Source organism: Cupressus sempervirens, chromosome 9 (assembly GCF_028749045.1).
Source record: "Cupressus sempervirens isolate cs-2001-9-10 chromosome 9, ASM2874904v1, whole genome shotgun sequence".
NCBI classification, from domain to species: Eukaryota; Viridiplantae; Streptophyta; class Pinopsida; order Cupressales; family Cupressaceae; genus Cupressus; species Cupressus sempervirens.
In genome coordinates, this window is record NC_143126.1 from 537854352 (window position 1) to 537926440 (window position 72089).

The window sequence follows — 72089 nt, forward strand, 5'->3', positions numbered from 1 at the left end:
GAGTACATGGTGGCTTATTCTACATTGATTTTAATGACCTCAAGATGAAGAATTAATGATCTCAACATGCCATCATAATAAGCTTGAAAAGATTCAGACTTGTAAGTTTCATGTGTTGTACTTATTATTCTTTCCATAGACATCTAAAGCATAACATGAGTACACAATGGCTTATTCTACATTGATTTTAATGACCTCTGGATGACCACTACCAACTATGCAATTCCCAAGCTGCCATCTTCAAATCTTCAAGGGTGGTCCAGAGATACAAAATACCATGTCTTGATAAGATCTACAAGTTATATCATGCCAATGTCTTCTTTAGATAAATTTTAAAGCATTCCTACTTGTTTTAATTTATATTTTTGTCTATATTCATTATAAACGTTGCAACCTTAGTCAGCTTTTATAGGCTAATGAAGAACATAGTTGAATACTACAATAATTTTGTGGTTAAGAATTTGTGTTTTCCGTACTCATAGTCCAATTTATTTACAGTTTGGAAGGGTACGATTAGTGCACAATCTACAATTTTATACTCATTCATATATTTATTTCATAATCAATTGTCATTGAGTTTTCTTTAACTAATTTGTAATAATATCTTTAATCTAGAGGCTTCTAATTTCAACTTCAATGGAAGAAAGAAGTTCAATACAAGAACACATCAAAAAGTCAAATCTATGAGTGTTGAAGATTCGTCCAATGTATTTAACTATATTACCTATTGTACTCTTTACATTTAACTATATATGTTGTTCTCTGATAACCACTCATCTCATTATATGGTAGGCTGAGAAAGAGAACGGAGAGAACAAATCATTTGGTTCGATGTGCATAGATGATAATATTACAAGGATAAATATGTTGTTCTTGGAAATTAAGAGAAGATATTTATCTCTTTCTGCTTATGATACAAGTTGGTCTTTAAATATTTTATTCTATAGCTTGATGATATTTTTATAATGATCATGTAAATGTAAGAGACATTTGTTTGTTGGTACACTGCTCGGTGCTTATCCTATCAATTTGATTCTTGGCCTCTCAATGGTAAATCATTTGGAGAGCTTGGGTATAGCAAGACATTTCAAACATGAGATAAAAGAGGTTCTAGATGTCTATGGGTAATTGGGAGATATTTTTTCTAACTAATTGTAGTACATTTTATGAATTGATTTCCATATTGCTTGAAATAAATGTTCTTCTTGGGCAGATTTTGGATAGAGAATGAAATGGGTGAAGGAGTGCCATCAGCATCAGACATAATAACCATTTCTAATAGTCAAGTCTTAATTTCACATAATTCTTGTTTCTAGTATATTTTATTCTATTTTTTAAGTTGTTAAGAATTTTCTTTTATTTGTATAGAATTAGGTTTTTTTGGTAAAGTCAATTAGATTACTTCTTATTTCTTATCTTAGTTTATATATATAATATGAATTATGTTCAATTTAGAAGAAATATCTTTTATAAAATCAAACAACTTTAAAGAGTTATACATTGTGTTATGAATTGATATTTAAGATTGAGTGTTTTGATTGTGAAGGAGAAAGAGAAAGGTGAACATTATGTGTAGATTCATACTCAGTGTCTAGACACAACCTAAAACCTTATTATCTTCAATAGTGTTTTAGGATACTATTCTTGGATAAATACTCAGTGTCTAGATTCTTAGATAAGAATAGTGTGAACATTATGTGCAGATTCATGCTTAGTGTCTAGATTCATAATATTCCCAACATCCTAAAACCTTGTTATCTTACTCATGAATTCTCTAGGAAGGTGGTGTAGTGCAAGGTCCTTCTGGAATGCCTCATGATGACCTTGAGTGCACAAAGCTATCACTAAGCTTGGATACATGTACTAGTCCATCCATGAGAGCTCCAAAATCAACAAAAGTGCCAAATGACTGTATTCTTCTCACTATCCCTATAAAAGTTGCACCAAGAACTAAATCTTCATTTGGCACTTTTGGATTCCCATTCTTGCTTAACCATGTCTTCTGTTGGAATATATGTCTTTCTAATAAAAGGTGAAATTATTTGAAAATGATCTGAAAGGTAGTGACTTATTTGCTATTGCAAAATCTATAGAATTTTGGGAAGATAATGTTCTTTTTGAATACTTCCTGGTACTTTTGTTTACAACCCTTCCTAGCATGTACTGGATAGACCCAATGGAACAAATAATTGCAGATACCATCATAATATGACTCCTTAAAGTAACTGAGGTCTAGCTTGGAACCTATAGAGACTTCACCCCTGAGACCATGCCTGTGTAAATGATTGGTAAAATAGTAAATATAGTAGAATATATAACATCTTTCAAGTTTCGGCACTATATACACACAGTAACATACACCTGAATACAAGCATCAATGGTAGGCCAATAAATATGTAAAATGCATTAAAATGGGTGCAAACTTAAGCTTTAGCCTTCAACTGATTCAAGAATGCATAGAGGAAGTCAACATGCTATTTTATTATAAAATGTGAGATGCTTGCATAAGAGGCTCCCATACACCAAATTGATGTCTCACTTGCAGTAACCTACACTTGAATACATGTATACCTAGTAGGCCATAAATATGTAAAATGCATTAAAACAGGTACATACATTAGCTTTAGCCTTTAACTGATTCAAGAATGCATAGAGGAAGTAGAGATGCTATTCCTTATAAAACGTGAGAAGGAACCATCTATCATTGTATGGTCCAATTGATGTTCAAACAACATATATCTTTACAAACCACTTAAAGAGAGTCAAGATTAAGTTTACAATTAAGGAACAATTGTGTATCAAAGTATAATTTTATACCAAGGAGGTTTGTTAGTGCTTATGATCCTAAAAAAATTCTAACTCTACATTATTTTAAAAAATGAAATATGATAATATAGTGTTAAATTTTAATAAAGCAGATATGAGTTAAGTAGATTTGACCTCAATGAAATGTAAGAACCGAAGAAAGGCATCAGAGGGAATGCTCCTCTGACGGGTGAGGCTAAAGAAAAATTTTGATGGAGCTTATAATGGGAATCCAAGCACCTCTGAGAAGGGTGTATGTTGCAGAATCACTTAGGTGAATTCCTAGTGTTTGAACCTTCTTCACTAGAAATACAAAAACATTGTAGCAGAAGGAAAAGATTTAGTGGTCAGGATGAGATTAGCTTTCAATAACGTAGTGTAGAAATAGATTATGAATGGAAACTCAAAAATCATGATAGCCATGAGTAACCAAGGGTTCAACACTGATTGGAACTTAAAGAATCTATTTAAGAAATTGATTATATTCATTAGTTCAAGGAAGAAATATGGTCGCTGATAGCATGGAAACCTTGAAGTAATTTCCCCAAATACTCAAATCATTGGTTCTAATATGCAGATTTTACAAGCTGTTATTTCATGTTTATCAATTTTAACAAAATACCAATATTAAATATTTATTAAACTGAATCAATAAATAAAAGATAAGAAAGGCTCGACTTCGTTATCCCATCCCACGCATATACAAAAGAAGTCATCAAATAGGAGGGAGGGTGGTGGGGCGGGAGGTAAAAATTTAAAAAGAAGAAACAATGATAATTTATTGAGGAATCTGACAACATATGGGTCAAAGGAATACACTATAGCCAGCTGAACTTTGGATACAATAAGAAACAATAATCCAATCCCTGCACCATGCTACATTTATTTATATTTGGGAAAATTTAGACATATTGACTGCTTCTTTGAACATATCAACTGCTTGTTTGTACATGGAAGTAAGGATTTGAAGGCTGAACAAATCTTGGTAAATGTGAGTAGCTTTTAAAGAAATCTGAATCGATAAATATTGAACCCACAAGATTGTCGACTACAAAAAACATCATAACAATGATATAGTAACAAGGATGTTGCCTTCCTCAAACTAACAAGAGACCTGGTTGGATAATGTGAAGTTTAAAAGAATGGTAAATTAAATCCATGGACTCGTAGTGATAAGATGAATACATAGTTTTTAGAGTTAGAGGATGAAGCAACTAGGAAATGTAATGGTTGATTTTAAATGTGCTGATAGGTGTCAGGGTAAAACTTAAGTTAGATCTGGTTACATGAATGTATTGTTACTAGACTCGGAGACCAACACAAGGGCTAAATTTGCTGATTTCATCTTTACTCTTCTAAACTTGGGTATGTGGGCCTATGTAGAATAGTAAGATCTGCACTTTAATACTTCTCTGAACCATTACAAATCTTTTGTTTGGAATTGGTTTAATAGTATGCTTGGTAAAACGTAATGTAAGCGTATAATCTAATGCACTTCATTTATTCTTCTGTTTGGTAAGAGTTTGTAATATGATTGATTTAGAGTTATGTTGAGTCTATGTACTTAATGACTAAATTAGTTTTTCTAAAGGTGAAATTGTTGTATGAAATATTATATCAGAGAGTAATTGTTGTTGAGGAATCCTTATATTTCTTGTTATACTAGATATGTGCTTCCAATGAATCATTAAACATATTGGGATTTCATATACAATGTTTGACTGTATTAGTATAAATTGTTGAACCATGATATATGTTGAAACTTCATATTCATGGATATACTGAACTAGTACATTGACCATTCCATAATGTGTACTAAGTATAGACAAACCCCTTTCTTAAATTGTTTGTCTATATTACTATCTTTGAAATGTTGTAGCATTTGGTTTGATGTCAAGATAAATGAGTTAATGTGTAGATGGTCTTTCTTGTCTGATAAAGGTCTAAACTCATAACAAAGTGTGTTGTATATCACAGTAGGAATGCAATATTCATAAATAAAACAATCAAAATTCTATGAACTCTTTCATGACATGGTCCTTGATTCTTATAAAAAACAATAGTAAACCTTTTTGTGCAAAAACCTTGGTGATCGATTTGATTTTGAAAGATTGATGCCAATAGTTCAGAACTTGTAATCAGATTGCTTGTTCTGTTTAGGTGTCACAGCAAGCTGAAACTTTGAATTACTTTGGTACTGCCTAAATAGATTTATCTACCTTTTTATGTTTATCGCTTACTTATCTACAACTCCACAATCGATATTGACAGTCTCTTGCCCTCACCGTGCAACTGAACTACTTTACTTTTATTGATGTAGCTGAACTACGAGTGTCTTTTGTGTTCTTGACAAATCATAAGCTTTCAACTTTTGTAAAGCCATTACGAATGCAAATGAACTACAACTAGTGAGGTGTCAATTTTAAGGCAATTTTTGTTTCTATAACGTATAGTTCAATTGCTAGAAATATTTCATCTAGAGGTGTCAATTGATAGATTGTTAATTTTTCTTGTCATTTTCTACTTTGGTTGGGTAGTTCTCCTTGCATTTGTAAATCTTGCTACAGTCTTTAGCCTAATGACAGTTTGGTATTACATCCAGGGCGATAACATAGTTGACTTAAAACTTTGCATTAAAGAAAACATCAAGGGATAATATTTGAATTGTGGATATTTGTAAATTATGTTGGTTTTAGACATAGTTATAGTTATAGTTATAATTTAGTTATATATGCGCTCTTATGATGATGTGATTGGGACTGCAAGTTTTTTTGTCACGTTTATCTATTTGAAAAATAGAAATTAGTTAGTGTTATTGGCTTTCATTCCTGATAAATAATTCTTTCCTAATTTTATTTTTCCTTGCAGTCTTCACAAGCAATGGTGTCTCAAGAACCAAAATTTAGATGGGTTGTGCCCATTATTCCAAAGGCTTTGCTCTCATAGGAGCCTTTTAAACTGCACAAAATTTGATTGTAAAGCATAATTGCTTGATGGAGTCTCAGGATATCGTGCACATTTCTTCCTCCTTTCCATTATTTTGTATGAAATAAATCATGTGATGAACAAAACTATGGTGTGGAGGTAGAAATGTGCACAATACCCTGAGTCTCATGCACCAAGCAATTACGCTTTAGAATCAAATTTTGTGCAGTTTAGAAGGCTCCTATGGGAGCAAAGCTTTTACAATAATTGGCATAGATCGTCTAAATTTCTACCTAGCATTGATCTCAATTTTGACGCTCATGTCTTCCTTTTGACGTTGAATGTATGGCACCAGCGTAGAAAATTAAGGGGTGTTTGTCGCAATTTCGATGATAGGTTAGTCATTTTGCCGTCGTATGTCAAAGGGTTTATGTCAAAATTTCGACCAACAACGCTCGCAAATGGGAAAATCAAGACTAGGGAAATTGACGAAATTTGCATCGATAACTCCACCTTTATGAAGTCAAAATTTCGACGCAAAATGTTTGGGTTGAAAAATCGACTAAAAAATACCAACAACAAGTTTAGTCATCTATTCAACCTACTCTGGTCGCAATTTCGACCTTTTCGCGTCAAAATTTAGGGCTACATTTACAAGTGACTCTACAATAGTTGACATATAAGTCTCCAATAAAAATTCTCTCCTCATGAGAGTCTAAACAGTTAGTGACAACTGCATCATCAACTGCCTCTGAACTAACCATAGCGACTACTTTGGGAGCCTCAACCTGCTAAAGTTCAGTGTTGTTATCCACCAAGGGCACTAACACATCCACATGTCCCTATGAAATAAGTCCATCATCAACACTGTGGATAGGACTAGCTAGTGTCGTAATCAATACAGGTACATCTGTATCATGGACACATGTCAGGGAAAACTCAAGTTTTTTTCCCTACAACCTCAATCTCATAGAAACCATATACCTCACTGCCCTCTCAATTGTCTCTGGACCTAACAAGCTCTTTGCCAACCTCTGTTCATGAAGCTTAAGTTTCTCCATACTTTCCTACCAAGCACTCATTTTTGTGCTAACTTCATCATTACTCCATTGACTTCTAGAACTACGAGTCCCCATATATTTGTCCATCGCTAGAAAATGTTAGTGTTTCTCACTCCACATGTAACAATAAATTTGAAAATAAAATAACTTTCCCACCCCACAGGATGGTAGGAAACCACTCTAATACCACTATAATAACCCCAACCGGTTATAACTTTGTCAAACACCAAATTCTTCTCTAATTCAATTGTTTGACATTTCATGAAACACTTTGTAAGCAAGCGCTGATACCACTATAATATCTCATGCAATTTTGATTTTTATTTCTAAATTGTTAACTTGAGAATTTTATCAACAATTTGCACACAAGGGATATATATATATATATATATATATATATATATATGCCAACTTTAATTGATACACTTGCAAAACTCCAACAACAAATGTTTTTTGTATTTTTTGAAACAAAGGATTGACTATAAATGGAAAAATATGCATCTACATCAATAAGACATTAGGGCAACAAATTATGATGTAAAACTATGATATAAATCAGATTACAAATAATTTTTAAATTCTTAAACATGCCCTAAAATATTCAAATCTATCCTCCATGCAATACAAATGAAATAGATAGAAACTTGGAAAACTGCTTAAGGAAATCTAGATTTTTACTATAGTGAGTTCTTGTAGCAGCAACAACATTGTAGCGAATTATTGTAGTAGATCATTGTAGTGACAACACTATAGCAGTGTTACTATAGCAGTGATATTGTAGCAAGTTACTGCAGCAGCAATACTATAGCAAGTTATTATAGCGGTGTTACTGTAGCGGGTTATTGTAGCAACATTACTATAGCAATGTTACTATAGCAGCGATATTGTACCAATATCCAACTCATTCCTTACTCCACAAATCTGGCCCTATGCCACAAATTTGGCACAATTTAAAGACTAATTTGTCTTCTCCAACAATCATAACCCTTCAAAAAAAATTTCACCACCTCAATTATGCAAATCAATGCGAGTATTCGTTCCCAACGATCAATATAGAAACCATAGAAACCCTTGGCTCCACAAGTTCTCTAGAAAAGTAGATAGCAACAAATTCGATGATCAATAATAAGGTTGCTCTACCTATTTATTCTTTTCCTCCAATAGATGGACCTCCTTCTAGAAGAAATAAAATAATATTTAATTCCCCATTCTAGAAGATTCTTTTAATTTATTTAATTAACTTTGGTCACTCTTAATTAAATTAATTAAATATAAAGTCACCTTTTAATTTTAATTTATTTAATGACTTTATAGGAAATTATTTTAATCAATTTCTCCTTATTTCTCCACTTAGTCTTTGGAGAATGAAAAGTTACGAACTCCATTAAGTGCCCAAAAGATGGGGAACATTACGACATTTTGTAGCTTTGCAAATATCTCCAACAATTTGGATGTAATTTTGTCTCTTATACTTCATTTATCTTATATTTACTAAAAAACAAAAGGATTCTCTTGTTCCTTTGCAAGGGCTAGAAAACATAGTATTCTTTTGAAAAATCATAGCACGTATGTTAGAGCTACATCAATTAAAAGTTTGATTTGAAAATAAACATCTAGTTCATTCCTTGAATATGGAAAAGACGCAAAATATTCTCAAGCTTCTATGTAATATTGCTACTCATAAGGTCACTCTAGCAATGGTAGCCATTGGACTAGATAGACACAAAGAGCCAGTGCAATTGAACTGGATTATATAGAGAATGTTGTACCAAATGAAAATAAATATTTTGATGATATAAATGAGCATGGCATAAAACACTTTGAAAAATGAACCACCATTCATTGTCAAATTGACTATAAATGGCAAGAACCTTGTTAAAATAGAGATTGAAGACCAATAACCTTATAAATGTTTAGTATGAGATTGTAGCTAAGGTGAGGGTCTTGGTAAGAATGTTGCCAATGAAATCATATGTTGAGGTGAGCCAAGCATCCCCTAGGTATTTGATCTCACAGTGGGAGACCGACAATTATTCCGATCATTGTTCACTTTCATATGGTATATAATCATATTAGATGGACTCTTGTCCTCATCGTGCTCCATTGATTGGGCTTTGGTGTAGAGTGGTTTTGCATGAATATATTTCAATGATGCTTCATCATTACTACTACTCAACAACTCTCCTTAAAATGTATTAATACTCTATAGACAAATCATTGGAGTTGCCCCTTAGCTCACTTCATCATGGGTAGTATTCAACAAACATCCTCAAATGTTTTTGTCCTTTATAAACAAATCATAAAGTATGACTCTTCTACGATGAGATTTGGAGGAGATTTTACTATATGTTCAAAGAGTGTCAGTCTCTTCCCTCATTTTTTCGATCTATCAACTAGCAGGGCCTCGTACTTTACTTTCAGGAGACCATGCAGCTTCATGACCACACTCTACAGCTCCAGCTTTGCTTGACACTGACCCCTACGCAGCTCATCGCCATGGTTCCTGCCTAGGGGTTAAAGCAGTCTCTATGCACTATCTTGAACCACACCAGATTTGTGAGACCCTGCAGAGATCATACTCTACAGCGCCTCCCTACTACAACTACTACTTCTTGCAAGCCTCAAAGGAGACCTTATAGAGCACCTCATCACCCTAGAGCACACATTTCCATTCTTGACTGCTTCTCGTCTATGAGGACTACTTAGCTCTTTCTTTCTTTGGTTTTTTGTTGTTTTTCTTTCATGCTCTTTCTGTGGACACTATTTGGTGCTCCCCCTTGATGGTGTTTTCCCTTTGTAATGTTTCTAGTCCCTTAGACCCTCATCGATCTCTTGTTGGACATTAATAAATTTATCTTATCTTATCCCCTTCTTTATAATGCCTAGGTAGTAGATATCTTAGTTAGTATATGATGATCAAACTTGTCTCGTGAATCCATTAGATCAGTTGCTATAGTCTAGTTATCAAATCTCTTGGAGAAGCATTCTAGTTTTAGATTTTTTGGTGCAAAAAGTTGACTCAATAATCAAGTAGGACAACACTAGGCCAATTGACTAAGGTAGGTAATGCTTTCTACTTAGGGCTTAACATGACCCAAAGGGTCTTCTTTAGAGGTATCCTGAATGCCAGTAACACAACTAAAGATAGACAAGTGTGTAAAGTGATATAATGATATCTAGTGTATGCTTGACCCCAAAAGTTGTTGTTGGGCCAAGGATTAATCTACAACTATAACTTCTATTAAGTTGATAAAAACATCACTACATAACAACAAATGTGGTATGAACATGACTCTAAGATGATAAGATAAGATAAATTTATTAGTGTCCAACAAGAGACCAACTAGGGTCTAAGGGACTAGAAACAGTAGAAAGGGCAAACGCCAGCAAGGGGAGCACCGAATAGTGTCCGCAAAAAGAACATGAAAGCAAAACAACAAAAGAACTAAGAAAAAGAAATAATAGTACCTAAGAACTTCTCATAGGCGAGAAATAGTCCATAATGGAAAGGTGGACATTAGGGCAATTAGATACTCTACTACTACAAATCGCCAAAGATATTTTCCTTAATTATAATGCTAAATCATGAACTTCATACAACCCACTTCATGCTCATATAGTACTAGTGTAGAATGCTTTTAGTTTAGGTGCATGGTGCATCAATTCTTCCATGACTAGTGCCTATTCATTGAATTACAAAATCTAAGCATTTTCCATGAAGAACAAAAAATCAAGATGGCAAAGGAATATGACCTATTTATTACACATACAATAAATAATAATCAAGCAATTAAACATTTTAAATCATCCATCCCAAATCACAAAAGTTCATATGCAATGAAGAAATTACTATTACATAATTTGCAATGCTTTAGAACATTGTCCCATTCATTAAATATCCATTACATTCATACCAAGGAGCTTGGAAAAGAAAACCCCAAGCTAACACTTACTACAAAATATGCAAATGGAACCACAGACACATTTAATTATACTAATTATTTACAAAATCACACTCCTTGAGATTTACAAAAAAATTGCTACTTGAATGGTTCAATGGCCATTAAATTTGTAGAAATTAAAACTCTAGAAGCTTCTTTCGCTTTGAATCATGTGGAAAACTGAAATGACCAACCTTTTTGGAAAATGAACTAGCATGTTTGGAACCCTATTGATTTCCATGACACTTCGCAAATCAAGGAGAAACTATCAATGAATGGATGAGGCAAGTAAGAAAAGCTTAAATCCCCAAAAATCTTTTTAAATGGCATCCTAAAGCTTGTGTAGAAACCATTCACATCAAAACTTGGAGTAAATGCCTCATCAAATCAAGTCAATAATGGTAACATGGGTTGAATAGAAAGGTAGGTGAGAATAAATAATGCAAGAAATGGGAATTTTTAAGTTTTGGGGGTACCTCATAACCTACACCACTTGTTGGGGATTGAGGATCAAAGATACAACATACTTAATACTCAAAACAAAAGAAAAGATATCCCCACACCTCAAACTCCAAAAGGATAAGGAGAGTGAGTTATCAAGAACCAAATATAACAAATGCCAAGGAATTCCATAAAACATGGCATACAAATAAGAACAAGCTCAAACTCATGGACTCGATAAAGTAATATAGTACAACCTATCAAAATTAAGGAGTAAGAGTTTATGTCATGCATATTGTATTGCATTGCATCTCTGACTCTGAAAAAGAGTATGAAGGTAAATATCAGAAGTCGAGGCTTCAGGATACCATGAAACTCACGCCACAATGGAGGCAGGTAAAGAGATGACTAAAACTCCAACTTTGAAAGGTAACTTGGCATGAAGGGTTAGAGAGTCAAGGGTTCAAGGAAAAGCATGTCAATCAAGAAAAGTGTGTAACTTTGATAAGGACAAAGGAAACATCAAAGACTGGGAGGAATAAATGACATGAAGAACTTTGAAATCTCGCCTAAAATGGGGACAGAGGTGGGGATTGGAAACGGTAATCCCCAAACCGGAAAGTTTAATATGTTGATACAGAAAAAGGGAAAGTCAAAGATGGAACGATAGATATATCAAGAAGAGAAACTTTGACATGGCAAAATTCTAAGAAATCTAAATATGAAACCTGCACACTTAGAAGTTTTGGGACCTTTGTAACTTCCAACACATGGTAAGCATATGAGGAATAAAAGATAACACATGCAAACTTTGACCATGGGACAAAACATCTAGGATCAATTATCTATAAGGGCAAAATTCATAAAGGGGCATATAATTCAAGCACATTTGGAAGCAATCAAATGGGATGCCAATTGTGTCATTATTTGGGGGCATGTGTTTCTTTTAAGCACAAGGAGAAACCAACTATCTCTGAGAGTATACCACAAAAAGGGGCACCAACAAGGGGACCAAGACAACTCACACTTCATTATGACTAACAGAGGTCATGAGCACACAAAGCAACATCCTATATATGGCACAAAATAAGAACATTTTATACATGGGAAAACCAATACAAAAACATTCTAATCCATGTATCCTAAATCAACAACATAACCAAAATATTGGCCAATCTCTTCAGGTAGTATGCACTACCATAACCCTCAACAAATTTTGCCACAAGACACATATTCTTATCTCTTTGAAATATCTAAGTAGATGCTTACTATATCTTCCATATTAGCAAATCCTTTTAGAGTTGCATCTCACACATGCCCTATTGACAACCATTCTCTCTAAAGGGGCAATTTATATCCTCTAGGAAAATTGTATTGCTCCTACACATTGGATCATTGTAGAGGTGGAAAAAAGTGGTCAAGTAATTGGAATTTGCATTATATAAATCTATTGCATTCACTCTTGCACCAATATCTTCCATGCATGTCAGCTTGTTGCTCCATGGTGTACACATCTACTTGTTATTGTGTGAAGACATATCAAAGGCCATTCCCATCAAAATGTGTTCATTTAAGAACAAGAATAACAGTAAAAAATGGAAAATTTCAAAATAATTTGAGCATACCAAGGCTTGTGCATCCTACAAGCTTTGTTGAGTTACACATATGCATCAACAAATTCTTCACTCCAAGTGATTCATTCTTCATTCACATCCTCAATTAGAGAAAGGGAAGAAATTGGCAATGGTATGACCACCTTCATTGGGACTTCCCAAGAAAAATTCTAGACAAGCGTCAACAAAAGAGACTTCCCTTGTGGTGTTGCAGTTGTCTTCTTTAATTTTTAGGTGTCTCTCTTCCCTTTGTATGTTGACCTCTTCACATTATTAGTACATTTGAACATGTGGGAAGCTCAAGTCATTTGCACCAAGTATGCAAGGCATGAGTTGATTGCAAGAAGAAATACCTAGTTCATCCTCTTTATCTACACATTGCAATTCCAATAGTTGGCTTTAAATTTTTACCTCATCATTTGAATTTGCTCCTTGTGAAACTTCATGCTAATGACTTTGGCACCACTTTCTTTTTCATTACACATTGCTGCATTGGACTTTACTTTCTCTACCACCCATAGTTGACAGATGCAAAATTTGCTACTAAAAAAAGACTTGACAAAAGATAGCATCGAAATATGCTTCAACTTCATTAAAAACATATTTTTTTGCAAAATTCAATCACAAACTATATCCAATGAGTCTATAAATAAGCATAGAAGATTTTTCTATTAAATTTGATTCATTTAAATACAAATTGAGTACAAAAAACACATCATGTTGAGGAATCTTGATAACTCTTATGACTTTGTAATGATTTCTTTTGAAAATCCTATTCATAATTCATATGTTGCATAAGACAAAATTTTACATCTTCCTCTTCCTCGGTCTTGTCAAACCTTAAGGAGAGGTTCTAATACTTGCACTTTATGGCAATTCCCCATCAACATTTAAGGTTGTCTTTGCGGAGCCAAGTCAACCTCCATCTTATTGCTAGAAGGTGATGACTCCTCTGCCTTATCAATGTCATCCAATGACAAGGTAGTAGTTTCTTTTGTTGCAGCCAAATTATCTATTGCCTAACTCTCAATTTCCTCCATTGCCTTGTGCAAAGTTAAAGGATGTATTGTATTTTATTACGTTATTGGCATTTAAATCTTTGGTATTAATAGTATGATACTTCATCATTGATCTTATAATAGTGATAAAGATAATTTATCTAAGTTGTTAATTATGGTCTCTGCTTCCAAATCCTCTCATAGTAATCAAATTTCTACCATGAGAAAAAATCCCAATAATTAGTAGGGATCTAGAGACAAGCAACACTCTTCATGGGGGTTGTGAGGTAGTGCCCCTTACAAGGTCCAAAGGCAATGCCCCTAGTCCATTCCCTATTGTGCTATAATGTAGGGTCAAGGGGTAGAGATGCCACCATCAAGTACAAATTTAGGACCTTGAAACAACACAAAACTTCATGGCACACAACATTTTCACATTTTTATCACTTTGGGGAGAAATTAGGTTTCACACTATTTTTGCTCATAAAAATATTTACAAAAAAATTATTTGTTTTTGTTGGATCAAGGACCCGAGTTTTTACAAATATATGGATTTATCATGTTTACTTAGGCATTTATAGTTAATTAAGAGTACATTTAACAATTTTGGTAGTCAGTTATTGGTTACCTTCTAGCTCTCTCTAATTGCCTTTATAAGCAAGGATATCTATAATATTTTTAATATCTCATTATGATGAAATAGCTTTGCTTCTCTTGTATTGTAAATTTGGTTGTTTACTAATTGTGCTTCTAGGAGGTGGAGGTGGTTTACACCAACATTCAATCTTGACTCAACAGATATTGGCGGAACAACACTAAACCAATTTACTAGGGTCAGTAAAACCTTCACTTCAGGCTCAACTTGATATCTTGAGTAAACTCCTAGTGTAAACTTCACCCCAAAAGTTATCACTCGGTCAAGGACTAACCTAATATTATAAACTGTATTATGCTGATATGCACATCACAAAAGCTAGATATGGGTTTGCACAAAATGACTCTCTAAGATGATAACTACTATGGATAGCCAAAGATATTCTTCCTACTACTAGTTGAATCATTAAGTGCATACAATGCACATCCTACTTTTACTCTACCGATGTAAGTTGTTTTTAATTTAGGTGCATAGTGGATCATTTCTTCCAAAAACCAATGCCTATGCACTACAAGCTTTGTACTGGTCATTTCACCAATGCAATAAATAATACACAGTAATATGCAGAAGAAAATAAACTAAAGCCTAATGATATAATTCAAATAAAGGTTATCTGTGTCTCCTTGATGATATTTCACAATTATACTTTGTCTCAGATTCTTTTTTAGTTTAGCTTTTCCTATTTTTATTTTTCTTCCTAGATCCTTTGCTCTACTAAAAACATCAATGCTCTGCAATAGGAAATATGACTAGTTGAAACCGTATTCCTCCAAGATGGAAACTCCATACAGATTCATCAATTCTCTTGTACTTGAATTAAAGAAGAAAAATTGTGAAAATGTCACCTGGCATTGCACTACAACACCATTGCAGTTCACTATTTCACATGCTGAAACAACATCCTGCAGTTCAACTGTACACCATTATCAGGAAAATGTCAGTTATTAGAAAATCCCATAACATACTCTTTGGCTGAAAAGTTCCTATTACTGAAATTGTTGCACCTGGCATTCCAACCAAGCAATTAAGCTTATAAAGGAAAATTAGCATTTCATGGTATCACCATAAAGACAACTCCCGTTTTTGTACACTTGTCAAATGTAATATTGTTCACTTTGCCTAGGAAAACATCAAGAGACAATATACTGCAATTATGCATGGCAATATAATGCAATCTATGTTATATACTGCTGATAAAGAAACCCAAGAGTTTCAGCATTTTCATGCAATTTTGCATTATTTCCATTTAAAGTCCTGATACATGGCTAAAAACATAAAACAATAAATAAAAAATATGGTTACCTTTAACTCGGAAGAAAAAAAGAATGATGTATAATAATGTACCGTGCTCATTTATTTTTAAGGCAGACTCCAAGGGAGCCTGGGCAACTAGATATCATATCGGACTGCTAGGATTGAGGGTTTCAGCACACTTCAAGCCATTTTTCCATACATATGCAGAACTAACCTATCCATACAAATGCACTGTTGAGCTTTTGATAGTTATCTTTCTGGCATGCATAGATCAATAAGATGTTTGATATTGTCAATGGGGTTGTGCTCAAATTGCAAAGCCGTAAGGTGCTCATGTTGGAGACCTATGTTCAAATCCCCCAAAGAGACATCCACGTGGCTTCAATTTTGAGTTGACTTGATTGAGTGGCTTATGTGACTAGTCAGTTGAATATGTTAAAGGAGATCTCCCTTGTGAACTCCAACGTCTTATGGAACAAAAAGAAAGAAAAAATGTTTGATACAGTTGTCTGATTTGGCTCCACATTAATAATCACTCTATTCCATTTGAGACACCCTGAGGAGACTGCTGCTGCTCCTATTTCAGTAGGGACTTTTTGACAGGGGACTTTGGCTGCTATTGGCCACATATACCCAGCCATATATTTAGCACACCATATGAAGGAGACGCTTAGCTTTTTTCCTGAAAAACTCTTTCATATGTTGTTCTAGAATATATGGCTGGATAGCCATCGCTGCTTCTATGGCCGAAGTTTGCAATTTGCAGTTCCCACATGGGTTTTTAATGGGTCAAATGGGAGCAGCTTGTACAGTGCTATCTTTATATGCAGAATTAACTAGTAAAATCTACCTATGTTTCACAGCTTGTACTTTAATATTCTAAATTCAAAATTAACTAGTAAAATTTCCTTATGTTCATGGCTTGAAATATAATATTTTTAAATGCAGAATTAACTACTTAAATGCACTTATGTTCATGAGACCGTTTTACTGCCAGTGTGTCTTAATTACTCACATAGGACAAGCTGAAAATATACAGTTGGGTCCCTCCATGGGACCATCACCTTAAATACCTGACGGTGACCTCATAAGGGGTTTCCAATCCTGCTGTGGGGGTTGCTACCTGCAAATCATCACTGTCCCTTTTGTGTATTATTTACTGGAGTCTAGATCTCGTCCCATGTTAAAAAAAGTGTAATATTAGCATCTGAAGCCAAAGTGTATTATTCCATTTATGGACATCTAGGCCACTGTAACATTATAGGTGAACTGCGAGGAGTTAATTACTGAGGTTGTTTGGGAGAAGAAAGCATAAAGCTACAGAATTTAACAAAATATAAAGAGTTTCACATACAGAAAATTGGTGTTTGACCTGGTGGTGATGTATAGGACTGCATTTTGGCTTAGCTTTCAGGATTTATTAGCAAGGACTCAACATTGCATGTAATCTAGATTCTAGACTGTCAGACTGGTGAAACCCATCAAAGGATAACTGTCAGACTTGGAAAATCCAACAATGGATAAAATGGCTAAGCTACAGGAATTTTGACTTCTTCAATTCACTCAAAGAGATGCTTTTTTTTGTGAAGAACTTATCAGTTTTTTCTTATTTAATTTTTTTAAATTAAGTTAATATTGTCTAAGTTAGGAATTTCTAAAATTGCAAGAAAATTTTAAAAACCTGAAAACATAATACATATGAATATCATATAATGTCTAAATATTTTGTTATTCTGAGTATTCTTGTCTAGTTCTATACAAAATGGTGAGCACTTTGCGCAATCAATGCAAATTGTTGGATTTAAAATGATACAGTAATTGCCATTATTGTTGCCTGCGATTCTAAATCGGGAAAGCAGCAATAGAAAGTAACAATGGATTTCTTATGTACAACACATTAAAAAAGGAAAAACGAAAGACAGAATCAATCTCTGGCATTTTGCTCATTCAAGTTTTGTTATATGCTTCAGCAACTTTTGCACAGAATACCAAATTTGAGCGCTAACCAGAGGACCCTTCCAAATTCAATCAACAAAATCCATGTTTGCCAACTACCATCAGAAGTACCTTTGAATTTGGAAGTTAGCAAGATCATGGGAGTATTTTACTCCGATGTCATAATCCTCTGTTTGAACCCATATTTCTCTGAAACTGTAGTGAAGGAAATCCAGGCATATATACATAATACATTGTCCAGTTTTTTATTACTCCTAGTAAACACTGTGGCAGAAGGTCAGTGGTTGATGCTTGAGCACCCAGAAGAATTGCCAGTATCTTCTCTCGCAGCTGAGATTTTGTCAGGCAGGTGGACAGAGTCAACTGTTAAACAATAATTTTAATGGCTTTTTATTTTCCAGTGAGACAGACAATTGAGGAGTTGGTTGAAAATTTTCCAGTTGCTATCTTACAATTTACAAGTACTACCAATCTGGCTTCAAATCCATACCAACTTACCAATACTGAATTTTTTTGTAGAAGATTGTCCCACTATCAGGAGCCTATCAGATAATTACAGCAGATACTAAATGCTTTTGTATTTCTGGAGTTTAAACTGATGTTTGGAAAAGTTAAGTAGATATCTCAAGATTATAACAAGAACCATTCATGTAAGACACACATGAAAGACAAATCCATTGTGATATAGGATGAAATTGAAATTATGGATCTCATTTAGCTTTGAGCAACCATTGCATTAGAAGGATCTTAGTTGTGGTCAATTGAAAGATTCCATATCTGACAAGATCCTTGGTCAGCATGAGAACAATTTAAAGATTCGTTAATCTTCTATAATTAAATAAAACCTCTCAATCATCATTTACAGCATTTTGGGCTAAAAGCTTTTAGTATAACCTCTCTAGCATTGCTTACCATCTGTGTATTTGTTATCAACCTATCATCAATCACGATGCAACAAGCTGGTTATTGTCCATCACCTTGATATGCTCCACTTTAAATCCATTCAAATTCTGTTGCACTCTGATGGGTGTCCATAGCTACTGTTATGCTTCTATTTTTCATTTTAATTTTCTGCTAGAGAGGCACAAGGCTCAAATGCTAATCCATACTAGATTTAGGGTTCAGAGTTTAAAAAAAGCAAGGAATACATGCTGTCAACGAAGGCAGAAATTCCCATTGGCTTGTGTCTTTCATCTGATATTGAAGTAAGCATCCCAGCCCTGCAGATGCTTGCACTGCATAGTTTGGAATTGATTTTGAGATATGGCATTTCTTTAAAGTAAGCTCCATGTCACAAAAGGCCATGGCTCAAGTAATTGCTTTGGCTGGATATGACCTGTGCTGAAAATCATAATCCAGAAGAATGTTGCTTTATGAACTGGTGTTCAGAAATTTTGAAAGGTGGTGCATGCAGTGTACATGACTGGTCATGGTAGCTAAATTGCTTCCATAAATCATGGGAACAGACATGCTCAGGTTGTTCCATGATAGGTATTTCCTGCAGGAACAGAAGTTTGAATTTCAAGGGTAAACATTTGGAGCATCTATTGTTATATGGTACTACTGCAATTTCAATTGTGTGCTTTATCTATATCTATAATTCACCTTATTTCAAAATTGGGAATAATCATTTCAAGAGCATTGATGGAGGTTGCCTCCACTGTGTCCTTTGGAGAGCCTTTGACAGAAAATGAGTCAGTTGATTGAAAAACCTCAACACACAAATGAGACATAAACAACATTAATTTAGTGAAAAAAACAATCTTTTACAAAATTATAAGCTAAACAGCAAATTAATAGTAATTTGAAATTGTGGTGATGATAATAGCTCAACTCCTCTACCTCCACATGCCATATCTCAGAATCATTTTCATCAAAGATGATCGGCTAAAGATGCATATGATGTCTGGAAGATGATCTAATTAGATTTCTTAAATCTAACACCTAGTCACAAATTTGAATGAAAAACGATTCTCACGATAAACTGTAAATTACGGATCTATTTCAATGATCAAGAGCTCAAATCAACTCCAAACAGTTATCGATTGAGAATCTCCAAGCTCTGATAATGTAAGATAGGCTTAAAGTTGACATAACCTTGGTAGACAGGTATGCAAAATGTGGGAGCATAGACAAAGCACATGAACTGTTTGATAAAATGGCTCAAAGAAATGTGGTCACAGAGCGGAGCAGGGAGCACATAACAAGTGCAGAGGTGACCCTGACATCTAGGGAACCCTACTATGCTTAAACTCTGGTGGCTTTCTAATAATACTTACTTTTGTGGCTAAAGAGAACCATCATCATATAGAGTATCACATGAAGTATAGACGTAGACAATTGTTGCACAGCAGTCTTCGATGACGGGGATCTTTCTTTTCCTCCTTTCAACCCATGTCAAGAGGGTTTTCTGCAAGATGGATTTCAGGAAGAAAAAAACAGCTCCATGGCCCAATACATAGTTCTTACAATGGTCCAATACATTTCTCACAATGAACAAGGCTAGCATTGTAAACAACATGGTTTATTCAGCTGGATAATGGGATAACAGCTGGATAAACCTTTTAAAAAATTACATTGCTTTAGTAATGAACCTTATACATTCAACTGTGACAAAGACCCTTAAATACTTCAATCAAAAAACATTTCTCCCACAGAAGAAAGATAGCTTGCATTAATAACAGAGTAAGCCCTAGAATCAATAAACTTCTAATCAAACCTAGAAAAAAAAATACTAGAATATACCTTATGATCCAGAAAGCCAGAGTAAACCTCACGTGGGCTCCAAAAGAATGGAATCAGATGCTATTTACCTGGTAAATGATGTTCGAGATTGTCAAACAAAAATTAGTTCGAAAATTGTTAACAGCATCCATGGACTTCATGGGCATATATTTATGAGGCTGAAGAAAATCTCTCTCTCTCTCTCTCTCTCTCTCTCTCTCTCTCTCTCTCTTTATGAGGCTGAAGAAAATCTCTCTCTCTCTCTCTCTCTCTCTCTCTCTCTCTCTCTCTCTCTCACACACACACACACACACACACAATCAGGCTGCTTTGCCCAAATGAGACTACAATTGTGAAGAGTAATAACAAATGTAAGGCATCGGTAACACTAAGAAATGCAGACAAGGGGACAATGGAAAACACAGCATGCAAATGCAAAATGTGGAAGCATTGTCAAGGCACATGTGCTATGTAATAAATGCCATCATATGCTGTGGATTACTCCAGATAAACCGCCTGAATGATCTTCCAAGTTGCGACGTTTTAACTTTACTAAACATTCGTATGAATTTCATACCTACTTTTTTAAAGGGAAAAGAAATATACCACCAGGAAAAATAGGATCAGCCAATGAAAAAAAAGGAAGAAAAATAAAAACTTCCACTTTAATATAAAAATAAAAACTGAGCATAGGAAAGTGAAGATTGCACATGTCCTAAGAGATAAATTAATTCAGTTCAAGTGCAGTGAAAACATTCGTTCCCGCCTATATGTCAATTGCTAACACATTTTTTGTAGATGGGCGCTCTTTCAGAATTTGAATTAGCTGGTTCGTTTGCAGGCGGGAAACTGGTCGGGGAGAATCTGGTTGGAGGTACAAACCCTGGAGGAATGGCAGGGGATGCTGAGAAGTTTGCGAGGTCAGAATCTTTGGTTGATGTGGACAATGGAAAGTCTTTAGGCGATTCTGAACCTTTGTGTGGGGTCCATATCCCACCATTGGTTTCCCTGTCTGCTTTTCATGTGTCGAGACAAGATCTCAAGAAGGAGAAAGATAACATTGATTCTTTCAAGGAAAAGTCCTCTGAAGGGCTGAAGCAAGGGGTCTCAGAACGAAAAACTTGGTCATCCCTGTTTGGCAAGAAACCCATTGGAAAATCGCTTTTCCCGCCGGTGACTGCTAAGACCTGCTGGGAGAAAGGTGAGTTTCAAGTTTTTATTCCAAACCCTTTAGTTGATTTTTCTGTGTCTTCCATGGATTTCACCTTAGTGGGTAAATTTTTAGGTGCAAGACCAGATCTTGAATCTCTTAGAAAAATGGTTAAAAGGAAATGGGTTATTAGAGGAGAGGTAGATATTGCTCCCATGTTGAATGGCTTCTTTTCGTTTATCTTCAACTGTAAAGAAGACATGGATAGGGTTCTTTGTGGAGAACCGTGGTCTTTTGGTAAAAGCTCTCTTACCATTAAAAAATGGGAACCTAACATGGATCTTTTAGACTCTTTTTTCTTAACCACTCCCATCTGGGCCAGACTTCCTGGGCTCCCTTTAGAATTCTGGCATGAAGACATTTTTTAAGGTATTGCTAGTTCCTTTGGTGAACTGGTGGCATTGGATAATGCTACGGCTTCTAGAACCAAACTTCATTGTGCCAGACTTTTTGTTAAAGTGGCGGACCTGAATCATCTCCCAGCTAAGGTGGATCTGATTTCCAAATTGGGTAAAAAAACTCAAGAAATCTTTTTTGATGATCTGCCTAATTCCTACTATGCTTGTAAGAAGCAGGGGCATTTGTTTAAAAACTGTCCTTCCAAAAGTAAAAATCAGTCTAGCAGCGGTTTGGATGGGAAAAAGAACAAGGTTCAACAAAAGAAAGTATGGAAACCCAAAGAAGGCCATCACCAAGAACAAAAGATTAATAAAGAACTTCAAGCTCCACAGACTGAGGCGGATAAAGAGCTTGCTTCTAAGGAAGCTAACTCTAAGAAAGAAGGTCTTGGTTTACATTCTGAAACTAGTTTACCTAAACAAAGATTAGAAGATTAGGCAGATTCATCAAAACAAATCGTTATTTATCAGAGGATAAAAGAACAATGGAGAGATTTTGATGACAAAATTGTGCTTGAGGAAGGAGAAATCTTGGCTGATACCGGAAATTTACCTAAGGAGGGAGATCCTCTTTTTTCTCAATTCAGGGAGATCAAGGTGCTATCCTAGATTGATAATGACCTTTCTATGGATGAGCCTCCTCCCCTAGATGATGTGAAAGAAAATGGCTTGACTCATAAACCAAACCAAAGAAAAAGGGCTGAAAAAAAGAACAATACTAAGGGGGTAGAGACTAGAAGCAGCAAAATAGATCAGCATATCAAGGCGAAACCTCTTGCTTCTAATCCAGATAAAACTAGGAAAAGAGCAGAAGAGCACTCTAAGAAGAAACCGGATGTTGGTTCCCCAGACAAACTTGGAAGAAGATCTACTAAGAAAACTAGAGAGTTAGAAAGTATGCAGAATATTGCTGACGGTAGGCAAGCAACTATTCTGGATTTTACTCCTAAAAAATAGATATGAAGATCATAACCTGGAATATTAGGGGGTTGAACAATACTCATAAACTGGACATTGTTAGGAATTTTGTTAGAGAACAAAAGCCTGATTTTCTCTTGCTTCAAGAAACTAAGATGAATAAAGAGAAAGCAGAACAGATTAAAGCTTTTAAAAATTATTCAATAAATGCCAACAGTTCAGAAGGGGCATCAGGGGGAACTCTGATGTTATGGAAGAACTATTACTCTGGAACAATTTTGATTGCTAGTAAACATCTTATGATAGCCAAAATTACTAGTATAGACCAGAAGGAGGGTTGGTATATTGTGAATATTTATGCTCCAAACATAAAGCATCTAAGGAAAAAGGTCTAGGATTCTGTTTCTAATTTTAAAAGTAAAGACTATTCTGGACGATGGATTATAATGGGAGATTTTAATGTCCCTCTTTATGATCATGAGAAAATGGGAGGCAATGCTACTCAGTGGGAAGGAAGATTGGATTTAATGGAATTTATAAATAAAGAGGGCTTAATGGATATGGACCTCTATGGAATTCAGTTCACTTGGAGTAACAAGAGAGTTGGTAATGAACGTATTTAGGCTAGGCTTGACCGTGCTCTTATTCTCCTGATTGGACTAAAGACTTCATTTGTAAGCTGGAAGCCTGACAGAATATTGGATCAGATCATTTCCCCCTTATCTTCAATGTTGTGAAGATTAACCTTAAGAAGAATTTTCTTTTTAGATTTGAGAAAATGTGGATGTAGCACCCACAGTTTGAAAGTAAATTGAAAGAATGGTGGACTATTGATTTTGAAGGCACGGCCTTCTTTAGAGTTGCTTCCAAGCTTAAAAATGTTAAAAGGGAAGTCAAAAGATGGAACAAGAACAGCTTTGGGAACATTTTTGAGAACAAAACAGCTGTTAAGGAGTATATTCTAAAAATTCAAGAAAAAATCCAGAAGGAAGGATATACTTCTGACCTCCTCCTTGAAGAAAATGAAAAGCTTGCTCAATACCATGACATCATCACTAAAGAAGAAATCTACTCGAGACAAAGATCTAAGTTGATATGGTTGAGGGAAGGAGATAAAAATACAAAGTTTTTCCATCTCTCCACTCTGAAGCACAGGGCCAAAACTCACATATCATACCTAAAAAAGGGACATGTGAAGATTGTTGAGGACAAGGCCATCATGGATGAGATGGTGACTTTTTTCTCTTCTCTAATGACGGCTGATCCCAACATCAATGTGGATAGTCAGGCTGAATTCCTTAGAGTGATTCCTTCACTAATTTCTAAGGAACAGAATAAAATGTTATGTTCAATTCCTAAGGATGATGAGATCTTCAAAGCTGTTTGCTCTCTAGGAGGAGATAAAGTTCCTGGTCCTGATGGTTTCCCCATGTTTTGCTTCCAAAAGCTTTGGAGAGTCGTGGGTAAAGATGTTTGTGATGCTGTTAAGGAATTCTATGGGGCAAAACAGATGCTTAAGGAAGTCAATTCCACCTTTTTGTGCCTTATTCCTAAGAAAATTGGTGCTGACTCTCCCGATCAGTTTAGACCGATCAGCCTCTGTAACTCTTTCTACAAAATTATTTCCAAAGTTCTCACCTCCAAACTTATTCAAGTGATCCCGTTGATTATTGCTGATCAACAGAATGGATTCGTCCTAGGTAGACAAATCCTTAATTCTATCATCTCTGCTCATGAGAATATTCATTCCTTGTCTTGTTGTAATAATCAGGGTTTCATTATGAAAGTGGACATTGCAAAGGCCTATGATAGAGTGGATTGGTCTTTCCTCTGTAATATTTTGCTTGCTTTTGGCTTTGACCATAAGGTTGTTGGTCTGATCCGTCAATTGATTTCTACCTCTTCTATCACTGTCTTGGTTAATGGTAGCTCCTCTCATTTCTTTTTTCCCTCTCGCGGGTTGAGACAAGGTGATCCTTTATCCCCCATCTTTTTTGTTACTATGGCTGACTACTTGGGGAGATTTATTGGGGACTTGGTCCAAAGAGGTTTGATTAAGGGTTTACAACCATCTTCCCATCCTTTAATTTGTTCTCATGGACAATTTGTTGATGATACCATCTTCATGGGTAAAGCTGAAGTGAAGGAAGCCAGTATTTTAAAGCAAGCTATTAACTTATATTCTTCTGCATCAAGACAATTGGTTAACTGGAGTAGAAGTGTTGTGTTCTTTTTTAACACCACTATCCACAGACAATTTAAAATAGCTAAAATCATGGGATGTTCTATAGGTTCTCTCCCATCCTCTTACTTGGGGCTTCCCCTAGGCTTGAAGGTCCCTGATGCTTTCTGGGAAGATCTTATAAACAAATTCAACAAGAAACTGGCGGGATGCAAAGGAAATCTTTTAAGCCAGGCTGGTAAGTTAACTCTTCTCAAAGCTTGTCTCCAAAGCATACCTACTTATGCTCTAAGTCTTTTCAAAATTCCTTTTAAATTTGCTGAGTCAATTGATAAAATTCAAAGAAATTTCCTATGGACTGGCTCTGAGGAAAAAAGGAGAATGCCTTTAATTGCTTGGGATCAAGTTTGTAAACCCCGAAGTGAAGGGGGATTGGGAATACGGAAAATCAGAAGTATGAATAAAGCCCTTTTAGCCAAACAGGGGTGGAGAGTTTACCATGACAGCAAAGAGTGGAGTAACATATGAAAACATAAGTATCTCTTCAATGCTGAATCCCTTCCTGATTTCTTCGCCTCTCATGATGTTATCCATTCTTCCTCCATATGGGAGCTGTTCAGGGGACCAAGAAAACTTTAGAAAAAGGATGCTCCTGGAAAATTGGTAATGGGCTAAAGGTGAGATTTTGGGAGGATATTTGGCTTAAGGACCATCCTTTGATTGGAGACTTTAATGACAAGGCTTTAGTTGACCGATGCAAGCAGAGATTTGGCTTTCTAGTAAGTCATTATTCGCAAAATGATTCTTGGGTGAATTTAACTGATGTTGATCAAGGTTTCAGTAATATCCAACCATCCCTAAATGTTGTCTCTCTTTACCCTTATCTTGAGGATGAGATTATCTGGCATGCTGATCCTAGTGGTCAATTTAAAGTCTCTTCTATCTTTCCTTCAAAGGATAAGAGTAATCAACCTTTCTGGTCACATGCTTGGATTAAGGGTCTCATACCCAAAATTAACATATTCTTTTGGATTCTTCTCCAAAACAAAATTCTGACCCTTGACAACTTGCAAAAAAGAGGTATAAATGTGGTTAATAGGTGTACTTTATGCAGAAATGGACTTGAAGATAGAGATCATATGTTTTTGAGTTGTTCCTATACCCAGGAAGTCTGGACTGAGATTTTGAATTTTTGGGGTATGACATGGGTCCATCAAAACAATGTGGATCTTTCTTTCAAAAGTTGGAGCTGCCCCTCAAAGGATCCTGAAGCTCAATTTCTTTGGAAATTAACCCTCCCTCACCTTTGGTGGGGCATCTATATTGAAAGAAGTAATAGGATATTAAGAAATAAAGATCTTCCAAGATGGGTGCTAGGTCAGAATATCATCAAAGCCTTCAAGGAGAATTTTAAATCCCAGAGGAAGTCTGGTCAAACCTTCCAACTTGATAACCCTTTACGATCTCAAGGATCTAAGTTAAAAATTGATAATCCTAGATCGATCATAAAATGGTTTGTTCCTCCTAATGGATGGATCAAAGGGAGCTTTGATGGAGCTGCTAAGGGAAACCCAGGAAAAGCAAGATGTGGAGGTGTTCTTAGAGATCATGTGGGAAATGTTATTGATGCTATAGCAGTCCCTATTGGTCACTCAAATAGCCATATTGCTGAAGCTACTACAGCCCTCTATACCATTAAATTAGCTGTTGATTTGGGGTATTCCAAATTATGGTTGGAAGGTGATTCTCTGAATATTATTAATACCCTAAATAATAAAAATTCTATCTCATGGTCTATAGAGGCTACAGTTATTTATCAAAACCATATTTCAAAAATTTGAAAAAGTGGTCATTTCCCATACATATAGAGAAGCCAACGGGGCCACTAACTGGATAGCCAATCATGCAGTTCAAACGGGGCATAAGGTGAGGTGGCTTGATGAATTAAACAAGCATGTGGATCTTAAAGCGATTATAAATTATGATGCTATTCATTCCAAAGTGGGAAAGATTTGCTTGGATTAGAAATTTAATGATTTGCGGGAGTGGCCTTACGACTGTCAGATTACCTTCCCCGATGAGGTACATTCATGTGAAGGTTATGTGCTCTCTGCATGTATCATCAAAAAGGCGACCTCAATCTCAAGTCACAAAAAACTGGTCTCATTTCAACCTTTCTGCTATCGGTATCTGGGTGTCTCTGGTTTTTTGCTTGCTCTATAAAATGGGGGGTGAACCGAGGAAGCAGGAGCCCAAAAAATGTGATGACTGAAAGGCTAGGCAAGACATTTGGAAGATTCTCCAGAAAGGGAAGGTGGTCAGTTTTCTGGAGCAGTTGCATGGATTCAAACCCCATGTCACCACCGCCTTCTTCAAAAATTGGGTCGATGACAAAGTTACTCTCCACGGAGTCACTGTGAAGCTTACTGAGGAATTCATAGCTGAGATTACTGGGCTCCCCATGAAAGGTATTAAATTCTCGAAACAGACCAGTATCTCCAATGCGGCCTACAAAAAATTCCCGAAGACAAATGAAGAGGAGATGCAATTGGAGAAGAATGGAGACTTCTTTGATGTGCAACAGATTAAAGGTATTTGGCATGATGTGCTTGGCTGTATTCTTGAGTACTTTATCCTTGATGGTAGGAATAAAAGGGTGCACAAATTCCACTTTGTCTTTCTTAACCATTTTAGGTATAAGGACAGAATTTCCTTCCCTTTCTATTTGCATTTCTCTTTGCTTCAAAGCTTGCATGCCCATAGAAAGAAAGAGTCACGACCCATTTTACATGAAGGTCTGATATTGCTCATAGAGGGTTTTTGTAAAAATAATTCCATTGCTTCGTCTCCCTCCACTGGCAAACATAAGGATTCTCAGTCCATAAAATGTAAAATTGATGAGAATGTTAAAGGGAAAGATAAGGCAAAACTGAAACCCTCTAGCTCTCGAAGACAAATTGTTGAAGAGGATACTGAGGTGGAGAGTACTGAAGGCTCAGAAAAGGAAGTCCCAGAGGAAGAGGAAGGAACGAATGTTGGGGAGTTTAGCTCTAACCTAGAAGGTTATCTGGAAACGGAAGGCAAAAATGAGAAAGGGAGAGAGGAAGAAACAACTGAGGATAACTCGAAACAGAGCAAGTCTAATAATGAGGGTACTCAGACTATGTCCAGGGGAGGTGATAAAGATAAAGATAATTTAATTGATGGTCCTGCCATTATGAATGAGGAGGAAAACATGGGGAAGGCTTCCACTCCTACAAAGGAGACTGAGGGACAAGATAAGGAGGTCCATAGTCAACATGACCCTGTGGAGACTGGAAAGGAGGAACAGTTGGATGGGGAGGAACAAATTGATAAAGTTGGGTCCCCGCCACATACCACTGCTAAAGACGCGGGTGACTCCCCGAAGAGGGAAACCAAGCTCTCCTTCCTGCATTCTGCCAAACTTAAAGCTGATTCTTTCCTCCAAGTCGACTCTTGGATTTATAATAAAATAATGGGGTTGAAGAAGAAAGTGGAAACCTTGCAACATAACTAGGAGGCTGACCAAGCTATTATCAAACACTTGGAGGAGCAAATGGGAGACATCCCAAAAAAACTTAAGGACTATGAGCAGAATCTTAGAATGCTTATCAAGAAAAGTGGAACAAAAATGGAGCAGGTAACTTCAAGCATTTGTGTTGCGGCGGCGAGCCTGGGCAAAAGAGCAAATGAAGGAACCATATCTTCGAAGGGCCCTAGCAAGAGGACAAGACAGAGTTCGAGGAAGAAAGCCTTGATTGTTGCTGCTTCTTCGGCTGCTAACTCCATCCAAGATACGGCTAAGATTGGTAAGGAGGCAGTTAAGATGATCACGGAACTGCAATAGTTTCTTTGGGTTTGCTTTTTTGGTTGGGTTCCTGTTCAGGTCCTTTTTGCTAGTTGCTACATCTGGTTCCTGTGTTTGGTCCTGTTTTATGGTTTTTAGTTTTAAACTGTTTTGAAGGTTCCAGGTCCTTGTAAAACCTGGGTACTTTATTTGGACTATGTATGTGGTTTCAGGTCCCTGTAAAACCTGATTTTGGTGCTGCTTCTAGTAGGTTTAAAGACTCTTTTCCTGATGGCTGTATTGCTTTTTCCTTTTTGAGGATGTGAAAGGGTTTCGGGGTCCCTTCAAAACCTATTTATACCGTAATCTAAAACATCCGTTCCCGCCTATAAATAGGCAGAGCCTAATAAATTTAGGGAATAAATTCTTCTGATAACAACCAGTCTATTTCCCCCAAGAAAATGTTACCTAGATATATTAAATAGCTGTCCCAGCAACCTTCTAACAATTTGGAAACTGGACCTTCACTCATAGAATGTAGGACCGTGATTTTCTAACTGGAGCATCCATTTGCCCCATCTCAAACAGGCCAACAGTTCTAAACATATGAGATTTAAACTTAGATGAAGGTAGCAAAACACAGCTTTATGATCAATCTACTAACTCAATCAAGCCCCCTTTCTCAAATGATTAGCCTCAGTGAGCTAACAGATCTTCAGGGTGTTTCAATAAAAAAAAGGTTTGCCCTATATTGTCCATATAATCTTTTAGCCTCAGGACTGCCCTCTAAGATTATCTTCATGCATATATAGCACAGTACAAAGGTTGATAGGACGACCCTTAGAAGATAGCAATGATTTCAGATATACAAAAAACATGCAACCCCTCCATAGTATAAACCTCAGCAGGAGCTAAAATAAGCCACCCTTTAAAGATAAGCTGAAATTACAGTTCAGTCCAAACCTCATCTTAACTAAATGTTACAGATATTTAAGTTCCATAGTAATTTCTGCATTCAACTCTAAATACCTAACTCTGATCTAGTAGCAATATCACTCTATTGCACAAGCATGTCTTTCCTTTTGCTGATATCCATCTTGGGCGTAACTATTGTTGCATCTACATGAGCTGCTTTGTCTTCACATGAGATTGAAATTACGAGTTAGCTTGATGAGTTAATTATATGTTCAATACTGTGCATAGGCAACCCATATTGATCTACATCAACACTATGTCCTCCATGAAAACTCATGGAGACATTTCTTAATAATGCATCATACTGAACATCCTCATCCTCGTAGACCCCAGCATAATCTTTCTTCACAAGAAAGATCATCCTCTCTGCTCATTGAGAGGGCATTTGGATTGTTGGGGGTTGAGTTTTCTGCAATTCCAACTTTGCAGGAAGCTGTTCATGTTCAAAGGGATACAACCTTTCTTCCTATTCAACTTTTTCTTGATATGACATCTTGGGATGAATGGGGCATTGGCCAACAACATGTATTTCCACATTTTAATGTCTCATGCCAAACTTTGTAGATTGGAGGTTATATCCACATTCATCCTACCACAGAGCATATTATTTCTTTCTAATTGAGCTTCTCGCAAATCAGTTGTTACCATTTGTTTCTGTGCTTTCTTTATGATGTGATTTAGGAATTCATATAATTCCTCTTCCTAACTATATGACTGATAGGAGAAGTGGAACACTCGTAAGAAGGACATGAATTATAGCATTTATCCCAATCTCTTCTACCAACAATCATTTAATACTTTTTAATTTCATGAACAGACCTATAAATTTGCCTATATTTTTATTATGCTATCGTCTGAATCTTCGAAATTATACAAGTGTTGATCTCTTGAATCAAGGAATAAACAGTTTCTACCTGAAGTATCCATTTCTAAATCTAGATAGGTAGAGGTGAATGACTTACCACTATTCTGAGCTTCCCATGGTGATCAATGTCTTAATGCAAGAGCTAAGGCTTCATCTTGTTCTTGCTGATAATTAGGCTGCTGCTTCTCTCATTATTCAAATATTTTGATTTACTAATTGGTTTTGAGTTTAACAGAATCAGAGTCACCACTCTTCACTTGGAAAAGAAAAATCTTAGCCCAGCAGCTGAAACTTCAAAATGCTAGACAAGAACTCACTTTTTTTTTTCTATGCTATTTTGTTGGTATAAGCTGGTAGGCCATCAAACTAGACATTGGCAATACTCTTCACAATAGTACCAGTTTCTTTATTATGAGTACAATAATTAACGTTCCCAACAATGGTGCCATTATGTTAGTGCACAAAGTTGTAGTTCCAAAATCCCTAAAGCCAAGTTGTTATATGACTGGCAAGGTTTTCAATCACCAAACAACAAAAATCTCTTACTTATGATTTGGCAGGACAACGCCCAACCAATTTACAAAGGTAGGTCAAACCTTTCACAATATTACCAAGGTCCTCAATATGAGAACAATTTTTCACCTTCCCAACAATGGTGCCATTACAGTGGTGCACAAAGTTGTAGTTCTGAAATCCCTAAAGTCAAGTTGCTCTTTGAGTGGCAAGGTTTTCAAATTCTGAGCAACCAATCTCCTATGATTTGATAGGACAACACTAAGCCAATCTACTGATGCAGTTAAAACCTTTTTCAACTTCAGGAAGCTTCCCTATAAGTATCATGAATAGGATTAAACACAATTAAAGATATAGTACACAGTGTCACTTGGCCCCGAAAGCTATCACTAGGCCAAGGACTAACCTACAACTATAACCTCTAATAAGCTGATATGCACATCAGAAAATGACAGCTAGATATGAGTATGCATAAAATGATTCTATAAGATGATAACTGCTATGCATTACTTAAGCCATTTTTCCTAATAATGTTGAATAGTGAAGTGCATAGAATCTAATTCCTGCTCCTGCTCTACTGGTGTATGATGTTTTCAATTTAGGTGCATGGTGGATCATCTCTTCGAAAACCAGTGCCTATTTCATTGTGTTACAACGTCCAAGCATACATAAGGAACAACAAATTGAAATTAGAAAAGGTCAAGCATATATAAGGAACAACAAATTGAAATTAGAAAAGGTATATGAGCTATACATATAATATGTAGAAGTTGTGAAAACTGACTTCACAGAACCCAAAGAACACCTGCATGCAAGAAACCTGTCACAAGAGAAGAATGGAGACAAAAAGGAGAATGGCTCTGAAAATATAAGAAATTATATTAATCAGAGGCAGAGAATGAATAAAATACAATGAGATCAATCCTTATAAAATATTCAAAGAAACCCTAAAGGATACATTTAATAATTATAATTATTATTAAATGCCTAGAATGCATAACTAATTTAAGAAAATGACAAAAGGAGACTTGATTAAACCAATTAAGTGAAACACCTTTTACTCTATCATAATACACCATAAAAAAATGACATCGACTAATTAAACATTCTAAGTTATGATGAAATGGACATTACAAAGCTCGCAATGCATCAAAACGATTGTCTCATTCATCAAATCTTCATGACATTCATACCAGTGAACTGCCAACTGAACATTAAAAGCTAGAATTTGCCAAAAAAACTACAAAAAACATGGAAACATTTAACCGCAAGACTCATTTGCAACATTAACCTCCTTGGTTTTAGATTGCAGGACTTGAAACCTTAAAAGCTCTTGCTCATAAAATGATCGATCATTTTAGAAAATGAACTAGAATATATGGCACACTGTCACTTCAAGAATCGAGGAGCTAGCAGCCAATGGATGAGGCATGTAAACTGATCTTGGATCCCATGACATCCAAAGGGCAGCCCAAAGCTTGCACAGGAACCTTCCACGTAAAAAATGTAACCATCACATTACTGGTGGTTTGACATTCCTCATCCTCTATAACTTGAAATAAAATTACATCTGCAGTCTTAAGATTGCGAAATATATCTACACAAGATAATCCCTTGACAGAATCAAATATGATCACAATGGTGACCAAGGTCCTGCAGAGAGGTAAGTGAAGTGAGCAGCGCAAATGTGAAAGTCTTGAAGCTTTAGAAATGAAGGGTCAAAGACACCTCATAGGCCATACCACTTCTCAAGGATGAATTTTCTGGCATACTGCATCCTCAAAGAAAATGGATTAGGGTATCCTACATTTTTAACTTAGAAAGGGATGGAAAATAAATTGTCAGGAAGGGTCAAATTTTGGAAACTTGATAAATTAATATAGTGGGAAATGTTTAGGTTCAAGAATCGGATATACTTAAAAATTCATGCTAAAAGTAATAAATAAGAAATATTTCCACATCTCCAATTTTGAAAAACTTTGTGAAGGGGAATGTCAAAAAGTTGAAGATTGGAGATACCACAGTACTCATGGCACAAATGATACAGGTACGGGGATGATCAAAACTCCAGCTTCAACATGTAAATTAGTATGAAGGATTGAGGAGTCCAAGGTCCAACAAAAAGCATGCAAGCGGGGAAAAGTATGGACCTCAGATAAAGACAAGGGAAAGAGTGGAAATTGGGTGAAGATGTGATGCAAAGGAAAACTTGAATGAGAAGGGGAAGGACGCAAAGGTGTGGAAGACGTATGCTATGCCTAGATGGGAAAGTCAGCTATCCCAACAAGAACAAAGGGAGGCATGCCAAGGAGAGAAACTCCAAAGCTCTAACATATGCAAAACCCTTAAAATTTTGAAAATAAAACCTCCACACTAAGAACTCTTGGGACCTTCGCAACTTCTAACGCATGATAAGCACATGGGTGACAATGGAAAACAGCACCATATAAAATGTGACTAAAGGGAATCCATTAGAAAATATGATATCTCAGATTGGTTAATTATGATGGCAGAAAATAGGCTAAAAATGCATAAAGGAGACTACAACTCAAGCACAACTGGACATGAACGAATGAGGTGCCAATAGGTTGCAGTCTCTCGATTAGCATCAAATAGGAAGCTGTCTTCTGAAACCAGATCAGCATCTCCAAGACTCCAACAACTAATGAACCTTTTTGTTTCACGTAGGGTGGAAACAGATCAAAGACAAATAGAACTCCATGCGTAAATATATGTGTTTGTAAAATGCTTAAACATTCGAAGTGAAATCCCTCACTGATTTTGAGCGAAACAAATGCCAGTGTCATACCTGATTCTTTTCCAAAAATAAAATTTCTTCAACATGGGGAGCATATTATATTGCAGAATAATTACTTGTATGAATTAAAACACTCAACGACATTTCCCAATCGAGAGATCAATTCTAAAAGACAGGGCATGACAAGAGAGATTGAATACTGATACAGTAAAATCTTTTAACAATTTGTACACTTGACGTAAAGAATCTTTTATAATATCAGCATGTTTGTACTTGATTCATGACTACAGATCTTATATCTTTCTCCAGATAAACTTCACGGTAAAACTAACGCAAACAATTACAAAATTCTTCCCGATATGATAAAACAATTAGAAATTCAAGAGAACTAGAAGTTTAGTGGATAACTTCTTACGATAACAACCAGAATATTTCACCCTAGAAAAAATTACATTAATATATGCAGAGCCGCCCCAACAGCCTTCCTACAATTTGGAAACTGGAGCTCCATCTGCCTCATAGGAGGTAGGGCCATGATTTGCTAACCGGAGCACCCATTTGCCTCACCGGAGGCAGGCCAACAGTTCTGAGCATAGAGGCTTGAACTTGAATGAAGGTAGCAAAAGCCACAGCTTTACAGTCAATCTATGAACTCCCTAAAACCCCTTTCTCAAATGATTAACCTCGGAGACCTAACTGATCTTCAGGGTATTTCAACATCAACAGCCTGGCCTATTCATTGTCCGTATAATCTTTTAGCAATGGGATTCTCCTCTAAAACCCTTTCAAAGAAAAGATCCTCAGACATACGCATCATGGTAACGAGATTGATAGGACGTCGTTTAGGAGATACCGATGATTTCAGATATTCGAACACAATATAGCGCGGCTTCAATCTGTTCTCTACACTAAAGCCTAACAATATCGGATATTTAACAACAATCCTCGGGGCAAGCCTTGCAGTATTCCTCAAGAAATCCATATTCTTCTGTATCTTATCCGTAGATAAAACAAGGAACCTAGGATTCTTCAAAAGAAGTTCCGTGACCTCGTTTTTTGAGAGACCCATGTTTTCCATAAACTTCAATTTAACTTTCAGTATTTCAATATCGTAGACAATAATTGCAGGTATAACCTTGACAGCCTTATATAGATTATCGTTTGACCCAAACAAATTGAGAAGTATTGAGATGTTAGGACTGATGCTTTTGCTTAAACTGAAACCAAGAATTCTTGGTTGGCGGGATATAATAGAAGCCACTTCTTCTTCGTTGAAACAGAGTGACCTGAAATAAGCAATCTTAGGCTCCAGACGTGCATAAGCCTTGTATCGAAGAACAGATGGGTACCTGCGAATGGTATTTCTCACCTGTTCCGCAGTAAATCCCGAGTCTCTCAGAAGATTGACTACCTGCTGGGCTCTCTCGGTAGATTTAACTTTGGCAAAACAGGGAGACTTATCTAAAACTGCCGTGGCCTCCGAGGAAGGAAACCCGCACTCCTCCATTAACAGTTGTTTTATGTCATTATAGCGCCACTCTTCTTTTTCTTTTCCCTGTTCTATTTGTAGCTGTGACTGCAACTGTTTTGTGGGTACAGCATTGCATGATATTATGAACAAGGGCTTTGAGTACACGAGGGACACTGCTTGAAATCTAATCTGCGGAACACAAAAAACGGGCATTGCCAAAACCAACACCATTGTATGAGATGAAATTTATATTAAAGCAGAAACAACAGCGAATGAATACGATGAGCTCCTTCTTGGCATAAACCTCGGCAGGAGCTAAAATAAATTGTCCATTACAATTCCGTCCACACCTTATTGTAACCAAATGTTGCAGACATTAAAGTGCTATATCAATATGCGATTGCTGCATTCATCTCTAAATAGTTGTTTTGCCATCAGAGAGGTTTGGAACGATTCAATTTTGAAGCAGAGATGTGAGGGTTTTTCCAATTTTGAAGCAAGATGTGGAGTAGATTGGCTGCGTTGGGAAAATATTCTAGGGGTCAAAACTGCCCTAGCTATAATAAATAGAATTCATATTGTGTAAATTTAAAAAGTATGTAGAGGATTTCTAACTTTTATCATTATTTAAAAGACTATTATAAATAATTTTCCAAACTCTTGCTTTTAATTTTTATAAATACATAATTTAATATTTCAAATTTTTAAAATTAAATATATATTATTCTTTAATATCTAAAATGTGAAATAAATTAGTATTAAAATTTTAAAGAAAATAAAGAATGTAAAAAAATTATATTTAAATATTATAAGTTTAAAAGATAAAAGTTTGTTTGTTTGTTTGTTTGTGTTTTTTTTTTTTTTTTCCTTCTTTTTATGGTTCTCAAAAAAAAGTAGTTTATCAATAAGAAAGCGAAAATGGCAGGAAAAGAGCGAAAGATGAATTTGGAAAAAAAGCAAAGATACCAAAGCAAATCAAATAATGCGGATTCGAAACCATATTACAAAGCACTAAACAAAGGACATCAAATGGCAGTCATAAATAATCCAAACCCTAACAACAGAGCAAAAAATCATAGACATCAAGTAAACATCAGCCATATCAATCACAGAAATACGCAAGGGCAAGAAGAAACAAGAGTTAATGGGTATCGCATCAATACATTCAATCAGTTTCAAATTCTAACATATAATAAGGCTAGACAAATTAACTCTTTCAAGGAAATTGTCGAGGCATATGATAACAGAAGGCTTGAGATCTTAAACAAAGGAAAAAACAAAGAATGTCCATCGAAGGCAGAGGAAGGATGGCAAATCATTCAAAGGAAGAAGAAGATATCAAAACAACGCTAGAACCACCAGTCGCTGCAGAAAAAGCAAAATTGGCAAAATCAAAAAAAAAGACCTAAGATTTAAGATCCAAAATAGAGGAGATGGAGATGGCATAGAATGCAAAAAGCAAAAGAAGGAGGGTAATACAATACCACCAACACTTTATATATGTGAAGCTAATCGTACGGCATTAGGACAGCGGCAAATTTTAAAGGAAAAAATGGAACCTGAGCCTTCGAAGGACAAATCGTATATCCCTCCACATAAGAGGAACATGGAATCTCCGAAAGAAAACCAGCTGCTAGATAAAAGCTCTGTCGATACTCTGATCATTAGTGACATATTCACAGAAGAAAGTTGGCAAGAATGTGAAGAAAGGGGGCTTTATGTAGTATGGAATGGCCCTAGCAAATATATCCCAAACCTAAAAAGGAGAATAGAAAAATACTATCAGGACCAGGTAAGTATAAGTTTCTTTGCAAAAATCTCATTATTTATTCTTTGTAAATCAATGCGAACTAGGAATTTATTAGCCAAATTGGCAAATTGTTTTTATAAAGGTTTTTTAGTTAAATTTTTACTATGGGAACCTAACTGGTTTGAAGGAAAACCTAATAAAACTGCCTACTGGTTAAAATACAAAAATTTCCCTCCAGAAATTAAACATATTAAAACCCTAACAAGAATCAGGAATTTCTTAGGTAAGCTAATTGGTATAGAATCTGATTATTACAAAGAAAGTACCATCAAATTCTTGATAGAATCAGATTGTAAGCCAACAAAACCTATAATCAAAAAATTAATTACAAATAGATCAATTTATAACCTAGAATTTTTAACCTGTGAGGGAGAATGTTCTGGCATAATCATTCCGAGCACCGAAATTGGATTTAAAGCTACAAACATTAAAGACATGCTCAGCGGTATCAATCAGAGAAAAGGATGTAATAATGGAGTAGCAGATTGGAAATTATACAAAAAATCAGTAATAGACGAACAATGTACAAAGAAGCCTAAGGACTCTCAGGAAGGGATAACAAATAATGATCACGAAGAACACGAGACAATAGAATGAGATATTTTACCAACTATTAATCAATGCACTAAATGCAAAAATAATGTTGAGGAATTGGAGACTAATAAGAACAAACTCAAGGCACTAAAATATGAAATTGCAATCACCCAAAGCAATATTGAAGATTTGTTAATCATCACAGAACAAATGCACAAAGAACATTGCAAAACGGGGGAGAATTCTTAGACTTTAAACCCCCTAACCCATAAAGAGAATAGTCAGGAGCCATTGGATATTGAGGACCTACAAGTAGAAACGGAAGAATACATTGAATCTCTAAGAAGCACAGATACTCCTATTCAGAAATCAGCTAAAATCCCAGCAACGGATGATGAACAATGGAACAATATAACAATTCGTAAAAAGAATAAGAAAAAGAGTTATAAATTTTGGCAAACCCCAATGGATGGCTCAGATTTATTTGAAGAAGTTGGGAAAAGTCAGACCACGGGCATGGAAATGCAAGCAACAATGGAATTACCTAAAGTAACTGAGATTTTAAAAGAAGCAGGCCTATCAGAAAGAGAGGTAAACGAAATAAAAGAAGGACTTAAATCCAATATACATGAGAAGGAAGGAATGAATAATACCGGAACTAATAATAGTCCTAACCAGGCAGGAAAAGAAGAAATAGAAGATATAGAAGAAGGAGATTAGAACTATGAGGCAAAAGAGGATGATTTAACTGATTTTCTTATTAATGATCTACTAATGGATGAACCAGAAAGCAATGAAGATGAAAACAAACAGATCACTTCTGAGTCGCTGGGAATAGCTACCAATGAAGAAAGATGTAAACAATCTAAATGTGGCAAAATTAAAAACAGAAGGGGGAGAAAGTCTCTTAAAGAATTAAGAGAAGTAGCAGGACAAGCCAAAGAACAGCAGAAAATCAATGATTTATTAAATGCAGGGAAGGGGAAGAGCCTTCCCAGTGTACAATGAAGATCACTTCCTGGAATGCTAGAGGCTTAAATGCCCCTAGCAAAAAAAGGCTATTAAAAAAAAAATTAATAGCTTTTGAGTTAGAAATTATAATCATTCAGGAAACTAAATTAGATATTGTAGAAAGTATTAAACTAGGGAAAAGATTAAATCAATGGCAGTCAGACTTCAAAGAATCTCTAGGAACTTCAGGAGGACTAGGAATAATTTGGAATCCTCAGAAGGTCAATCTCACTATAATAAACAAAAATTCTAATTGGATAAGTAGTAGAGTGACAAGTCTCAAAAACAATGTAAAATTTCTACTACTTAACATCTATGGTCCCATCTCTTCTAGGGACAAAGCTACAGTATGGCAAGAGATCAGTGGTTTTCTCGCTAATCATCCAAATATGACAGTATTTCTAGGAGGAGACTTCAATGCAATAATGAGGATGGAAGAAAAGTATGGTGGAAAGCAAATGTTATCACAGATTAACAAGGACTTTAAAAGCTTGGCAGAAAAAAATATGTTGACAGATATACCAACTAAAAATGGAATATTCACATGGAATAACAGAAAAAAGACTTCAATTACATCGCAGAGAGATTAGACAGATTCCTAGTTAAAGGAGATTTAAGCAGCCTGGGCTTCGATATTATGGCAGAAATTCTCCCAATATCAGGATCTGATCACTTTCCTATTACTCTTAATATCCTAGAACCCAACAAACCAATAAGAAATGCCTTTAAATGTGAAAAAATGTGGTTTCTAGATCCAAATTTTATGACTCAAATTGAGAATTGGTGGAAAACAGATAAACCGTCAGGATCAAAAATGTTTTGCTTGACAACAAAAATGAAAAACCTAAAAAACAAAATAAAAGAATGGAATAAAGAGCACTTCCAAAATATTTTCTCAACAAAACTTGAAATAGAAGAAGAATTAAAAAACCTCAATAATGAAGTAATTAGGGAAGGCATGGACAATAATAAATACATAAAAGAAAAAGAATTAATGATTAAACAAGAAGAAATATTAGCAAAAGAAAAAATCTTCTGGCGCCAAAAATCAAGAGAGAAATGGCTAGAAGCAGGGGACAGAAATACAAAATACTTTCATAACAGTACTTTCCATAATTGTAATCTTAGACTCGTAACTCATATTAAAAACTTTGAAGGTAACCTAACCTCGGAACTGAGATAACCCCTACTATATGGGTCACACAAAAATAATACTGGATTGGGACAATTTGTCAAATACTTATCATGAAATCTTCAGATTGGATTATCTCCAGCGAAATGCATGAAATAAATTTACCAGCAATACTCAAAGAAGGATCTTATTGCAACAATATTCATTAATGATTCATAAACTGAACAACAGAGCCCCAAACGGAATATAGATAAATATAGATAACTAAACAATACTTAAAAACCTGAGTTTGTTGTTTCATGAGTTTATCAAATTTGTTTAGAAAACGTTGCCGCCAACCTTGGTAATCTACTATGCATTTGTTCCCATTTTGGCAATGTTAATGTTTGATTCCGCAGTCGTTCCAGCCAGTTAGGTTGCGAATTCAGAGATAAATTTCATCTCCTGCGACAAGCTGTACTTAGTCCCACGAATTGTTCATGTCTTGCGATTATTTTTCTCAAACTCCCAATGTAATGGTGCTAATGAAATTGTTGGTCGTGCTGGAATATTATTCTCATCCCTCGATGGGTCCTGATCAAATGCTCCTGAGCTGATGCGATTGGTACCTTTCCATAGGTTCGAAGGTTCGCCCTGAGTCCAACGGCTATGGCCCACGATTTAATTTATATCATCTCCCATACAATTGCATTGTTGGGAGGGAAGGCGGTAAGGCGGATTTTGGATCTGTTATCCTTCCACGCGATCTGTCCTGCCTGAGTTAATATGATTCTTTCACCGAAAGTTGCCCAATCCTGCGCAGACTGAGTTGTCGGGCTAGACCAGTAGTAATCTGATACTTCCTTTACTCTTCTATAGCCAGCTAATAACAAATCGCCCTTTCCTATGCTCGAACTAGATCTGTTTGAGAACGGGTAAGTCTGGATAATGATTTTCGGCCCTATCTAGAGGGTTGCTTGATCAAAGATGTGCTACGTTAATTCCTCCAAACCTACAATAGATAACACCTTCTATATGATTCCTTAATGATCACAAATTGGCCTTAGGCTGCAGATCTTTGTCCAGATGAAGTAACTGTGATATCACTTCCAAATTCGCAATAATTCGGATGATATTTCACACCCTCAAAATCGCTTATCAATGGGAGTTATCGTTCCCAAAGATAGTCTGAGAATTTGCAGACCAAATGGCTACAAATCGCTCCAAATGGAATAGAAATCAAATTCATAAATCACTTATCCAAATAGGAGCCTTATGTCCTCTATTTATTCACTTCGCTAAGAAGTTTCTGGAAGTTTTCCGGAATCATCTTTTATGATGTACTTCAACTATTAAACTTTATAAAATTAAATAAATAACTTTATAAAGTTAGAGTACAACCTTAATTTAATAATGGAACGAGTAGGCCCCACTTACTAAATTATCATTCTTTGAGAGTAAAATTGTAATTATCGGAAGACAAAAATGACCCTCTTCCCATAGTCATTTGCCTACGAAAGTCGATGATAGGCAAATCCCCTGTTAAGTTATGTCGCTAAAAAGGGGACATGACAGTCCGCCCCTCTCGAAATTGCTTGCCCTCAAGCAATCCCAAGGCTGGATGCTGCAAAATTGTCTCATTTTCCCAAGTAGCATCTTCGACTGGTAGATCCTTCCATTTAACCAAATATTCTCTGATTACTTGTCTGCGGAGCTATTTTTCTCTGCTTTCTAAAATGAATTCCGGCACTATGATCAATTTCCCTTCATCATCCAGGGGAGGTAATACTGCAGAAGGTATCACATTCTGTCCCAACGCCTTTTTGAGGCGTGATACATGAAACACATTATATACTTTGTTGTCTGCTGGAAGCTCAAGCTCATAAGCCAATTCCCCTATTCGCCTAATGATCCGGAAAGGTCCATAATACCTGGGCTTAAGCTTCTCTGACCCACTCTTTTTGAGAGTAGATTGTCAAAATGGCTAAAGCATTAAGTAAACCATGTCACCTACCACAAAACTTCTTTTAGTTCTCTTCTGATCTGCATACTGCTTATATTGATTCTGTGCCCAAGCAATGTTATCCCGTAGAGAGCTAATAATGTCTTTACTTTCTTGCATCAAATCCCCGACACATGGAACCCGAACATCACCCATTAACAAGTCAATGAAACTCGGTGTATCATAGTCGTATAATGCTCGGAAAGGTGTCATTTGGATAGACATGTGGAAAGTTGTGTTATAGCAATACTCACACAAATAAATCCATCTTACCCAAGTCTTCTGCTGATCAGCCACGTAATTCCTCAAGTAGCCTTCCACCCATTTGTTTACTATCTCTGTCTGTCCATCGGTTTGCGGGTGATAACTGGTACTGGGTGTGAGCTCAGTGCCACATAATCGGAACACCTCTTGCCAAAAATGACTCAAGAATCTACTATCCCTGTCACTGACAATACTGCGGGGTATCCCATGTAACCTGAAAACCTCTCTAAAGAATACCTCGGCTATCTGGACTGCGGTATAAGTAGTGGTGATGGGGAGGAAATGAGCATATTTCGTTAGTCTATCTACCACCACATAAATGCAATCACGACCCTAAGCCTTGGGCAGCCCGGTAATGAAATCCATGGATATGCATTCCCACTTCTGAGCTGGAATAGGAAGTGGTTGTAGGGGTCCTGCTGGGAAGGTGTGTTCTTGCTTATTCTGCTGACAAACAAAACACTCACGGACATACTGCAATACATCTGTCTTGAGTCCCTTCCAAGTGAATCTTTCTTGCACCTGTCTATATGTTTTAAAGTATCTGGGGTGACCACCTATAGGTGAATCATGAAGAGCTCGCATAATAGACTGCTTCACCTTCGATCCTGGGACTAAAAATATCCTACTCTTGTAAATAATCAATTCATCCATAAGTGTATACCTGGTATCAACAATTGTCCCATCAACTATCCCAGATGCCCATGGGTCTCTGGCATATTCTGCAATAATCAGATGCTTCCAGTCCTCAGAGATCTCAATCATTGAACTAAGATGTGGTCTGCGTGACAAGGCATCTGCTACCACATTCTGTGTGCCCTTAACATAAGATATATCAAAGTCATATGCCTGTAACTTACTTACCCATTTCTGCTGCCTATCATTGAGATCCCTTTGCCCAAGGAAATGTCTCAAACTGTTGTGATAAGTTTTTATACAAAACTTCCCACCCACTAAGTACTGCCTGAACTTAGCTAATGCATGCATGATAGCTAACATCTCCTTGTCGTAAATGCTGAATGTTTTTTCTGGTTCACGAAGTTTTCTGCTTTCATATGCAATTGGGTGTTTATCCTGCATCAAAACAGCCCCAATACCATCTCCTGAAGCATCACACTAGAGTTCAAATGGCTTCGAGAAATCAGGCATTGCTAGTATCAGACATGAAGTCATGATCTCCTTAAATCTTTCAAAACAAGCCTGTGCCTTTGCTATCCAAATGAAAGCTCCCTTTTTAAGCAAATTTGTCATGGGCGCCGCATGTCACGAATATTCGCAAACAAATCTGCGGTAGAAGCCACATAAACCCAGGAACCCTCTTAGTTGTGTCAGGTTTTCAGGAGTAGGCCACTCCATAATAGCACGAATCTTATCAAGATCCATCCGTACTCCTTCTTTACTGATAATATGTCCCAAGTATAATAGTTCGATCATGCCTATGTCACATTTAGATTCTTTTGCATACAAGGACTCTGCTTGCAAGATCTTCAATACTGTCTCTAGATGCCCCATATGCTCATGCCATGTTCGACTGTATACCAAGATATCATCAAGGAATACCAACACAAATTTTCTCAACTGGTGATGGAAGACCTTATTCATGGTGGACTGGAAAGTAGCTGGTACATTGGTCAATCCGAATGGCATTACTACAAACTCAAAATACCCACAGTGACACCTGAATGCAGTCTTCTCAATGTCCTGTTCTCTGACTCTAATCTGGTGGTAACCTGATCTCAAATCAATCTTACTAAAGTAGCATGCCCCATGCAGTTCATCTATTAGCTCATCAATCCGTGGAATAGGATATCTATTCTTAATGGTTTTTTTATTCAGCATCTTGTAATCTATACACATCCGCAATGAACCATCTTTCTTCTTAACCAAGACTACTGAAGAAGCAAAAGGAGACTTACTAGGTCTGATGTGTCCCATCACCAGAAGCTCCTTGATGGTTTTCTCTATTTCATCTTTGAGCCTTTTTGGATGCGTATATGGAGTGATCATGACTGGTTTGGCACCTTCTTCTAATTCGATGATGTGCTTAGTCCATCTATCAGGTGGTGTACCAGGAGGAATATCGTTGAATACCTTACTATACTTTTCCCTCAATATCTATATGTCGGGATGATATTTTGTCTTTTGTTGTACTTCCTATGTAGGCATGAGAGTACACATGGCTGCCCATTCAACATCCTCATGTCTTACCAATCTTTCCAATCGTCTAAGAGAAATCATTCTGATGTCACTATTCTGGATCGCTCTCAACACATGCTGCTTCCCACCTACTTCAAACTTGATCTCCATGTCCTTGAGTTGGAAAGTGACCTCACCCAATGAACTAACCATGTCATACCCAAAACGATATCCAAGTCACCCATATTGACCACATGGTAATCCGCTTTGAACTCATAATTATTCAGGCGTAAAGGCATGTCTCTAACCATCCTGTTACACTTAAGAGTGTATCCATCAGCAACCTGTACTCGAAGACCTTCAAATTCTTCTGTCTTAATACCACGACGCTCAACCAATTGTGCATCAATGAAGTTATGTGTAGCGCCTATATCAACCAATGTGATCACCTTCTGTCCTGCTAGAACAGCACATAATCTAAAAGATCCTTCCTGCTGAATGCTAGACAAACGCCCCTGCTATAAATGCAATTCAGGTTCCTCTTTTTGCTTTGAATTCCCTGTTTCTTCCTCAGACTCTGGGCTACTGTGATCATCTTCTTTTGTTGTACTGTCAGAATTTGACCCTTCGTATTATGCCCACATAACCCTATTGGCTTTTCCTTTAGGTCTTAGAGGACAAACATGATCCCTGTCATATGGACCTTTGCAATAGAAACATAACTTCTTCCTGCGCAAGTCGTTTAATGCTTCTGCATCCAGGGGTGTAGTAGATTTTCCTTTGGTTTCTATGCCCTTCCCTTTATTCTTATCAAACTTCCTATTGTCTCTGAAAGAGCTAGTACTCCTGGAAGTGAACCTGCTAGAAGGTGTTGTAAGCTCCATACTTCGTGCTTTCCTCAAGGCTTCCTGCAGTGTTGGTGGATCAAATGCCTTAATCCATCCCTTAAGAGGTTCAGACAATCCTTCTGTAAATAAGATAACTAATCTCCTTTCCAACACATCTGGTACCATGACTGACAACTTTTGAAATTTGCTAATATAATCCTCTAAATTGCCAAATTGTCTTAATTGTGCAAGGTCGCGAAAATAAATTTCTGGATCCTTCTTATCAAAATGTTCAACCAATCTATCCACAAAGTCCTGGTACGATGTTACCTAATTGTGTTGCAGCGTAACCATCCCATGTGACCACCAATCATGAGTTGTGCCTTCCAGATGCAAGGTGGCATACCTGATGGCATCTATTTTAGACATAGGCCTTAAAGCTAGGAAGGTGTCCAACTTATGAATCCAAGCTTGCACTGTCATCTGACCACTACCATCGAAAAAAGGTAAAGTGAGTTTGCTAACAGCTCGTTGTAACTCACTATCATGACCTCCTCCAGGCCTCCTATTCTGGCAGCTATTCCTCATGTGTTCTCTCCTTTGGTTTAGATATCAATCAAAGTTCAATAGTTCACACACATGCGGGGGTAATGCCTACCATTTGGCAGTAGCAGCCCTAAGATCATCCTGGAAATCTTCTGGTACATTATCTTCTCCCATCTCTTGAACCTCTTCCCTTAGGAAGGTGGGACGAGTAGGCCTATTTGTTGTCCATGATTTGCGCCTAGGAGCACCTTGTGAGCCTGCCACACTTCTATTATCCTGATCAGACGTACCTCTTCCTTGTTCCAGAAATCGGGGTTGAATAATTCTTTCCATTGTGGCATTCAAAGCCTGGAGTGACCGAGCTATTTCTTCTTGTCTTGTAGTCATGAATCTGTAAAACTCTCTAGTTTCCTCATCATCAATTCTGGGAAATCTAGGTGGGCTTTGTGATTGCCTTTCCCCCATATCTCTGCTTTTATGTCTAGTCCTCCTGCGAATATAATATCTAGAATATGATTGCATAAAATATTTTGACCCAACAGGATGGCAGGACTATTGCTCTGATACCACTGAGATAACCCCTACTATATGGGTCACACAAAAATAATACTGGATTGGGACAATTCGTCAAATACTTATCATGAAATCTTCAGATTGGATTATCTCTAGCGAAATGCATGAAATAAATTTACCAGCAATACTCAAAGAAGGATCTTATTGCAACAATATTCATTAATGATTCATAAACTAAACAACAGAGCCCCAAACGGAATATAGATAAATATAGATAACTAAACAATATTTAAAAATCTAAGTTTGTTGTTTCATGAGTTTATCAAATTTGTTTAGAAAACGCTGCCGCCAACCTTGGTAATCTACTATGCATTCGTTCCCATTTTGGCAATGTTAATGTTTGATTCCGCAGTCGTTCCAGCTAGTTAGGTTGCGAATTTAGAGATAAATTTCATCTCTTGCGACGAGCTGTACTTAGTCCCACGAATTGTTCATGTCTTGCGATTATTTTTCTCAAACTCCCAATGTAATGGCGCTAATGAAACTACCGATCATGCTGGAATATTATTCTCAGCCCTCGATGGGTCCTGATCAAATGCTCCTGAGCTGATGCGATTGGTACCTTTCCATAGGTTCGAAGGTTCGCCCTGAGTTCGACGGCTGTGGCCCACGATTTAATTTATATCGTCTCCCATACAATTGCGTTGTTGGGACGGAAGGCGGTAAGGTGAATTTTGGATCTGTTATCCTTCCACGCGATCTGTCCTCCCTGAGTTAATATGATTCTTTCACCGAAAGTCGCCCAATCTTGCGCAGACTGAGTCGTCGGGCCAGACCAGTAGTAATTCGATACTTCCTTTACTCTTCTATAGCCAGCTAATAACAAATCGCCCTTTCCTATGCTCGAACTAGATCTGTTTGAGAACGGGTAAGTCTGGATAATGATTTCTGACCCTATCTAGAGGGTTGCTTGATCAGAGATGTGCTACCGTTAATTCCTCCAAACCTGCAACATATAACACCTTCTATATGATTCCTTAATGATCACAAATTGGCCTTAGGCCATAGATATTTGTCCATATGAAGCAACTGTTATATCACTTCCAAATTCGCAATAATTCGGATGATATTTCACACCCTCAAAATCGCTTATCAATGGGAGTTATCATTCCCAAAGATAGTCTGAGAATTTGCAGACCAAATGGCTACAAATCGCTCCAAATGGAATAGAAATCGAATTCATAAATCGCTTGTCCAAATAGGAGCCTTATGTCCTCTATTTATTCACTTCGCTGAGAAGTTTCTGGAAGTTTTTCGGAATCATCTTTTATGATGTACTTCAACTATTAAACTTTATAAAATTAAATAAATAACTTTATAAAGTTAGAGTACAACCTTAATTTAATAATGGAATGAGTAGGCCCCACTTACTAAATTATCATTCTTTGAGAGCAAAATTGTAATTATCGGAAGACAAAAATGACCCTCTTCCCATAGTCATTTGCCTACGAGAGTCGATGATAGGCAAATCCCCTGTACAGTTATGTCGCTAAAAAGGGGACATGACAGGAACCTCCTAAGATCTCTGAGGAAATAATAAAGTATTTTCAAGATTGTCTCAATAATTATGAAATATCTCATATTACTGCCCAGCAGGAAATGCTGAGAAATATCCCCAAAATTATCTCAGATGAAGACAACAAATTCTTAAATAAACCATTTACGTTAGAGGAAATAAGGACAACCCTCTTCAGCATGAACCCAGATAAATCCCCCGATCCGGATGGATTCCAAGCATTTTTTTTATCAAAAATGTTGGGATATCATCAGGGAAGAGCTTTGGGCTGCCCTAGAAGCGACTAGAAATGGGGGACATATACTCAAAGAAATTAATCATACATTGTTGACATTAATTCCCAAAAATAGTAATACTGAAACCCTAGGGGACTATAGACCGATAGCTCTCTGTAATACTATATACAAAATCCTATCAAAAGCCCTAGCCGCCCGGCTCAAGACTCTGTTATCTAAAATTATATCGGAAGAAAAAAAAGGCTTTATGCTTGGAAAATCCATAATTGATGGAATATCTATTATACATGAAACAATTCACTCAACAAAGACTAATAAAGAAACTTGCATGTTCCTCAAACTAGATATTCAAAAATCATATGATAAAGTAGACTGGCGATTTTTATGCAAGACTATGGAGAAATTTGGATTCTAAAAAAGATTGATAAACCTCATCTACTAGTGTATAGCTACACCAAAATTTTCAATACTCGTCAATGGAACCCTTGAAGGTTTCTTCAGTGCTTCAAGAGGCATACAACAGGTTGACCCAATTTCACCCTTTCTTTTTATAATGATGGCTGAAACCTTGGGTAGAACTATCAAACAAGCTCAAATCCTATCCAAAATTCAAGGCATTCCGGTAACAGAAAATGTTGAAAATATAACTCATGAGCAATTTGCAGATGACATTATTATGGCTAGACTTAGCACTATCAATGAAGCAAAAAACTACAAAACCATCTTAGATAATTACACCAAAGCATCAGGACAAAAAATTAATGCTGAAAAATCAGAAATTTTCTTTATGAACACAGAAAATAACCAGGATGAACAAATATGCAATTTACTAGGGTATAAAAAAGAAAAATTTCCTTGTAAATACCTAGGAATATACATAGGAGAAGGTAAAAATCAAAATCCAGGCTGGCAAGACGTCCTCTCTAAAATAAATAAACACACAGACAGCTGGAATGGGAAATGGCTAACAAAAGCCGGTAGAACTACCAAAATTAAAGCAGTCCTATCGGCACTTCTGACATATCAGTTATCCTGTCTTCAAATTCCTAAAAATATCAGTAAAAAAATTGAAGCCAAACTCAAAAACTTCTTTTGGAACGGGATTGAAAATAAAAAGAAAGTGGCTCTAACTAAATGGGAAAATATATGCCGAACAAAGAAGATGGGAGGATTAGGCATAAAAAACCTAGAATGGAAAAACAAAGCATTAGGGGCTAAACTGGCATGGTGCATGTTTCAGGACAAGGATAGTAAATGGTCCAAAATCCTATACAATAAATACCTAAATCCTGATGATCCAACATCCTTATTTAGAGTTAATAACCCTCCCCGAGGATCATAATTTTTGAATTTTCTGACAAAATGTCGTCATACCATCTCTAAATATGTAACTTGGGACATTGGAAATGGCAGTAATGCCCTCTTTTGGGAAGATTCCTGGAATGGGCTTCCTCATCTTGAAACATATAACATTTCCAATCAAACAGTGAACCTCCTCAAATAGAGATGGGGGACAAAAGTAAAAGATTATGTGGATCATTATCCAGCCAGTGAGGATACTCCGTGGAAATGGAAACCCCTATACAATACTAACATATCATCAATCAATCCAAGCTAGAAGGTATCCTCCAAGATCGAAAAATCCATCTTACTAACAGAGAAGATAAATTAAGATGGGCTCTATCTAATGACGGAACATATAAAGTTAAAGAAGGATACAATGTGATCCTCAACTCCCAAAGATGGGAGGAAATCAACATCCCTATGAACCTCTATTGGGATCCTTCCATTTTGCCCAAAGCAGGAATCTTCCTATGGGCGGCTTTCCAAAACCGTATTCTCACCGCTGATAGAATAATTAAAATGGGTTTCCAAGGTCCCTCTAGATGTTCTCTGTGCAACAACAATAATGAAACAGTAAATCATTTACTCTTCCAATGCAGCTTCTCCAATGAATGCTGGCATAGGATCAAGAGAAAACTCAGCTGGACATCGCCACTTCCTGAGACCTGGAAGGATCATATCAATGGATGGCCTAAAAACAGAGAGATCAACATTTATGATAAAATCTGGAATGTCACTCCTACAATTGTAACTTGGGAATTATGGAATGACAATCCCTCAATTAGTCAATAAAATGGAAATAGCCATAACTGAAGTCTTAAATAATCACCTTCGAGTTACTCCTAAACAGGAAGGCACTTTTACAACTTGGGATGCAGAAATCAAAAAACACTAGCCTCAGTTAATTAATCCCCCATTAGTTTACAATTCAAAGAATACATTAGTACACAAAGAATGCAAATGGGAACCGCCCCCTCAAGGATGGAAAAAACTTAATTTTGATGGAGCCTCCCACAGAAACCCAGGGGTATCTGGATTAGGGTTTATCCTAAGAGACCATTTGGGACAATGGATTGTCAAAAAAGCAAAACCCCTAGGTATTACAACCAATAACTTGGCAGAATTAGAAGCAGTAAACAAAGGACTTTCATTCTGCAATAAATACAAAATTAAAAAATTAATAATCGAAGGAGATTCTCAAATCATCCTAAATGCCCTTAGGAAAAGATACACTTCGAATTGGAAAATCAATTCTAAATTAGAAGAAGTAAATAAAAAATTAGACAGAATAGAAGAAGTTATCATTCAACATATCTACCGTGAAGGAAATTGTGAGGCGGATAAGTTGGCGAATGAAGGAGTGAATGGCAACGACATCCTTTTACTCAATCAAACAATAAACTAACAAATTAATATTTTTTAGGAATCCCATCAAAAATACTCAACTTCAGGACATATAAACATAGATTCAAATAAATTCTATTTAGATAAGTTATTATATTTATAACGGGCTATATGAAATTTAATTAGATCCTCTCATCCTTATGTTAAGAGACTAAAACCATATATTAGTCCTTAACCGCTCGAATAAGAACTAGAAAGGTAGCGATAACATAGTGTCTTCAGAACTTTTAACTTAAGATTAAAATCTGGCTTTAGGTTTCGATATTAACCCCACAAATAACTTTGAATACTTCGAACCTCTAAACCAATAGAACTGAAGTAGGTTGCCGAATTCTTAGAAAGATCGAAGGGAACTTCTAGAACCTCTAGAAGCTCCTCAAATTCTATAGAACCTTCGACGTCTATACTTAGCTTTATTTGCATCTCCTGTCTCTTTCTACCTCATCTTAGCCAGAACAATGGAAACTTTCATCAGCCCGTATCATGTTAATAAAAACTGAACTATGGCATTCAGGGGGAACATTACACCGGAATGATGGACTCGGATCCTCAATCCAGTTGATAATATGACAAGAATTGCGGTTAGCAGGGCAATTGGTGAAAGCGTTTTCAAGTATGAATACACATGGAGAACAAAAAATGATATTATAGGATCATTTATAGGCTGCATGATAAGGGCAAAAATTGATAAATAGGTTACTATTCATCTTTGTTATAATATTTTCAATCCTGTATGGCTAGTAGGGTTGGAAGAGGCAATTATGAGTATCGATAACAAAAATAGAATTCCTCTTCCTGAGCTTTACATGGCCCTACCCCCAAGAATTCTTGATACCACCTTACACCCCACTCAACCTGTAATCCTTATCCATGACCCTCCCACCTTCAACAAAGAATGGGCAAATATGGAGACTAGCATCCACTTTCTGCTGCGATGGAGAGGAATCCTTGAAGATAATAGCCAGGAATGGCTTCTAAACTATCTCACATCCACCAAAGATTACATAGAACCGGGTTCAGATTTTGATAATCTTCCTTCACTCTCCTTTTGCACGCCCAATTTGGACAAATCCACCTAAGTCAGAACAGCTTATATGTTTCCCCCCAACTTCCAGATGGAAGACTCAATGGATATTTCAGAAATTATCATGGTGTTCAAAGAGAAAATTGTAGAAGCAGAGTAAATTTGTTTGCACTCAATATGAAGCTCTCAGAATAGGCTAAATGAGAGCAAATTTTGATTAAAATATAGCAGGTCTCTCTTAAGTATCAGCTCTTTGAAACTCTGTAGTATTTAGGTTGTTGTAAGTAGAGTTTAAATATATGTATATGGATAAATTTGTACAAGTAAACAATATATGCTAGAGATGATAAACTCATAGAAAATCCTCTCTTTTTGTGGCTTCCCTCTCTGCACCATATTATAGTAAAACAATATTATGGGATACATATATAACAGCAGGATTAATTGATTAATCTTATGTTTAAGTTGAACCATTAAGGCATATATTGACCAAGCTGGTTTTTATCTCTTTTCCTGTATAAGCTTTTTTTTCACTCCTATTCACCTTCATGATGACAGTAATGGCTGGAAGATTTATATGAGGATAAAGATGCTAAATTTGTGAAAATTCACTCATAGCCTATTATAGCCCTTCTATGTCTTTATTTGTTATTAACATATAGGATTTTCAGCACTTAGACGCTACTTAAGATGGTTTTTAATGTATAACTAATGATAAGGATTGGGTAATAACTTTACAGTCTAGAAAGAGGAACATATGTTATTATATGTGGGGCATTGATATATATATATGTTAGCATGAGTAAGCATGTATATATGAGTGTCAACATAGATAAAAGGAAGTTCTGTTAAATATAGGATGTGAAGTATTACAAATTCCCACCATAAATATCCCCTCTTTCGTTGATCCAGTGACATCTAAATGGATCTCAATCCGAAGCTTGGAAGATCAAATAATTCACACAAAAATATTAAAATGTTCCAATATCAAATGATTGTGATATTAGCATGAGATACTAATCTAAAACTTATATGGAATTCTAACAATACTAACTCCCTCTCTTTGGAAGCATCTTTTGTTTGATTTTGTTATGAAGCAAACAGGTTAAAAGCAAGTTACTCAGCAATTGTCAAAGATATTTTCCTTGGTTCTCGCCCTTTATAACAGCGGCACATGAAATCCATTGGAAACTACCATTTGTAAATTGTATGATAAATGATTCAAAGTGATAATTGTAAAAGTGATATCAAAACATGATTTAATTGCTGGGGTATGCCCCTAAGATACATGTAAAATAAAGGACATTTGTCTCGGGCAAGACTAGAGGTTTTCTTCCCCGTTCTTTCCTACCAGTGCCTACTTGAATGGTGGATTTGTAAAAAAACTTATATTAATAAATAAAATCAAGGCTTTTGCCGTTTATTGATCAAAAAAAAAAAAGATAAAAGTTTTTTTAACAATAATATGTAGCTTAATATCAAAAATTATTAAATAACATTAGATATTTCATTTTAATATTGAGCTATCTATTTTATTTTCATATATATTAATTTTAACAAAAAATGAAATTAATTAAGTTCAAATTATGAGAAAAAAATACTTATAAATAATTATGTATGTTGAAAAAAAAGCAAGTGCTCACAATTTAATGTCAAAAATTATAATAAAAAAAATTTAAATGAAATTTTATAAAAATTAGGAATATTATATTTTTAAAAGTTTATTTTACTAAAACAATTTAGCAATTGTTTAGGTTCATAGTATATATTTTTTGGTTTGTTAAGGTAAAAATAAACAAGTAGAATATAAATAGATGAGTATAGTAAGTTAATAACAAAGTTTTAAAAAGAAGAAGAAGGAATACCACCATTATATGACATAACACATTCAGAATCTTATCTTGAATTTTTGTTCTTAAACATGAAATATTTGTTTAAAATCTTATTAGTTTCACACAATTTCACTTGTTGCATTTGCTCATGAGGTGTTGAGTTTGCTAATCTATCATTTAATGGATGGTCAATGTACTATAGTAGGCCCTATTTAAAGAATATAGACGTTTGTTTTTAATTGTTGTCATGTTGGCTAAAGTTTGTAACTGCATTTTGGTACAATGGTGCTATTATTACTAGTTTTTTCTTGTATCCTCAATTATTCTTATTTAGATAAATTATGCACAAAAATAATAGCATCATTACCTCAACCTAACATAAATATATGTTTCACGTGATAATTTTCCCTAAATTTCCCTAACGTGATATCATAGTTGTTTAGATAAGAGTGAGTTAGCATCTAAAATAATTTTGCATAAATGCTTCTTAAGAATACTCTCAAGCAATCAAGTGGGATTGATTTTAATGAACCAAATAACCAATGATATCAAGAAATAACCAAATTTTGTAAAGTTATGATGGTAATTAATTATTATATACATCAAAGAATGTCCTATGATAATATTCTATATCTTCACTTGTAGAATTTAAACATGGATTCCCAAGGAATGATAAAAAATAAAAAATAAAAATGTGGAACAATAGTTGGAGAGTTGAGTCTTGATGTGTTCATCATTATTTCATACATGGTCTTTTAATTAGTTTATATTTCTCCCCATCTTCATTGCATATCTAATCCTTAGTTTGAGCATTAATTAAGTAATATAATTTCCTAGGAAATAAAATGAATATAGTGAATTGTAATATTGTCATTAACTTATGATAATACTTCCTACATAATTCTTGATTCATATTACTGATATTTTGAACCTTTGTAAATCTATTAATTTGCATAAGGGAAGGACTCTAGCTGCAACAAGCTCTTGTTTCTAAAAAAATTGCAGTCAATGAATGCATTCAACAAGCCTCCTGTCAAAATGTTAGCTAGTGTTATTAACAATAACAAATATATAATATTTTAGATATAACTATAATTAATAATAATTTATATTAGATTTATTATGAAACTATAAAATATTATTAACATTACAATTATAATAATTATAAATGATATGGTAATATTTATACATTAAAACTTTATAAATGATAATAATAATTGTATTATGTTTACTATGATAAGTATAATTATTACTAATATTTTATGAAATCTAATTTAAATATTCTTATTATTATTAATCAATGATATTTATTATAAATTTATGCTATTATATTACTTTATTATAAAATGTACATGTTTCCTTCTTTTTACTATAGACTTTAACGAATAATTTAACAAGAAAATAGTCCCAAATTTTGTATAGTGGATAGTTTCTAAATTTTTGCACTTATAGCTCATTTCATTTTACCCATTGAAATCACTAAAAATTAATTTCCTACAATATTTTTTTGTCAAGAATAGTTTTTTTTGCTTATCTCTCCTACACCATTCTTTTGTGGTGTTATAAGAGCTAAAGTTTGTCTTAGGATACCATGTTCCTCATAATACGCATTAAACTTATCAGATGTAAACTCTACTCCTCTCTTAGACCTTAGGTATTTTATCTTCAATCAAGACTCATTCTCTACTTTATCTTTATAGTTCTTAAATTTATCAAATGCTTCATATTTCTCTCTTAGAATACTAACTCAGTTCATTCTAGTGTAATCATCAACAAAAACAATAAAATATATCTCACCATAATATGTTCTTGTCTTTGTAGGACCATATAGGTTTGTATGCACCAATTCCAACTTCCCTCTAGGAGCAAGTGTCTCTCTAAAAAATGTTTCTTCTTTTCTTTCCCATCGCACATTCTTTTCACATCATTTTGGTAGGTTTCATAATCTTAGGTAGATCTCTGACTGCATTAGAATTACTAATTCTTACCATATTATCAAAGTTTACATGTCAAAACTATGTCATAATCGTCACCAATCTTTGCAACAACAAAATTTACTTCCCAAGTATTAAATTGAAAAATATTACCTCTGGTCTTAGCACTAGTTGTATAAAGTATTAAATTGAAAAATATTACTGATGGTCTTAGCACTAGTTGCAATCACATTTCTGAACTAATCTATGATTGAACATCTTCCATCTTTGAACTATAAGTGATAACCCTTATCTACAAATTCTCCAACACTTAACAAATTCTATTTCAAATCATCAACAAATAGTACATCATATGTGTTAGTCTTACCATCGAAAGTTATAGAACCCATTCCTTTATTAAAAAAGATATAATGTCACCAAATTTGACAACACCACCATCATACCTTTTCAACTCAACAAACTTGTCTTTGACACTTATCATATGATGTGAATATCCACTATCCATAATTTAGTTTGATTTTTTTTCTAAATGTGAAACTAAAGATTTTTCTTCCTTAATATAACTTTCATCTTTGATTGCAACAAATCATATTTCATCATCATTATCATTGTCCTCAAAGTTAATAACATTAGTCTCAACTTCATCATCACTATCATAAAACCATTCCTAAGGAAATTTTGACTTTAGGGTCAAGGTTTAACCTTAGATTCTTTAGTAGGACATCTAGATGCAAAGTGATCAACTTTCTTACATGAATAGTAGATTATAAGCATCTTTCCTTTTTCCCTTACCTCTATGTTCTCTTTCTAATCAAAGCTTCAAGCTCATCCAACTTTATTTCATATTTCTACAGTTTTTGCTACTAGTGTTTGCACCCTTTGTTAGCATTATTTTGTCTTTATAAATAGTAGATTTAAGTGTAGATTCAAAATTAGGTAAATAATCTTTCAATTTAGCAATTTCAAAGGCTTGTAACTTACAAATTAGTGTTTCCTTGTTGAATTCCTTGATGAGAGGAATTACTTCCTCAATAGCATTGACTTTGTTCTCATAGAAAGTTGTCAAGGATCTGAGCATTTGTGCAAAATTTCTTCTCCAAATATTACTCCCTCAGTGTTCCTTATCCCTGTATCAATCTTGGTGATTCTCTGAACATAGACATGCATTGTTGTAAGTATTAATTGATTACCAAGAAGGGGGGGAGGTTAGAATCATTAATAACCAACCCAATTAAACTACAACCCTAATAAACTTAATCAAATAGATTAACCTTTTAACCTCTTTAACCTCTCATCAACACTATCAATAAAGCAAACTTTAAATCAACATGCAGCATATGAAAAAATATACACACAACTATAACACTAGATATATCTCATGGAAGCTTGATTAGGGTGAAAACCGTTGTGTGAGAATTATGCTCACAAATATTTGTACTATTCTAGAATACATTCTGTTAGGAGCCTTTTTGGTTAAGGGTTACAACAACACGGTTAGGTGCTACCCAATTAAGGGATTTCCCTAGAGACCTGTTAGAGTCTTATACCTTGTTAGGAGTAACCCGGTTAGAGGATTTTGAACACTCTGTAGAGAATGTCACATGTATAGAGGATTTGCAAAGACTCGTTAGGGTCACCCAATTAAGGGATTGTTTTACTACAATGGTTATGGAGTGTACTGTCTTAAATTGGAAAAATTTCAATTTAATGATGGTCTAGCACCTATTTAATGTGAGATCATCATTTATTTGCATCTCTCTTCCTTTCTTCGCCCTTCTTCATATTTCTCCCAAGCAGAACTATGATGGGACCTAATAGATCATTTTTAATGCTCCTATTTTTGTAGTGTAAAGTTTGGGGTAGAATCTAACCACCTAGGTCCTCTTTTTCTTTCATCCAATCACTCAAAATCTATTTTTATAAGCCATAAAAGTCATATCTCAAATTATGTATCTGATTTTTTAGATCTAAGACCTATTTCAGGACCCCGAGGGAATATCAAGGGTTTTGGGCCCTAGTTGGTAGGGACGTAGTGAGTCTCTACTCAATTAGGGGTGCAGTGCATACCTACTTGGGTTTTATCTTGGGTTCACTCTTTGAGTCTCATGTTCAGATTGATCCGAGGTGCTAATTCTTATGTGTAGTCAGCTTGTAGGAGAAATTAAGTTTTGAGCCCTTTATAAACTCATTCATTTGCTCCATTTTGCATTCATAATCCATGATTCACATGTGCACTAGCAATCAAGCATCCAAGTTCTCAAGCACTCAAGCATTCAAGCAATTCCTTCATTAAAGATCAAGCATTCAAGCAAAACAAGGAGTTTATCTAGCATTCAAGATATCTCTCAGTGTATCCAATGTCCTTTGTTATATCTTCTACAACCATTGATCATCCTCTTGATCCAACCCAATTGGTGAAGTGAGCTCATTGCATTCAATTTGAGGGATCTTACTACCGTAATGTGAATTTGTGCATTTACTTTACTTTTCAATATTTCAATTATTTCAATTCAAGGTTAATTACTAATCTAGGGTTTGACCAAGGAAAATATCCCATCAACAGACAAAAATCATTTTTTCTTGCAAATTGCTAATATAAAAAAGGTGAACAAGTTGTAGATTCAGATACCCTTTTTACAGAATTGCAAAACTACGAAATTAGATTCAGGTTTAGACATGATGATTGGGGATGTATTTCTTTCATGCACAGGGAAAAGTCATCCCTACTAAGAAAAGTCAACTCTGCCAAGCAAATGAACAATTTATGGGTTTTGGATATTTACCAGTTTCAAGTGTAGGGCCAAATTATTCATCGATTTGACTTATGTAGATATCATAAAAGTAACTTCAAAGTTCCTTGTTCCTACGGTGAGTCTTTTGATTATCTCCATTAATTTAGCACATCTATTTCTTACATCTAGCATTTTGATTTCATATCTCCTGTTATATCTAGGGTTTCAAGGATTTTTGCATCCCTTCTTTAACTATATCACCACTAGATCTTGGCTTATATTATTGTCTCTTTACCAAACTTGGGTAGCACTAGTATTCCTAGATCTAGTTACCTTAGAATTGGGATTGAAAGGATCAACTTCCTTAACTTCCCTTTTGAGGTGTTAGGGTTATGTAATGAACTTAGGTTTACTTTTCTTAATTCACATTCCCCCACACATCTGTGGTGAACTTGACTTGTACCATATTTGTTTTTGGAGTTTGACTGTGTTCTCTTATTTATATCTTGTTATCTATCTTTGTATGTTCTATTTGATTAATTCTCCTAATATTACATTGTATTATTTATGATGTGGTCCATGTGTTAAGGTTAGATTCCTTTTGTGTCATCTTGCCTTTCTTGGTGTATGAGCTTCATTACCTTAAGCCCTGCCTATAGTGTTCCTCTTAGGAGAAGTCATTGACTCATGCCTCCCTTTGATTCAGAGTCACGTTCTCCTCTCTTTAGGAACCTTAGTGATCCTATGGTTTCTCATGATCCTAATCATTTTGTGGAGAATGACTCTTCTCATGCATCTCATGGTGAATATGAGTCTTTAAGGGTATCATAAGCTTGCTATTGAGCTTGATAAAATGCATGATTGGCTTCATCAAGAGAATCATAATACTGATACTATTATTGCTTTTTATGCCCTAAATAAAGTGATCTATAATGATGAATATGGTGTTAATATTTTGTGTGAACTTACTCACCTTGTCCACTTTCATGTTAAGCCTTTAGCTCAAACCACATAAAAAATAGGAATAGCTCCACCCATCATTACTATTGAACTTGCCTTGCCTATTTCCACACTTATCTCTAGCATTCCTACCTATGTCTCTCCTATTGTGACTACTTCTATTCAACCATTTAATCCTCCTACCATGAGTCTTCCTATTCCTTCTCTTCTTGCATCTTTTACACATTTTATTTCCTACCTCACAACCTCATACAATAGTGTTCCTTACGCTAATCCTAATCCTTATTTTGTGTTCCCCAGTGTTCCACCTATAGCACCTTCTATTCTAGCTAATTCACACACTCTTCCTAGTGTATCTAATATCTCATTGCCACCTATTCCCTCTAATGATTCCACTTTTATTACTTTTGATCAAACTATCTCTTCATTGCAACAACAACTTGCTTCCCTTACTCAATCCAAGTTCAATGTGCCTACATGCGATATGGATAGTCCTTTTTCCTTTGACATTATCCACACCATTGCTCCTCAACAAGCTAATATGCCTTGTCTTGGTACTTATAATGGTAAGGATGTCCATGTGACTCATTTTAAAACTTTTCAAATTATATGTAGTGATTATGCTTGTGACCATAGAATGTTAGCTAAATTGTTTGATCACGTTTTTTGTGATAAAGATTTGCAATGGTATTGCTCTTTGCCACCTTATTCTATTGATTCCTTTCACAAACTTGCTAATGCTTTTGTCTAATAATTTTAGAATAGAATTGTCCCACAAGTATCTTTGACGGATCTGCTGCATTGTAAACAAGGTCCTAAGGAAAAAGTGACTTATTTTATTAGTAGATTTAAGCATTTAAATGCTTAGATTTCTTATCATGTGCTTGATATTGATATGAAACAATGTTTATTGTGAATTTACAAAAAACCATTATAGATAAGATTATGCTTATTGAATTTTCCTCATTTTCACAACTTTTTGCAATGCTTCATCATCATTAACTACAAGTGATTTAGTTTGAGAGTACCACTCCAATGGCTCTCTTACCTATTGATAAGAGTGACACAACACCTAATCACAATAAATTCCACAAACCTAAAAACTATATCAAGATCAACAAAGCAAAAAATACATTAGATATTGAACAAGTAGTTGCTTCATCCAAAGGTATCACTTTTTCTTCCTTCATTTTTTAGATGAATCGTAAGTTTACTCCTTTCTCTAAGTCTTTACATTCAATTATGGGAAGGTTAGTTAGGACATATATTATTACACTCCCTCCTATTAGACCTCTTCTTCCTTCTACTACATCAAGTCTGGACTTAGATCCTAAAGCCTTTTGTCAATATTATTGTCAGTTTGGCCATGATATTGAGGTGTTTTATATTCTGAAACATAAGAATTATGATATTGAGGTGTTTTATATTCTTGGTCTACTCGGCGGTTTGCTACTTGAGAGGTATAGCCCATTGTTTTTCTCAGGTGCATTATGCTTGTCTTTCATGGATATGGATCTTGAGCTATGGTACATGAGTTAGTTCTAGAGGGTTCATTTGAGAGATGGTTTAGCATTGGTTATCTCCATGTGCATATGTTGTTATGCTGGTTGAGTTTGGAAGATGGTTTTATATTGGGCATTTTCCTTGGATTAGGAATGGATTTTCCTTGGTTTAGGAATGGTCTATGAGTTTGATCTTCTAGTGAGAGGCTTACATCCATATTAGTTATATGATATGGTTTGGGTGTTGTTGAGGCTTCTTGTTGGGGTTTTATGGAGGAGATCATACTTGCACAGTTTACATCTAGAGGTATGTGTAGAAGGGCATGATATAGGTAATGATTTGCATAGTTTCTCTGGTCTTGGTTATCTTCCTAGATGTTCAGTTTTGCCTACATTGGATTTGAGATTGGTTGGAGATTGTGATCACTAGTTTGTGCTCATGTATGTCATGTGAGAGATGACATGGTTATTTTTTTATCTCTTTCCTCTGTTGGTTGTGGAGAATTTGGGAGACTATTGGAGACTTGTTATGAGAGTTGTTCGTGCAGGATATCAGTTTATGTATTGTGGATGTCTTTGATACTACATGGATTCACTTCTTTGAGATGTTGTGAGTGGATTGGTTATAGATTTGACATTATCTTTTGCAGTGGGAGCTTCTTGGTATATATGTGCCAGGTCTTGCTCTTGAGACTTGTGATTGCAGGTTACAGATTGGATATGTTGATGATATGAGATTCACTTGTTATACCTTTGAGGTATGGATAGTTGGATGGGTTTGGCACTTGCTGTGGGTGCTATTTCAGCTATGGATATTTTGACAACTACGGATACATGTGATTACCTTTGGATCAAGTTTTTTGTGCTTGAAATTTTAGTTGGTACAAGATTTTATGATCTTCTAATGCGACAGGTTGGGTGGATTTTCTCTTTGGATGACTTCTATGTATGTCTAGTGGCAGTGGCATAATAGGAGGTGAGATCATTCATGTTTGAGATGCTGGATACTTTGATTTTGTTGCCAGTACCAGGATGGAGCACTTGGTGTATTTTGATCCATGATGGTGGATGTGTTGGGAGGGATTGTTCCCTTGTTCATTTATGTGGCTACAGATTGACCCTATGCAATGTATACAACAAGTAGGAGATTGTTGAGATAATGGGTGTTGCACACATTGCATAATATTGTTATATTTTATTATTTTAATTTTATCATGTAATGTTCCACTTAGATGGACATGCAACATGTAAAGATTCTCATGGAATATTCTTGATTAGTTGTATTGTAACATTGTGAAAATATTTCATGTAACTATTTAATATTGGAGAAAAGAATTAAATGCCCAATATTAAATGTGGGGTCAGTGGGTTAGGTAGCACATGGTTTTAGCACATGGTTAATGTAATACCACTTGGTGGTTTTGTGGGACTTGCTACTATCTAAGCAGCCACAAGGGTAGTTGTTGTAGAGAGTGAGTAAGAGTGAGAAAGGCAAGAGTCGAGCGGGACAAGGCTTGACAGGTTAGCCAAGGGAGAATTTGTGAAGGTTGGAAGCATGGCATGGGATGTGTGGATTCATGCTTGTTCACATAGTTTGCTCAATTATGGCTATGGCCATGAAAGCTTCCATGGTTGTATTGCAATGGTATTTTTTGCTGAATAATACATGGTGATGGATGCTTTTGGAGGCTGGGTTTTTTTTCCCTCAATGAAGGTTTCCCAAGGTATATCTTGTGTCACAATTTTGTGGGTATGTTGTCTATTCTCTTGCATGTGGATTTTAATTCCATGTTTACAAAATTAAAATCCACATGCAAGAGAATAGACAACATACCCACAAAATGTGACATAAGATATACCCTGGGAAACCCTCATTGAGGGAAAAACCCAGCCTCCAAAAGCATCCATCACCATGTATTATTCAACAAAAATACCATTGCCATACAACCATGGAAGCTTTCATGGCCATAGCCACAACCGAGCAAACTATGTGAACAAGCATGAATCCACACATTCCATGCCATGCTTTCAACCTTCACAAATGCTCCTTTGGCTAACCTGTCAAGCCTTGTCCCGCTCGACTCTTGCATTTCTCACTCTTACTCTCTACAACAACTACCCTTGTGGCTGCTTATATAGTAGCAAGTCCCACAAAACCACTATTTGGTATTACATAAACCATGTGCTAAAACCATGTGCTACCTAACCCACTGACCCCACATTTAATATTGGGCATTTAATTCTTTTCCCCAATATTAAATAATTACATAAAATATTATCACAATGTTACAATACAACTCATCAAGTATATCCCATGGGAATCTTTACATGTTGCACGCCCATCTAGGTGGAACATTACATAATAAAATAAAATAATAAAATATAACAATATTATTCAATGTGTGCAACACCCATTATCTCAACAATCTCCCACTTGTTGTATACATTGCATAGGGTCAATCCATAGCCACATAAATGAACAAGGGAACAATCCCTCCCAGCACATCCACCATCATGGATAAAAATACACAAAGTGCTCCATCCTAGTACCTGCAACAAAAATCAAAGTATCGAGCATCTCAAACATGAATGATCTCACATCCTATTATGCCACTGTCACTGGACATACATAGAAGCCATCCAAAGAGAAAGCCACCCAACCTGTCACATTAGAAGATCATAAAATCTTGTACCAACTGAAATTTCAAGCACAAAACACATGATCCAAAGGTAATCACATGTATTCATAATTGTCAAAATATCCATAGCTGAAATAGCACCCACAACAAGTGCCAAACCCATCCAACTATCCATACCTCAAAGGTATAACAAGTGAATCTCATATCACCGACATATCCAATCTATAACCTGCAATACCACTTGTAAGGAAACTTGGCAATAAAGAATATAATCGTTTCCACATAACCCATAATAAATCTAAAATAAACACGAAATTAAAATCCACATGCAAGAGAATAGACAACATACCCACAAAATTGTGACATAAGATATACCCTGGGAAACCCTCATTGAGGGAAAAAACCTAGCCTCCAAAAGCATCCATCACCATGTATTATTCAGCAAAAATACCATTGCCATACAACCATGGAAGCCTTCATGACCATAGTCACGACCGAGCAAACTATGTGAACAAGCATGAATACACACATCCCATGCCATTCTTTCAACCTTCACAAATGCTCCCTTGGCTAACTTGTCAAGCCTTGTCCCACTTAACTCTTTCCTTTCTAACTCTTTCTCTCTACAACAACTACCCTTGTGGTTGCTTATATAGTAGCAAGTCCCACAAAACCATTAAGTGGTATTACATAAACTATGTGCTAAAACCATGTGCTACATAACCTATTGACCGCACATTTAATATTGGGCATTTAATTCTTTTCCCCAATATTAAATAATTACATAAAATATTTTCACAATGTTACAATATAACTCATCAAAAATATTTCATGGGAATCTTTACATGTTGCACGTCCATCTAGGTGCAACATTACATAATAAAATATAACAATATTATGCAATGTGTGCAACACTCATTATCTCAACAATCTCCCACTTGTTGTAAACATTACATAGGGTCAATCTGTAGCCACACAAATGAACAAGGGAACAATCCCTCCCAACACATCCATCGTCATGGATCAAACTACACCATGTGTTCCATCCTAGTACCCGTAACAAAATCAAAGTATCCAGGATCTCGAACATGAATGATATCACCTCCTATTATACCACTATCACTGGACATACATAGAAGCTATCGAAAGAGAAAGCCACCCAACTTGTCGCATTAGAAGATCATAAAATCCTGTACCAACTGAAATTCCAAGCACAAAAAAATCTGATCCAAAGGTAATCACATGTATCTGTAGTTGTCAAAATATCCATAGTTGAAATAGCACCCACAGCAAGTGCCAAACCCATCCAACTATCCATACCTCAAAAGGTATAACAAGTGAATCTCATATCACCGACATATCCAATATATAACTTGCAATCACAAGTCTCAAGAGCAATACCTACCACATATATACCAAGAAGCTCTCATTGCAAAAGATAATGTCAAATCTATAACCAATCCACTCAACACATCTCAAAGAAGTGAATCCATGTAGTATCAAGGAAATCCACAATACATAAACTCATATTCTACAAGAACAACTCTCATAACAAGTCTCCAATGCTCTCCCATGTTCTCCACAACCAACAGAGGAAAGAGATAAAGTAATAACCATGTCATCTCTCACATGACATACATGAGCACAAACTAGTGATCACAATCTCTAACCAATCTCAAATCCAATGTAAGCAAAACTGAACATCCAGGAAGATAACCAAGACCAGAGAAACCATGCAAATCATAACCTGTATCATGTCCTTCTACACACACCTCTAGATGTAAACTGTGCAAGTATGATCTCCTCCATAAAACCCCAACAAGAAGCTTTAACAACACCCAAACCATACCATATAACTAATCATGGATGTAAGCCTCTCACAAGAAGATCAAACTCAATAAACTCATTCCTAAACCAAGGAATAACCATTCCTAATCCAAGGAATATGCCCAACATAAAACCATCTCCCAAATTCAACCAACATAACAACATATGCACATGGATATAACCAATGCTAAACCATCTCTCAAATGAACATTTCAAAACTAACACATGTACCATAGCTCAAGATCCATATCCATGAAAGACAAGAATACATATAATGCAACAGAGAGAAACAATGGGCTATACCTCTCAAGTAGCAAACCGTCGAGTAGACCAAGAGTGGGGAATGAGAATGCTCATCAAGATACCCAAGTCTCCAACCAAGACTCATCTAAGAACAATCTCCTCTCAAGTCCATATCAGGTGACTGCCCCTCGGACTTCCTGCTGAAACCATCAACCACCCCAAAAAATACTCCTCTAATCCAAGAGAAATCAGCATCACCACCATCTCTAAGTATTCATGAGCACCTATAACCAATCAATCCATGCCAACTCCAAATGCAAAATAGCAATATCATGAAGTATCCAGCTTATGATCAGTGTACTCAATACCAAGAAACTAAACCAAGATCAATGTCAAAGTTCCAACCATGGCCTCAAGAACATAAACATGACAACATGATCTAACCATCTCAACCAAAGAGATAACATGCTCCACATGAACATACCATAACATGTCACAAGTCTAAACGCGTATCAAGAGTATACCATGACATAATAATGAAACCATCCTCATACCAAGGATAACATGCCAAATAAAAGCATAAACCACACCTTTGCCAAGAACTCTATGAGTCCTCAAGATGCAACCATATCCACACACCATAAAGAAAACCACCTCCACATACCATGAAGAACCATCTCCACACACCATGAAGATAACAAGTGCACCATGCAAATGTCAAAGATGCTTCTGTAGCAACAAGATCTAAGACAAACCTTCAACATCTGTAAACACTCAATAAATATATCAATGCCAACAATTCCCACTCAAATGTGGTACCAAGTCACCTGTGACATCATAAAATCCATCTCCTACATGAAGATCCAAACCAAACCAGGAACTAATTCTGCACTGTCACCCCATCACTATCACAAGTTCTCACTAAACTGTGTATCCAAGCTATCCATGACATAATGATGAAAAAATCCATCCTCTAACCATGAGAATCAACCAAGGCATCAAACCATCAAAGAATTCAAAGTGCACATCATGAGCTCCTCAAAAAAAATCAAATAACCATGATCCTCAACCAAGAAGATATACCACCATAACTAAATCAGAAAATCCAAGCTAATAAACATCAAGGATGTACCTATATATCCAATCATGTCATGCCAAAATCCATGGTACCATGATCACATCTATGAACCAAGCATTTGGCTCTCAAAATGTCCAACCTATCAGTATAAAATAGTCAACCACAACCCTCCACCATGACTATACCTGGTTACAACATCTCATCCCTTCTACATGAAGAAAAAAAAATCAGCAAATCATGTGACTTAGGGCATAGACAACCCAAATTCAAGCCACCAATCTAAATATGCATCAATAATGAAAGATCAATGGGAAAAGACAACCCATAACCAAGCTATAAATGCAACCTATAAGTATAGACCACTTACAACACTGCACAACTTGTAGATCCAACAAGTCATCATACATATCCAAACTAAACACTGATAACCATATCATCATGAGACCAATCTGAAATATGAACTGAGTATACAATGACATCAAATCTTAAATCTCCAATGCCATAAACTCACAATGTTACCATAGTCAAAATATACCTATAAACTGTTCAGATTAATATATCACCAAATAAGCCATGCCAAACTTGCACCAAATCTGAACCAATGTGTAGAGCTTTTCAAGAGCTTTTTGTTGACTACTCGAAGTCCAAAATCTGACTCCGTATGCCCAAGTTATGCCCTAATCCGTGCTCAAAATAAACAACACCTGACTTTAGGGCTCTTAAAATCTGACAAAATATCAAAATCATAGAACCAAACCTATCCCATGTTATAGTGCTCTGAATTAGCTTTCCAACACCTGTAAGAACTCTGAAATCTGATATTCTGAGAGAAAGTTATGGCCGTTTTACTAAGACAATCTTTTTACCATTTTTAGTGCAATTTTTTATTTTTATTTCTTTTTTTTTGTGACAAAAATTCTAACGGGATTAAATTTGACGGCCATCATGGGCTGAAACCAAAAAACTCTTTCATTTCCTCTGAACATGGCCAAACTAGGGCATATTATATATCAAAATAATGGAAACGTCAACTCAGATCCAATGGTGGGGTCTATTTTTACCCAGGAGGTCATTTCTGCAAGCTCCCCCTAAAACTCTCATTTTAAATGAAACATCCAAAAAATCTTTTTGTCCAAAAATTTCATATGCTAAAATCTTTTAACATCCCATCATAATAGCAAATCCAAAACCCTTAGATCTGCAATAAATCACTCATATATCTTGCCCTTTCTTTTATCCTCTCATGCATTCCCATGGATTCAATCTAGGGTTACAATAATAAAACCATAGCTCTGATACCACTTGTAGGGCCCATTTGCCTTTGCACCAAAAGCCATGACTGTTAGTGAACATGGAACACCACATAATTAACCACCTGTGGGCAAGGGAGCGCGTCGCATCACCCAATAGTTAAGACTAATATTATTACACTCCCTCTTATTAGACCTCTTCTTCCTTCTACTACATCAAGTTTGGACTTAGATCTTAAAGCTTTTTGTCAATATTATTGTCAGTTTGGCGATGATATTGAGGTGTTTTATATTCTGAAACATAAGATTGAATACTTGATTGATACTAATGCATTATCTTGAAAACAAATTTATGGCCCCTCCAAATCAAAATTTTCAAATCTATACTGATATTTTTTCTAAACATACTATTAATATGATTTCTCAACCTTATTCTTCTTCTCCCAATCTGAACATCTCCTATGATAACCTACAGGAAGAGAATGACCATACTATTAACATTGTGAAACATGTACGTCAACCTCCATCTCCACCTAAGAAAAATGTTCCCTCTAAATCTAATGATCAACCTAAGCCTAAACCTAATCTTAAGTACGTGAGAGACCTTACTATTTCATTTGATGATTATAACATTTTTAATGCTCCCTAAGGTCCTCTTTATATTGATTCTAGGGTTGCTAAGTATCCCTCCTATGGTTGTCTTGTTGATCCTACTTTCATGGTTAATGTTATCATTGAAGAACATATTTTTGCCAAGCAATTGCATCATGACTTTTATGATTCAAGTGATACTTCGATTTAGACTTGTAATGGTTTCTTGTATCTCCCTCATGGTTCCTGTTGGGTGGATATTTTGCTACTGACAATTTTGGGTAAAAATCTAATTGTAAAATAGGATGACCAACCACAGCATGTGAGACAAAGTCTCTCCTACCTTAAGGGAAGGCTCCCTCTTCTTACCGTTCCTTCGATCAACTCAAGGTAAGCAAGAAGTCAAGAGATTTCATAAATAGGGTGTTACTAATATCATTTCTTATTAATTTTCAAGAAATGATCCACTTACTCGTGGAGCAAGTAATGGGCAAGGTAAATCTCTAACTACACTTCTATCAAGAGCTAGAAACAGTGATACCAATAAACCTTCACTAACTCAAAGGCTAGCTAAAACTATACCAGTTTGGCTCTAAATCTGGTCGTACTTCTATATGAAAAAACTTTACAATTAGGGCACAAAAACTCCTCAAAGTAAGAGTACTACTATTTTGTCAATTAAGAAGAAAATATAAACTACAGACAAAGCTTCTAGCTATACACTTTCACAATTGCTCTTGGTTAAAGCTCTGGTTTCAATTGTTTCTTAACTCTTTTCTATTTAATTCACTAGAATAATTACCAATAACGCAAAGCAATATGAATCAAAGACAACTTGGATGAATTATAGACAAAGCTTACAATTCACACAAATAACAATCTCACTTAATTAAAGTTAAGTCTCAAATGCTCTTTTGTATTCATTTTCTCTCAAAATAGTGCTTACACAAACAAAGTAATGCTGGCACAATTTCTCTAGAGTTCTCTTGCATAAAAGATAATGATTATTTTATAATAAGAGGTCACTCTTTTATATAGGCAAAGAAGTTGAAAAAAAGGTGGAGGAAAAAGTGGGAGCAACTCAACCAACTTTGACCTAGTCTAACTATAGAAGAAAATAAAGGGTTACATGAAACTACACATGCAACCCGCGTTACATTCTTTACTTACACATGCAACTCACATTACATGTAATTACACATCTTCATGTGATACATCCTCTTCAATTACAAACATGAAAGAAGAAGAAGATGGAAGAGAGTTGAAACAATCCTGAAGAACCTTGTATTTCACGATATAATCCTAGATGATCATAGGATCGGAAGTTCATGTACTTTGTACCACTGCATTCACTTTGATAACCATGGTGTTGCATCTTTTGATAACCTCTGATTGTGATGAATTGTCTGTTGTCATGTGGAAACTTGATGTGATCCAATTTTTCTCGTTCAAGTTATCGTGAATTTTCCTTTGTAGATTAACACAAACTAGAGTCTCTAACACTTTGAAAACCTTCTTGATGATGTCTAAATGTAAACTCGAAACAACTTTCCATCAGCATCTTTAACATTTTTTTTGAAGTAAAGTGCTTAGTACATGGGAATGCATGTAAATGGAGATTGTTGATTTCCAAAATGTGACTTGGGCTTCCAAGATGTCATTGCATAGAAAATGGATTACATATAAATGCAACATGTAACATGGGATAAAGGATGAGATGACATGCAAATGCAGATGGAGGATGAGCTTTTACATGTAAGTGCAAATGGAAGATGAGGAAACATGGGAAAGCATGTATTTGCTCATAGAGGCGATCAATGAATATGGAGAGGCAAAAATGAACTTTATAGATGCCTTTGAGGAAAAGTAAGGTCAAAGTACATGGGAAAACATGCACGTGACATCTTTTTAAGTTTTCAAAAAGTGGCTTTTAATCAAAACCAGACATTTTAGATTCAATTACATGTAAGACATTTCATGTAGTCATGTCGTGCGAATGGAAGCGAAAATTGAGATGGGTGAAAATGGAAGTGGAATATGAGATTACATGCATATGCAGATGGTGAATGGGATGAAAAACATGTAATCGCATTTGTTGGAGTGAGAGATGAAGTGTTCTGACATGGAAATGGAAAGTGGAGTAAAGTGACATACTCAAGTTCTTGGGAAAGAACTTGTAATTTCTTACAAAATGGAAAACAAAATCTAAAATGCAAACAAGCAAGACACAAAAACAAGCACATGCCTTTGGCAAAAGACTCAAACATGTCAATATGCAATGCACTTCAACATGTAATTTCGAATTTGGAGTTTGGAGAAATTTCAAAAGTGTGAAAATGAGAGTTTTCATCATTTTTAAAGGCAAAATGCACTTTTCATGGCATATATATGGACAAATGGCAATCATCAAGCAATAATATGCATGGAAATAGTAAGATAGGTATAAATTGATGAGAAAGTTTGAAAATTTCCACTTACTTGGAGGTTAAAGAGCCAAAATAGCAAGTTTTATGGACTTGAAGACCAATTCTTTCTCAAATCTAGATTTTCAAACAAGCTTTTGACTTTTTTCGTACATGCATGTAATGGATATTCAATGGTCGAATTTGACATGAAAGTGCCAAATAAATGATCTCCAAAGACAATATCATGCATTTAAAACTAAAAAACAATCCCTCTTGATCAAAGGTATGGGCTGGAAATGCATTTTTTTGAGTTTTTTGAACAAAAACATGACTTTTTTATGATAAAATCTGGGTTGTTCTTGCAAAAACACGGCCAAAAAATGCATGATTTTAACTCATTTTTGACTCATGAATGCAAAAATGACTTCCCCAAATGCATGTACATGGATCAAAATGCAAAAAAATAGTTTTAAAACACATAAAAGTGGATTTAAACCTCAATTTTTTGGGCATTTTAAGCAAAAATGTGATTTATTATGAAAGTTTCAAAAATATTTTTGAAGCAAATAAATCCATTTTAGAAGTAAGGAAACTCATTGCCATCCAAAAAGGTTTCAAATGGAACAAATCCCATGCAAATCCATTGAGTAAAACTCAAGTTATGAGCAAAAATGAAGGAATTTTGGAGTTTTTCACAAAAACATGCCCTAGATATGAACTACCAAAAATATTTTTCAGCACATTAAACTCATTTTTTATGGAAGCAAAATGATCACTAAGAAAAAACATCTTGAATGCAAAAGTTTTTGTTCAAATCTATGAAAAAAATCTTGAGTTATGGCCAAAATCGGATTCTTTGGGCGCAAGAACACATTTTCTTCCCAAAATAGGGCATTTTCATGACCATTGCATATTTTAAAACATGTATGCATGTAAAATCAAACCTTTTGGAGTCTATTGCATGTTTTAAAATATGTATTTATGCATAATCTCACTTTTTGAAGTGCATTGCATGTTTTAAAACATGCTCATAGGCAAAATTGGACCTTTTAAGGCCACTTACATGTTTTAAAATGTGTCTCACCTTTTTGATACTTAAGTGTAAAAACTCTACTTTTCATGTCATTGCATCAAAAAGGTCCACTTTCATAAGCTTTTGATGTAATGGCATAAAAAATATCCTCAAAAGTGAGTTTTATATTTAATAACATGAAAAGTTTCCACTTTTCATAGTTTTTAACATGCAAATGCAGATAAAAAGTCCACTTTTGAGGACTTCAAGTCATG

The 72089-nt window shown here is 35.6% G+C and overlaps 1 protein-coding gene and 1 long non-coding RNA gene across 2 annotated transcripts; both read right to left on the reverse strand.

Annotated features, from left to right (window-relative positions):
- Nucleotides 1–18313: 18313 nt before the first annotated feature.
- On the reverse strand, nt 18314–20930 carry LOC149539727 (uncharacterized). Its single transcript, XR_016356291.1, has 2 exons — nt 19255–20930; nt 18314–19147 (listed from the first exon to the last, which is right to left on the reverse strand). It is a non-coding gene; the product is annotated as an uncharacterized LOC149539727 (long non-coding RNA).
- Nucleotides 20931–34233: 13303 nt separating this feature from the next.
- On the reverse strand, nt 34234–36006 carry LOC149539728 (uncharacterized). The gene is made up of 2 exons (XM_089800929.1): nt 35822–36006; nt 34234–35660 (listed from the first exon to the last, which is right to left on the reverse strand). Exons 1-2 carry the CDS (start codon nt 35846–35848, stop codon nt 34737–34739), a joined length of 951 nt encoding a protein of 316 aa, XP_089657055.1. The 5' UTR covers nt 35849–36006; the 3' UTR covers nt 34234–34736.
- Between the last annotated feature and the right edge of the window lie 36083 nt (nt 36007–72089).

What these genes read in the sequence shown, in the direction of transcription:
- LOC149539728 (XM_089800929.1), bottom strand. Translation starts at nt 35,848, where the DNA reads ATGTCTGCAACATTTGGTTACAATAAG. An exon ending in CAACATTTGGTTACAATAAG is followed by an intron (nt 35,661 to 35,821) that starts GTGTGGACGGAA and finishes TGTGTTCCGCAG; the next exon opens with ATTAGATTTCAAGCAGTGTC.